Raw genomic sequence first — 72,089 nt, forward strand, 5'->3', positions numbered from 1 at the left:
GGCTGGGAAAATGGCCCTAACTCTCTGGGACAGAAGCTCCTGCCTTCAGGACCTTTCCAGACCTCTCCCTATCCGCCTCTTCATCTGGGTATTCTTCTGTATGCTTTATAATATCCTTGATTTTAAACCATTCAATGTAAGCAAATTCTTTTTCTGCCTTTTATCAGCTGTTCTAATAAACTGTGAAACATAAGGAGGGTGACATGAAACCCCTAATGATGTGTAGCCAATTGATCAAAAGTATGGATGGCCTGGACTTGTAATGGGCATCTGAAGCAGGAGCAGTCTTGTGAGACTGAGCCTTATCCTGTGGGTTGTTACATGAACTCTGGATAGTTTGCATCAGAATTGAATTGATTCTAGTTGGTTTCCGGTGAGTTCCAATAGTGGATGTTAATATGAAACAACACCACACATTTGGTGTAAGAAGTTTTGTGAGTAGAAATGTATCATAGTAATAGTAGTTTGTCTCAAAAGTATGATTTGCTAGACTGGCTTTGAATCAAGGAAATGTGTTTTGGGAAGAGAAATGATAAAAAGTCAGAAGATAATAGTTGGTTCCTGGATGAATACCTAGTCACCCGTGGTATAAAACTGTAGCTGTACTGTAATCTGTTACTAAAAGTAAAAATTATTGATTGAACTTAGAAGTGCTGGTAGACCTGGCTTTCATGTAGTTGGTTCATGGGATTTTTAAGAAAAAGTAAAATAGTAAGAAACATGTTAAACATAAAATCCCTTTGTAATTGTTACCTGCAGTAGCTAAGGTGAATGATGCTAAAACAAGCTCAGATTTTGACCAGTCTAAACTTAAACCACTGGCCTCAAAGTTGACCACAAAGGAATAAATTATGCCAGGACAACAGAAAGTACCTCTAAGACCTCTAGTCACCACTAAGACAATCAAGGTGGCGGTGGTGGGTGGGGGTATGAAGAAACTACCAAAACCAGGAGAGAAGAGTGTAAAAAATGTATCATTTTATAAACTAATATCATCAGCTTCTTTTTTGAAAGGAAAATTTATTAACGAAATCTTTATTAAAATAAATTGTGATAGACTAATTTAAGGGAAATGTGTGTAAGCCCATTTCTGTTACTATAACTGAATACCTGAGAATGGGTAATCTATTAAAAAACTGAATATCCTTAAAGTTCTGGATGCTGGGAAATCCAACATCTAGAAGCTGCATCTGGTGAGGACCTTCTTGCCAGTGAGGACTCTGTGGAACCCCAAGGCAGTACAGGGAATCACAGAGTGAGGATGGTGAAGGTGAGAGCTTAGGTCTCTCGTCTTTTTTTTTTATACAGCCACCTGTCCTAGTCCCACTCCCATCACAGTCCATTAATTCAGTCACTTATTAATCTATTAATCAATGAATTGATTAATCTATTCATAAGAAATGAGCCCTGAGTGCCCAATTACCTCTTAAAGGCTCACTTCCCAATATTGTTACATTGGGGATTAAGTTTCAATATAAGTTTCGATGGAGCCAAACATTTAAAGCATTGGACAATGTTTTTGGTTTTTAATGCTGCAGAGTAGAAGAGAATGCTTGGGTTGATAAAGATCCTGTAGTTAGAGAAAATGATATTTGTGTGCTGTTTAGCCTATGACTTATTTTATTGAGTATTATGCTTATAAAATTTGTTTAAGAGAGGAGACCAAGATGACCAAGTGGAAGCAGCTGCAGTCCACAACACTCACAAAGAAGAACAAAAGCGTCAAGTGGGTACAGCACCTTCAACCAAAATATCCAGGTACTTGTATTGGGACTGATCAGAGAAGCAACTCAACTATGGAGAATGAGGAAAAGCAGAGCAGGATGACAGCCCACCCAAGAGTGACACAGAGCCAAGGAAACACCCACTCCCAGCCAAGGAAAGTGGTAAGTAAATGAGCGACTCTGGGAAATCACACTTCTTCCATGGATCTTCACAAGCCTCAGATCAGGAGGTCCCCTTGTGAGCCCACACCACCAGGGCCTTGAGTCTGATACACAGAGCTGTATGGAGTCGCGGCAGAGCATCTGCTCAGGCATGCACAGACACCCAGGAGCTTTACATACTCCTGGGATCCCTAACAAAGGTGACTGCAACTCAGGTAAGGTGGGACATCTGTACATACCCCTAGGAAGGGTGCCAAATCCAGGGAGCCAATCAGCATAGATCTGAGGTCCCCACGTCCATGGCACCTCACAAGATAAGACCCACAGGCTTGGAATTCCAACGAGCCACTGGCAACAAGTGGAACCTGCCTGAGGCAGGACAGAGCTCCCAATGTGGGGAGGGCGGGCCACCATCTTTAATGTTTGGTCCACTCTGTCGTTCCAGTCTGTGGCCTTTGGAGAGTCTAAATGGTCCAGACAAGGAAGGGTCCCCCCAGCACAGCACAGCTGCTCTACCAGAACATAACCAGACTGCTTCTTTAAGCGGGACCCTGTTCCATTCCTCCTGACTGCATAGGACCTCCAGGCCAGGGCCTCCAGCCATCCTTGCCTGCTCATATTCTACAGACAGAACTCTGATCTCTTCCTGGGACAGAGTATCTGGCAGAGGAGAGGGTCACCACCTTGCTTGTTTAGATGATGAAGCTCTTCTAGCCTGTAGATTTAGAGAGTCCAAGCTGATCAGTGCAGAGGTGGTTCCTCAGCATGGCATGGCTGTTTTGTTGAGGCATGGCCAGACTGCTTCTTTAAGTGGCACTCAGATCCTTTCCACTTTGCTGGATGGATCCTTTCAGCCAGGGCTTCTGGCTACCACAGCCCATATTCTATGGCCAACGGTTCTAATTTTTCCCTGGGATGGAGTGGCAAGGGGGTAGGGTGAACCATCACCTTGGCTGTTTAGAGGTCTCAGCCAGTCCAGTCTGTAGGCTTTTGAAAGCCCAAACCAATCAGTGGCTGAAGGACTCCCCAACAAAACACAGCTGCTCTACCAAAAAGCAGCCAGAATGCTTCTTTAAGCAGGACCTTAATCCCATTCTTTCTTACTGGGTGAGACCTCCCAACAGGGGTCTCCAGACACCTCCTATGGGCACATTCAGGCTGGCAAAGGTAACTACCCCCCAGGATGGAGCTTCCAGAGGAAGGGGCAGGCTGCCATCTTTGCTGTTTCACAGGCCTCACTGGTGATACCTCCAAGTACTAGAAAAACTGAGGCAACTAGAGTCTGGAGTAGACCCCCAGGAAACTGCAGCATTCCTACAGAAGAGTGGACAGAATGTTAAAAGAAAAAGAAACAGGCTGGGTGCAGTGGCTTATGCCTGTAATTCCAGCTTTTTGGGAGGCCAAGGCTGGTGGATCACAAAGTCAAGAGATCAAGACCATCCTAGCCGACGTGGTGAAACCCCGTCTCTACTAAAAATACAAAAAATTAGCTGGGCATGGTGGCATGCACCTGTTGTCCCAGCTACTCGGGAGGCTGAGGTAGGAGAATCACTTGAACCCAGGAGGCAGAGGTTGCAGTGAGCTGAAATCACACGACCACACTCCAGCCTGGTGACAGAGCGAGACTCCATCAAAAAAAAAAAAGAAAAGAAAAGAAAGAAAGAAACAGAAAACAACAACAACCAAAAAATAACACAAAAACTCCATCCAAAGGTTATCAATCTTGAAAATAGAAGGTAGATAAGCACACAAAGATGAGAAAAAAATCAGTTCAAAAACACTGAAAACTCAAAAATCCAGAGTGCCCACTTTCCTCCAAATGATCACAACACCTCTCCAGCAAGGGTTCCAAGCTGCAGTGAGGCTGAAATGGTTGAAATGACAAAAATGGGCTTCAGAATGTAGACAAAAAGGACTTTGCTGAGCTAAAGAAGCATATTGTAACCCAATACAAAGAAGCTAAGAATCATAATTTTAAAATGTAGAAGCTGACAGCCAAAATAGCAAGTATACAGAGGAGCATAACTGACCTGATAGAGGTGAAAAACACACTACAGGAACTTCACAATGCAATTTCACGTATTAATCGCAGAATACACAAAGTGGAGGAATCTCAGAGCTTGAAGACTGTCTTTCTGAAATAAGACAAGCAGACAAGGATAGAGAAAAAAGAATAAAAGGGAATGAAAAAAAACTCTGAGAAATATGGGATTATGTTGAGAGGCTGAATCTACAACTGATTGGGGTATCTGAAAGAGATGGGGAGAATGGAATCAATTTGGAATCTCCAGGATATCATCCCGGAGAACCTTCCCAACCTAGCAAGACAGGCCAATATCCAATTTCAGGAAATTCAGAGAACCTCAGTAAGATACTCCATGAGAAGATCATCCCCAAGACGCATAATCATCAAATTTCCAAGGTCAAAATGAAGGAAAAAAATGTTAAGAGCAGCCAGAGAGAAAAGCCACTTCACCTACAAAGGGAAACTCATCAAACTAACCATGGACCTGTCAGTGGAAAACCTACAAGCCTGAAGAGACCAGAGGGCAACATTCAGCACTGTTAAAGAAAATAATTTACAACCAAGAATTTCATATCTGGCTAAATTAAGCTTCATAAGTAAAGGAGAAATAAGAACCTCTTAAGACAAGCAAATTCTGAGGGAATTTATCACCAAACCTTCTTACAAGAGCTCCATAAGAAAGCACTAAGTATGGAAAGCAAAACCGTTACCAGCCACTACAAAAACACACTGAACTACATAGACAAGTGACATTATGAAGCAACCTCATAAACAAGTCTGCAAAATAACCAGCTAACATCATGATGACAGGATCAAATCCACACTTAACAATACTAACCTTAAATGTAAATGGACAAATTGCCCCCAATTAAAAGACACAGAATGGCAAGTTGGATAAAGAATCAAGACCCATCAGTATGCTTTCTTCAACAGACTCATATCATGTGCAAAGACACACAGAGACTCAAAATAAAAGGATGAAGAAAAATCTACCAAGCCAATGGAAAACAGAAAAAAAATGCAAAAAAGAAGGTTGCAATCCTAATTTCTGACAAAGTAGACTTTTAATCATCAAGGATCCAAAAAGACAAAGAAGGGTATTAAATATTGGTATAGAGTTCAATTCCACAAGAAGAGCTAACTATTATAAATATATATGCCCCCAACACAGGAGCACCTGGTTGGATAAAACAAGTTCTTAGAGACCTTCAAAGATACTTAGACTCCCAAACAATAATAGTAGGAGACTTTAACACCCCACTGAAAATAGTAGAAAGATAATTGAGACAGAAAATTAACAGCTATTCAGGACCTGAACTAAGCTTTGGATCAAGAAGACCTGATAGATATCTGATAGATATCTATAGAACTCTCCCCTCAAAACAACAGAATATATATTATTCTTATCACCACATGGTACATATACTAAAATTGATGACATTATCAAAATTAAAAACCCCTCAGCAAATGCAAAAGACCTGAAATCATAACAAAGTTTTTTGGACCACACTGCAATCAAATTAGAAGTCAAGACTGCGTGGAAATTGGACAAGCTGCTCCTGAACAACTCTTGGGTAAATAATGAAAATAAGGCAGAAATCAATAAGTTTTTTGAAACTAATGAGGTCAAAGTTATAATATACCAAAATCATGGGATGCAGCTAGAACAGTGCTAAGAGGAAAATTTATGGCACTAAATGCCCACATCAAAAAGCTAGAAAGATCTCAAATGAACAACATAAGATCACAACTAAAAGAACTAGAGAAACAAGAGCAAACAAACCTCCAGCCTAGCAGCATACAAAAAAATAACTAACGTCAGAGCTGAACTGAAAGAGATTGACACACCAAAAAACCTTCAAAAGAATAAACGGATCCAGGAGCTTTTTAAAAAACAAGAATAATAATAAAATAGACAACTAGCTAGACTAATAAAGAAGAAAAGAGAGAAGATACAAATAAATACAATCAGAAATGAGTGAAATATTATCACTGACCCCACAGAAATACAAACAACCAACAGAGAATAGTATACACACCTCTATGCACATAAACTAGGAAATCTAGAAGAAATGGATACATTCCTGGACACATACACCATCACAAGCCTGAACCAGGAAGAAACCTCATCCCTGAATAGACAAATAATGAGTTCTGAAATTGAGGCAGTTATATAGCCTACCAACACAGCTGAATTCTACCAGAGGTACAAAGAAAATCTGGGTCCATTCCTACTGAAACTATTCCAAAAAATTGAAAAGGAGGGATTTCTGCATCACTCGTTCTATGAGGCCAGCATCATCCTGGTACAAAAACCTGGCAGAGATACAACAGCAAAAGAAAACTTTAGGCAATTCCCTTGATGAACATTAGTGCAAAAATCCTCAACAAAATACTGGCAAACCAAATCCAGTAACACATCAAAAAGCTTATCCAACAGGATCAAGTAGAGACTTCAACCCCAGGATGCAAAGTTGGTTCAACATACACAAATCAATAAATGTGATTTATCACATAAACAGAACTAAAGACAAAAACCACATGATTAGCTTAATAAATTCAGAAGAGGCTTTAGATAAAATTCAATATCCCTTCTTGTTAAAAACTCTCAGTTAACTAGGTATGGAAGAAACATATCTCACAATAATAAGAGCCATATATGACAAACCCACAACCACAGCCAATATCATACTGAGTGGGCAAAAGCTGGAAGTATTCCCTGTGAAAACAGGCACAAGACAAAGATGACGTATCTTACCACTCCTATTCAATATATTATTGGAAGTTCTGGCCAGGGCAATCAGGCAAGAGAAAGAAATAAAGCATATTTAAATAGGAAGAGAGGAAGTCAAATTATCCCTGTTTGAAGATGACATGGTCCTATATTTAGAAAACCCCATTGTTTCAGCCCCAAAACTTTTTAAGCTAATAAGCAACTTCAGCAAAGTCTCAGGATACAAAATCAATGTGCAAAAATCACAAGCATTACTATACACCAACAACAGGCAAGTTGACAGCCAAATCACAAGTGAACTATCATTCATGATTGCTCCCGAAAGAATAAAATACCTAGGAATACAGCTAATGAGGGAAGTGAAGGAACTCTTCAAGGAGTACTAGAAACCACTACTCAAAGAAATCAGAGATGACACAAACAAATGGAAAAACATTCCATGCTCATGGATAGGAAGAGTCAACATTGTGAAAATGGACATATTACCCAAAGCAAGTTATAGATTCAATGCTATTCCCATTAAACTCCCATTGACATCCTTCACAGAATTAGAAAAAACTATTCTAAAATTCATATAGAATCAAAGAGCCTGAATAGCCCAGGAAATCATAAGCAAAAAGAGCAAAGCTGAAGGCATCATGCCACCTGACTTCAAACTATACTACAGTGCTACAGTAACCAAAATAGCCTTGTACCGGAACAAGAACAGACACATAGACCAATGGAACAGAATAAAGAATGCAGAAATAAGACTGCACATCTGCAACCATCTGATCTTTGAGAGATCAAAACAAGCAGCAGGGAAAGGATTTTCTATTTAATAATTGGTGCTGGGAGAACTGACTAGCCATATGCAGAATTTTGAAACTGGACCCCTTCCTTACACCATATACAAAAATCAATTCAAGATGAATTAAAGACTTAAATGTAAAACCCAAAAGTATAAAAACCCTGGAAGAAAGCCTAGTCAATATCATTCAGGACATAGGCATGGGCAAATATTTCATAATGAAAATACCAAACACAGTTGCAACAAAAGCAAAAATTGGCAAATGGAATCTAACTAAACTGGAGAGCTTCTGCACAGCAAAATAAACTATCATCAGAGTGAACAGACAACCTACAGAATGGGAGAAAATTTTTGCAGTCTATCTATCTGACAAAGGTCTAATATCCAGAATCTATAAGGAACTTTAACAAATTTACAAGGAAAAAAAAATTCCTGATAAGGTTTGGCTGTCTCTCCACCCAAATCGCATCTTGAATTGTAGCTCCCGTAATTCCCTTGTGTTGTGGAAGAGACACAATGGGAGATAATTGAATCATAGGGGCAGTTTCATCCATACTGTTCTTGTGGTAGTGAATAAGTCTCATAAGATCTGATGGTTTTATAAGGGGAAACCCCTTTTGCTTGGCTTCCATTCTTTTCTCTTTTCTGCCGCTATGTGATTCATGCCTTTCACCTTCCACCATGATTGTGAGGCCCCCACCCCAGCCACGTGGACTGTGAGTCCATTAAACCTCTTTCTTTTGTGTATTTCCCAGTCTTGGGTATGTCTTCATCAGTAGCATGAGAACTAATACACAACCCCATTAAAAAGTGGGCAAAGAAGGTGAACAGATACTTCTTAAAAGAAGGCGTACCTGTGGAGAAAAAACCTGAAAAAAACCTCAACATCACTGATCATTAAAGAAATGCAAATCAAAACCACAATAAGGTACCATCTCCTGCCAGTCAGAATGGTGATTATTAAAAAGTCAAAAAGCAACAGATACTGGTGAGGTTGTAAAGAAAAAGAAGCACTTTTACATGGTTGGTGGGAGGGGAAATTAGTTCAGCCATTGTGGAAGACAGTGTGGTGATTCCTCAAAGACTTAGAACCAGAAATACCATTTGACCCAGCAATCCCATTACTGGGCGCATACCCAAAGGAATATAAGTCATTCTGTTATAAAGATGAGTGCACACTTATGTTCATTGCAATACCATTTACAGTAGCAAAGAAATGGAATCAACCTAAATGCCCATAAATGATAGACTGAATAAAGAAAAGGTGGTACATATATACTATGGAATACTATACAGTCATAAAAAGGAAGGAGATCAAGTCCCTTGCAAGGACATGGATGGAGTTGGAAGCCATTATCCCCAGCAGGAACAGAAAACCAAACACTTCATGTTCTCACTTATATGTGGGAGCTGAATTATAAGAACATATGGACAAATGGGGGGAAACATACACTGAGATGTGTCAGAAAGTGATTGGGTCGGGGAGGGAGAGCATCAGGAATAAAAGGTAATGGATGTGGGGCTTAATACCTATGTGATGGGTTGATCTGTGCAACAAACCACCATAGTGTACGTTTGCTTATGTAACAAACTTGCACACCCTGCACATGTACCCCTGAACTTTAAATCACAGTTGAAGAAAAGAAGGAAAAAAAGAACCTGACCAGGTTGAATGGCAGCCTGAAAACCTAAGAGGCATTGCTCTGAGAGACATTTTGTTTTTATGACATGTTGATAAACTATTAATGGCTAAATGGAACTCTAGTAATGTGCCAGTATCTTTTGACTCTTTTTTTTCAACCTACATCTACTACAAAGGATACCATTTAGGAAGGAAATTGTTAAACCTGCTTCCTACTGGGATTTCTATTCTTTTGGAGCCCTCCCCATGAATCTTTCAAAATCCTGTTATGAAAATATTGGCATTTTCTAGTGTGTACTTAAAAACTTTTTAGTCTCTACCCATTCCACAATTCCAAAGCTGCTTCCACATATTTAGGTATTTGTTAAGAGCAGCATCCCACTTATTGGTACCAATTTCTGTCTTAGTTCTGGCTATCCAAGCAATTACCATACACTGGGTGGCTTAAGCAATAGAAAATTATTTCTCACAGTTCTGGAGGCTGGAAAGTCCTATATTAAGGTGCTGACTGATTCAGTTTCTGATGAGAAAGCTTATCAAGGTGCTGACTGATTCAGTTTCTGATGAGAAAACTTTTTACGTGTGGCCATCTTTTTATTGTACCTTCACATGGTATAGAGCAGAGAGAGAGAGAAAGCAAGCTCTTTTGTTTCTCTTCTTATAAGAGCATTAATCCCATTCATGAGGGATTCATCTTCCTCATCTAGTTACCTCCCAGAGGTCTTACTTCCAAATACCATCACACTGGGGGTCAGGCTTCAACATATGAATTTATTTTTTAAATTTTTTTAAATCTTTTTTATTATACTTTAAGTTCTAGGGTACATGTGCACAATGTGCAGGTTTGTCACATATGTATACATGTCCCATGTTGGTGTGATGCACCCAATAACTCATCATTTACATTAGGTATATCTCCTAATGCTATCCCTCCCCCCTCTCCCCACTCCACACACAGGCCCTGGTGTGTGATGTTCCCCTTCCTGTGTCCAGGTGTTCTCATTGTTCAATTCCCACCTATGAGTGAGAACATGGCTGTGTTTGTTTTTTTGTCCTTGCAATAGTTTGCTGAGAATGATGGCTTCTAGCTTCATCCATGTCCCTACAAAGGACATGAATTCATTCTTTTTTATGGCTGTATAGTATTCCATGGTGTATATGTGCCACATTTTCTTAATCCAATCTATTATTGTTGGACATTTGGGTTGGTTCCAAGTCTTTGCTATTGTGAGTAGTGCTGCAATAAACATACGTGTGCATGTGTCTTTATAGCAACATGATTTATGATCCTTTCGGTATATACCCAGTAATGGGATGGCTGGGTCAAACGGTATTTCTAGTTCTAGATCCTTGAGGAATCACCACACTGTCTTCCACAATGGTTGAACTAGTTTACAGTCCCACCAAAAGTGTAAAAGTGTTCCTATTTCCCCACATCCTCTCCAGCACCTGTTGTTTCCTGACTTTTTAATGATTGCCATTCTAACTGGTGTGAAATGATATCTCATTGTGGTTTTGATTTACATTTCTCTGATGGCTAGTGATGAGCATTTTTTCATGTGTCTGTTGGCTGCATAACTGTCTTCTTTTGAGAAGTGTCTGTTCATATCCTTTGCCCACTTTGTGATGGGGTTGTTTGTTTTTTTCTTGTAAATTTGTTTGAGTTCATTGTAGATTCTGGGTATTAGCCCTTTGTCAGATGAGTAGATTGCAACATTTTTCTCCCATTCTGTAGGTTGCCTGTTCACTCTGATAGTAGTTTCTTTTGCTGTGCAGAAGCTCTTTTGTTTAATTAGATCCCATTTGTCAATTACGGATTTTGTTGCCATAGCTTTTGGTGTTTTAGACATGAAGTCCTTGCCCATGCCTATGTCCTGAATGGTATTGCCTAGGTTTTCTTCTAGGGTTTTTATGGTTTTAGGTCTAACATATAAGTCTTTAATCCATCTTGAATTAATTTTTGTATAAGGTGTAAGGAAGGGATCCAGTTTCAGCTTTCTACATATGGCTAGCCAGTTTTCTAAGCACCATTTGTTAAATAGGGAATCCTTTCCCCATTGCTTGTTTTTCTCAGGTTTGTCAAAGATCAGATAGTTGTAGATGTGTGGTATTATTTCTGAGGGCTCTGTTCTGTTCCATTGATCTATATCTCTGTTTTGGTACCAGTACCATGCTGTTTTGGTTACTGTAGCCTTGTAGAATAGTTTGAAGTCAGGTAGCGTGATGCCTCCAGCTTTGTTCTTTTGGCTTAGGATTGACTTGGCAATGCGGGCTCTTTTTTGGTTCCATATGAACTTTAAAGCAGTTTTTTCCAATTCTGTGAAGAAAGTCATTGGTAGCTTGATGGGGATGGCATTGAATCTATAAATTACCTTGGGCAGTATGGCCATTTTCACAATATTGATTCTTCCTATCCATGAGCATGGAATGTTCTTCCATTTGTTTGTGTCCTCTTTTATTTCACTGAGCAGTGGTTTGTAGTTCTCCTTGAAGAGGTCCTTCACATCCCTTGTAAGTTGGATTCCTAGGTATTTTATTCCCTTTGAAGCAATTGTGAATGGGTGTTCACTCACGGTTTGGCTCTCTGTTTGTCTGTTATTGGTGTATAAGAATGCTTGTGATTTTTCCAGATGGATTCACCAACAAATTCTACCAGAGGTACAAGGAGGAGCTGGTACCATTCCTTCTGAAGCTATTCCTATCAATAGAAAAAGAGGGAATCCTCCCTAACTCATTTTATGAGGCCAGCATCATCCTGATACCAAAGCCTGGCAGAGACACAACAATAAAAGAGAAATTTAGACCAGTATCCCTGATGAACATCGATGCAAATATCCTCAATAAAATACTGGCAAACCGAATACAGCAGCACATCAAAAAGCTTATCCACCATGATCAAGTGGGCTTCATCCCTGGGATGCAAGGCTGGTTCAACATATGAAAATCAATCAACGTAATCCAGCATATAAACAAAACCAAAGACAAAAACCACATGATTATCTCAATAGATGCAGAAAAGGCCTTTGACAAAATTCAACAGCCCTTCATGCTAAAAACTCTCAAAAAATTAGGTATTGATGGGACGTATCTCAAAATAATAAGAGCTATTTATGACAAATCCTCAGCCAATATCATACTGAATGGGCAAAAACTGGAAGCATTCCTTTTGAAAACTGGCACAAGACAGGGATGCCATCTCTCACCACTCCTATTCAACGTACTGTTGGAAGTTCTGGCCAGGACAATCAGGCAGGAGACAGAAATAAAGGGCATACAATTAGGAAAAGAGGAAGTCAAATTGTCCCTGTTTGCAGATGACATGATTGCATATCTAGAAAACCCCATTGTCTCAGCCCAAAATCTCCTTAAGCTGATAGGCAACTTCAGCAAAGTCTCAGGATACAAAATATGAATTTAGAATGCAGGGACACAGACATTCAGTCTATAGCACTTGCTAATTTAGCTATATTTGTAAATGGAAGTCTAAATTAGGTAGATAAATATAGAATTGAGATTCCCCTGTCCTTGTATAGATCTATTTCCTAAACTGGTCCCCCCTTTAGGAATAGAACTAAATAACCATGTTGAGGTTACATCAATTGGCAACACCAGAATGTGTAGAGAAAGAGCAGAGAAATAAATTTGACATGAAAATGTAGTCCTTCAATTAGCTACCCATAATTGTTTTCCATAATTCTATGGTCTACAAGGATTATGTAGGCTTGACATAATCTGGGGTCAAGGACAAGGTAATCAGTCAGTATTTAAAGTATTAAATTATTTTATTAATTGTATTAATTAAAAATATTTATTTTATAAATGTATTCATAACTAATGGATATTTTATTAGTTAATTTATTTTTTTCAGAGAACATGTATGAAAAAATGATAGTGCTACATAATCAATTTTTAGAAAGCCACTTCTATACTCACTTATATTTATACTAACTCTTTACTCAGAGCTTAGGGCTTTTTTCCTAGGGAAGAATACTAATTTATCACTATTCTAAAAATTTGCATTATTATTGCTTTATTATTCTTCCTCCATTTTTCCTAGGTCCTTTTTTAGCAGATACATTGTTTAATTAGAGGGAATTGGAAAGAAACAAATACTTAGTCAAACTGTAGTACTATACTCCTCCAATAACTTTTCAAGTTATTTTGATATTTTTAGGCCTAGAGAATTGTACTCTTTCACTAAATTGTGCAGTAAAGGGCAGAGAGATTCAGGATTTGAAAGAGAAGAGGCCGAGAAAGACCAGTTATAAAAAGAATTTGGATATTGGGGTTATTGCTTTAATGGGTGGCTAGCAGATGAGAAAACAGAAAATAGTTTATTCCTTCAAAATATCTTCAAAGTGATCATAAAATACATAGAATATTGTCTTCTTTATAGAGTTCCACAAAGTTACATGTAGGTTTACCTGTACAATGAATACAGTCATGTAGAGGATATAATTCCATGGAGAAATGCTGTGTTGAAATTAAATTCTTCAAGTGTTCTATTTCTTGAACTATTTTAAAAAATTACTGAGGTTTCCAATTTATTGGCTATTTTCTATTTTTGCCTTCACTTTTGTCTTATGTAGACAAATATATTCTAAGTTCTCATAGATTTTTAGTTAATTCTTCAATTTCTTCTTTTAAAACTCTTGAGTAAGTCGTCATATACTTGTTTGATCCCATGACCATGACATTTTCTTCTTCATCGATGTCTGCAAGCACAAAATATGGTTCCGTTTTTTTTTAAATCACAGTATGTGCCAATACAAGTTTATTGTTCAGACCTAATTGAATTTATTTTTGTGGGGCTTCAGTCTATGTTATTAAAGAATATTATTATCAATTAGTGTTATCTTCTTTCCCTTTTGAGGTCATTGGGAAAATCTGAGTAAACCCAGTGTGAGTTTGATGTGACAGTACTGTATACCATATCACAGTGGAACTTTCTGTTGCCCAGAAGTAAATGGAAAGCCTTGATGAACTTATAGAAAGGAGAAACATTCCTTTTCTTAATGTTAGAAAAATAACTCCATAGACTGAAATATATATGCAAATAGAGTATAAGGAGGCAAAACTTGAAGCAGAAAACCCAAAGTGGGGCCTTTTTTAATGGGAGCTTATGGAACTAGGGGACCGTAATAATGGTGACACTTTTCATGCAAATGTGGCTGCAAGTTTCTAATAAAAAGAGACTGTTAAAAAGGGAAGCGCTTTGCCTTTATGGGGATTAGGAAACCTGTCATGAAGCTACTTTTTCTTAGTAAAAATCACTCTTCATATTTAATTACACAGTTGACTGGGATGGTTTTGAGGATGTGAATACTGATATACCCCTTCAAACTGCAATTTTGTTCCAGGATTCTATTCTCCCCTGTAGATTTCTTGGGATGATATTCTAGTTGGAAGGATATAGACCTGGATATTGTATGAGGGGTATAAACTTTCAGTCAACAATGGTGACTTTCTGTTATCTATTCAATTCCTCACCTATTGAATAGCACTAATGCTATCTAGAGAAGGGACCTCAGTTTACACAATGAGGTAGATTGGGCTAAAGGCAGTTTCATTCTACTGAGCAGTTTAAAAATGGCCGTGGGATACAGACGACCAATACTGTAACAGGTATAGTTATAGCTTCTCAGTAAGCCATTACTCACTCTTAAAATGGACATTATGAAGTCAGATTCTGTCTTTCCATTGAATATGATAAAGGAAACCTGTGTGCTGTAGAATGAATGTCTGTGTCCTCTCAAATTTGTATATTCAAATCCGAATCCCCAAAGTGATGATGTTAGGAAGTGAAGCCTTTGGGAGGTGATTGGGTCATGAGGGTAGAGCCCTCATGAATGGGATTAGTACCCTCATATAGGAAGCTCCAGGGACTTGTCTCACTTCTTTTCATCATGTGAAGAAATAGTAAAAAGGAACTCTATATCAACAAGAAGGTGGGCCCTTTCTAGACACTGAGTTGACTGATGCCTTTATCTTGGGCTTCAAGAGAAAGTCTTCAGAACGGAGAAATAAATGTTTGCTGTTTAAGTCACCAAGCCTATGGTATTCTGTTATAGAAGCCCAAATAAACCAAGATGGTGTAGTATGGATTCTGTGGGCAGCCTTTTTATGCACAGGAAAATGAGCGTTCTAATCTATGAAGGGCAGGTAAATGATAAGTAAAGCACCTCTCTTCTTAATGATCTGATGGAGCCACTGCTGAAACAACTCATCCTACAGGGTAGATCCTACCTCTTTACGATAATGTGTCTTTATTTTTCTGGGTCTTAGAATAGGCTTTCTTTTGAATACAATCAAAACATTCTAACTGTATTATAACTTTAACTGAAACTTTGCTTATCTAAGTCCCTATTTAGGTCTTATGGCCCAAAGTTATGCTTTTGTACAGAAAAAGAATACATGATAAGCCATTGTCAACAACCCGGCAATTGGGATCATCAATCCAAACATTAAATCTCTCCTGAATTGATCATAAAATAAAACCGATTTAACAAGTGTATGAGAAGTAGCACTGAAAAATAAAATTTACACATGTGTGTGTATGGTATATAATCTGTAAATATTCACCTGGTATCTGGGGACTTAATATAGTTTTAACAGAATTAAGGCCTCCTTAAAAGTGTCTTATTTTAAAACTACTACAAATTGTGAAAGAAAAAATTGCCAAGTTCAAGACCTGAGCATTTTAAATTAGTCCTCCAATCAAAACTCAGTGTCTGTCCAAATCTGCCATATAAGTCTGTTCCAGCAGCCTTAGTAATTTTCTTAGTATATGGCATTGTTAATGTATTTTGAGATAATTTATTTAGCCCTGATTGTGTAACATTTTTTATAGCTAAAATATAGTAATGTGAAACAACAAATTGTCCATTTCATGCTGGGTAAATGATTGAAAAGAAAACCATACAATCTATCTCACCCATAATTTTATCCATCAGTCCCTTTCAGAAAGCAACAATGGGAAATGCATGCCATGAATCTCTGTTTACAGAAACTTTTTTTTGCAGTGTAGCTTTCAATATCACAGAATTTACACTATAAAAAAACCTGTTTCTTCATGTTAGATTTCAGCTGTGTGTGGTTCCACATTCACCTCTCTCACTCTGCATCAGTCATCTTCAAAATGATGGTCATGGGTAGCATGTTTCCTAAGATATTTTCCTACATTTCTTCATGTATCTGACTATTCATAATTCTGGGAACAATTTTGATTATTTCTGAAAGCTCAAACTATTTCTAATTATCTCACTCATATTTGATGGTCAGCATGACAAGTGGTCATAAAAAGTACTTTCTGAATCATTCAGTAGTGTTCAGTTGCACTTGAGAAATCCTCCTAATGGCAGTGGCATACATGAAAAAGGAGGAAGCTGGATTAGATTTTGACATTGTAACTTCTCTAAATCCAACAGGACAGTCATTCCTGGTCTTTCTGTCAATTCTGAACAAATTTTTTTGGCGCCAAAATCAGTATTGCTTTTCTAATCAAGAAGCGATTGGAACATTCTGTCTTGCAGAGAGACACGTCATTGACAATGAAAACACTAACTTAGAAGAAAATGAATCAACTTTAGGAATGAAGGAACTCAATTGGATTTGCCTCAAGCCATTAAGCCTTTATGACAGTCAGTCACTAGATTTTAGAACACTAAGCCACCCTAAATTTATACATGTAAGAAAGAGCATTAAATTATTATATTCAAATGCTGTTTGTTTATAAATGGCATATAGTTAGAATTACTTGGCAATCTTGCCAAACACTATACTAAATAAATTTTATTTTCTACAAAAATATGATGCAGGATTTCTCTTAGGCAATTTGCCTGGCTTGCAGCAGGAGATGCCCTCTCTACTTGGCCTGCCAGGATGCATATAGCTTGTACTCCAGCCTGCAGCTCCTGCAGCCACCGTGACTGCTCACTCAGCACCTGGCAGGAGGGTGTGTGGGAGCAAGCAAGTGCAGGGTCTGGCTGGCTGTTCCAAATGCATGCACAAGGGTGGCTCCGTGCAGGGCTTGCGACTTGACTAGGTGTGCCTCACTGAGGGGAACATGGTGGTGCCCAGGCAGAAATGCCCATGACCCCAAAGCCCCAGAAAGGGTGTTACAACATGCTAGTTAGCTTTTTAGTCTTGCCTCTACAGCCCAACAGACAGCTGCATGTTAACAGCTTGGTTCAGCCCCTTGCCCCACTCTGGCCTATAGCTCTGGGACTGGCTCAAGTCCGTCATTGCTTTCTGTAGTGTGGGGCAGCTGCCCTCCACTGGCAGATGGCAGAGAGCAACAGTATTATAGCTTTCTGAGTACCTGTGTTTGGTAGGTCCTGAATTTTTGTCCTGCATTCAAGAAGAATGAGGTCATGCTGACAATTGAAGGGCGATGAAGGTGGAGAATTTTACTGAGCAATGAAACAGCTCTCAGTGGAGAAGGGACAGAAAGGTGGCCTCCCATCTGAAGTCGTGTCATCTCCCCCCAGTGTGGCTGAGTCTGGGGTTTTTATAGGCACAGGATGGGGAAGGGGCAGGCCATTGCTAGTATAGGAAAAGGCAACATTTGATGGGTTAAAAATTATTATTCAGAAAGAATCAATATTGGAAAGGGCAGGCAAACAAGAACAGAAGTTCTCACTCTGGGTCATGGCTTTCATCCAGAATCAGCAGGCTATTTTTGGCTTGAAGGAGGGGTTTCTCTAGGTATGCGCCCCTATCTGCGTAGGCATTGTATGGCTCCTGTCACTATCAAATATAGATGATATCTACTTTACATGACCTTTCACATATGTTCACAAGTATCTCAGTCAGGAGATGAATATCAATGATACTAAACATTTTCACATTGTGATTTAGATTGATATTTCCAATTAATAAAATTATTTTTTGTCTTTTTTGAAAAGCTGCACTTTCAGTTCACTCTTTTCAAACAGAAAACAAAATTACCTAGGTATTAGGGATAGTTTAGCATAATAATAAAAGTAGATTTATTTATTTTTACCAAAGGAGCATATTAATTTTGAAGATCAGATTGACTCATATAAATAGTGGAATAAAGAATTTATTTTTAATTTGTTTTGCCTTCAACAATTATATAGACTAAAAGGGTTTTCCTTGAAAAGAATGAAGAACTGAGAGGAAATATGTGAAATTATACATACATATTATCCTCAATATGGAATATCAGAAAAAACATTGATTATGCCTACAATGAAAATATAAGCCAAGGAAACTGTTAATCACACCACTGTATTCTTGAAAATAAGCTTTGAAATTGACCAGCGGTTGAGTGCATTGATTGGTCGTATGTGTGCACACACACAGGTTTGTGTGCGCATGTGTGCATTTTAACTGATTACAAGAGATTTCAGATAAATACTGTGGTACTTTGTGTATTATAACAGCTGTCAACAAATTATTACTCAACCCTCGGTGACAAAGGCCCCAACTGTAATATGGTGGGCAAGGTGCTGAACTGCTATAAAAGACATCACAGAAAAAGAAAGCATTTTATCTTCCAATGTCTAGATTTAATTTATTGTTTGGCACTCATCTCATACTCAGCTAACTAGCCGCTAGCTGGTGGCCTCTTTTTATAAATCTGTGAAATGTTCTATTGTGAAAAAGTAATCTCATAAAAGTAGATGTAAATATAGTTCTTATAAGAATAATCCTTTAAATATTTTTTCTAAATATAATAATAAGTATTTAGGTCATGTTCATTGTATGCTACTAGATATCTAAAAGTTGATGGACATGTTCCTCATGTCACTGAATGATTACTTTCAAAGGTCAAAATACACTTTAAAAAATAAATATAGAATATTAATTTTCTAGTCTGGGACGTAAGGAGCTTGGCAGTAATTACTTAGTTCTAACAACAAGTAAAAAGCTGAACAAACAGAAAAATCAACAATTCTTCTTGGAACCATCAGAGAAGTGAGCGCACAGGGCAAAGCACTGCCCTTAAAATTGGAAAGGCAAACAGGCACATACTGCAAAACACAACTTAGAGCAGAAACACCTGAGCAGAAACCAGTACCAAGGAGGAAAACCTGAGCAAAATAGATAAATGGGGAGGAGAAAATAACCATTTTGAAATACATCAAAGCATTCTGCTGTTCTTAACAAGGCCTGCCCTCAAGAAAAACTACTTCACTTGGGCCTAATCTAATGGGATTTTATGAGATTCTAACTGACCTAGGGAAAGGAGAACACTTAAGTCTAGCTGATTTTAGCCTTCAACATGGAAGAAGGAAAATGCATAACCCCGTCACACTCTAGCTATGCTGAATCACCCAAGGGGAGGAGGGGGAATGATAATCACTTGCAAAGTTTATAGTCCAGGAGCAAAGGCTCCCTAAAACACTGAGATCTAATTATGGGACTAAAGAATGCTTTCCCTCTCCCCACAACTTACCACATTACCAAAGGCCTATTTACCCCAGGTCCTTTCATCAAGTATATGATGTCTAGCTATAAGAAAAAAAATTACAAGATTCACTAAAAGATAAAAAGCACAGGTTGAAGAATCTGAGCAAATATCAGAACTAGACCCAGATATGGCAAAAATGTTGGAATTATGAGATCAGTAATTATAAATATATATGACATTAATTTGTTGGGGATTTAATGGAAAAAGTAGGCAATGTGCAAGAACAGATGAATAATATAAGCAGCAAAAAGGAAATTCTAAGAAAGAATAAAAAAGAAATGCTAGAAATCAAAAACACTGTAATAGAAACAAAGAATGTCTTTGATAGGTTTATTAGTAGAGTAGACATGACTGAGGAAAAAAAATCTTTGAGCTTTTCAATAGAAAGTCCAATTTACAATGGGTTTATCAGGATGTAACCTGAGAAACATCTGTATTAAAAAATATGCATTCTAGGAAAAAAAAACAGATGTTAAATGTAAAGCTAGTACATATGCCTGCTTGGTGAGTTTGCAGAACAGCAAAGTTGTTAATGTCATTGGAAGAAGGGAAGTGAAGAAAATGATAGTGAAGGGAGGGTATATAGCACTTGTAGAACCTCAGGAGTCAATTTAAGAACTCAGCTTTTACTCTCAGTGAAATGTGGAGCCTTTGGGAGACTGAAAAAGAGAAGTGGTCAAGCTTCCCCATGGTTCCAGTATCAGAATCAACATTTAAGAAACAAAATTAGAACCAATAAGACCAATTATTGCAATAATCCTGGTGCAGTAAATTGGTGTTTTTAATCATTTGTTAGTTGTGGCGGTAGTACGAACTAATTTGAATTCAGATATATTTTGTAGATAAAGCTGAGTTATTGGATATTGAGTGTCATAGGAAGAGAAAAAGTAAACGATGACTCCAAGAAATTTTGGCTAAGGAACTGTGAAATACTTTTGTCAGTTCCAGGAATAGAAAAATTGTAAAAGTAACACTATTCTTGGTGGGAATCAGTTCAATTACAAGTGTTAATTTTGTGAACCCTATTAGATATCCAAGTAGCTATGTTCAATAGGTGTGTGATATATGTCTACAGTTTCAGATACAGGTCTTGTCTGAACATGAGATCACTAAAAGTATAGATTAGAAAAAAAGAATACAAAAAGTCAGGGGATTGAATCCTGATTCACTCAAATATTTACCAGTTTGGAAAACAAGGAATCAGCAAATGATACTAGACCTGATCATGAGTTAGGTAGTTATAAACCAAGAGAGTGATGTCTCAGAACCCAAATAAAGAAAGTATTCCAAGAAGAAATGAATAATCAAGTGTATGAAATGCTGCTTATCGCCAAAAATAAGAAGTGAATGAGACCTAGAAATTATCCATAGAGTTAAATAAAAAAGAGACTATTGGTTACTTAGGGTGTTTTCAGCACAATGATCACAATGAAAGCTTCTTTGGAGCATCTTTAAAGAAAAGGGCAGGAAAGAAATTGGAAGTAACTACTCTGGAAATTTATACTTCAAAATAAAGCAGAAATATAGTTTAGTAAGTGAAGGTAGTTATTGGATTGAAGGGGCATTTTAAAAATGTGAGATATGATGACATGTTTATATTGATGAAAATGTGTAGAGAGGGAACTATTGATGATGCTGGGGATGATAATATAGAATAAAAAGGAGTGGATGAGTTCCGGTGTAAAATTGAAGAAGTCAGTCTTACATCAAAGCATAAAATTAGCAAAAACATAATATGAAGCTGAAAAGCAGAATATATGGGAGTCGAAAGATGTGTTGGTAGGGATAAGCAGAACTCCTTTTTCAGTTTGCTACTATTTTTTCAATAAAACAAGGATCAAGCTTATCAGGCAGGAGTGAAGAGGACAGAAAACATTTTGGGGATTTGAGGTAATTTAAACTACTAGACTACCTTGGCTTCTGTCCTATGCAGTTTGTCTCTGAATACACAGATAAACTATTTCTCATTTTCTAAAATATCTATAATAATCTTTTCAGCAAGATAAAAATGTGTGGGTTTTCGTTTCCCAGATTATTAAAAATGTTTATAACTTGCTAATTTAATTTTTGAGGTTGGATAAATATAGTTCAAGACTTTGTTTCTCCTAATAGCATTTAAACACCCTTAAAGAGATTGATTAGAGATACTGGTGCTAGTACTTTAGGAACCAATTTTCCACCTTTTTAAAAATTTTATATTTTCGGCCAGGCGTGGTGGCTCACGCCTGTAATCCCAGCACTTTGGGAGGCCGAGGCGGGCGGATCACGAGGTCAGGAGATCAAGACCATCCTGGCCCACACAGTGAAACCCCGTCTCTACTAAAAATACAAAAAATTAGCCGGGAGTAGTGGCGGGCGCCTGTAGTCCTAGCTACTTGGGAGGCTGAGGCAGGAGAATGGTGTGAACCCGGGAGGGGGAGCTTGCAGTGAGCCGAGAACGCGCCGCTGCGCTCCAGCCTGGGTGACAGAGCGAGACTCTGTCCCAAAAAAAATAAATAAATAAAAAATAAAAATAAAAAAATTTATATTTTCCTACGTAATAATGTAGCTTTATTCATTGTTAAGGAGAAAATATGACCAGAGGGGAAACTAGAATGTTTTGTTTATTCTCCTTCAGAAACAAGAAGATGCAGTGGCCTCTCCTTCTTGCCAATACAGTACAATTTGTTTTTTGTTTGTTTGTTTTTGTTTTTATTTTCCAGGGTCTCACTTTGTCACCCACGCTAGAGTGCAATGGCATGATCTCAGCTCACTGCAACTTCTACCTCCCAGGTTCAAGCAATTCTCCTGCCTCAGCCTCCCAAGTTGCTGGGATTACAGGAGTCCACTACCACACTTGGCAAATTTTTGTATTTTTAATATAGAAGGGTTTTCAGTGTGTTCGCCAGTCTGGTCTAAAACTCCCAACCTCAGATGATCTGCCTGCCTTGGCCTCCCAAAGTGCTGGGATTACAGGTGTGAGCCACCACACCCAGCCAATACATACAATTTAAAGTGATAAGAGTTATATAAGAATAAAATGCTAGTGCTGTGAATGAGCAAAGGAATTTCACTGGGTTGGCACAGTGGCTCATGCCTGTAATCCTAGCTACTCTGGAGGCTAAGGCAAGAGGATCACTTGAGTCCAAGAGTTTGAGACCAGTCTAGTTAACCCAGCAAAACCCAGTCTCTAAAAATAAATATATAACTAAAAAAATTTTTAAAAATAAAAATAAATAAATACATTTAAACAAAATATTTATCACAAATCTTGGTCACTTTGTCACTCAAAACTTTTTTTTTTTTTTTTGGTTGTTTTGTTTTAGGTCATTGTTGCTATTCACCTGGATCAAAGCCAAAAAAACAAAACAATGGGCTAAATGACAAGCAGAGCTGAAGTCAGACTGTCTGAGTTCTGTTGTCATCTTAGAGGATACAGATGACTTTAATAATATTTAATTCCTTTGCCAGGCCTAGCCAGCATTTGGAAAATATGATGGGTATATTGTGTTATTTAAATTTAATTTCAGCTGGCAGCTCTGCTGTGCCATCTTATTAACTAGAGAACTACTTAGCAATATAAATCTCAGTAATGTCACTGATAGACACACCCACTTCCTTTACTTCACTGCTTGATGGGCAAGGAGCAATAGTAAGTGAGAATCATATGTATTATTAATAAACTAGGAAGAGCTTAAAATAGCTACTGCTCTATACCACATGGCCTCCCATACATTAAGTAAAAAGGCAGAAGAAATACCCTGAGGAGAGAGGTCACATTTTCTAAGACCACTGGAGGAAGTGATAAAGCCCTATTATGTATGAATCTCCAGGAAATCCATTCTGTGTCAGAAGAGAAGAAGGCTTACTAACTTGTGACTGTTAGAAATGCGCAGTCAGAATTTTCTTAATAAGCCGTGGAAGGAAGGTCAGAATGTAACTACAAAGGAAAAATGTGATTAAAAATAACAGACAGAAAGGAAAGAAAAGTCAACAATTCCTCTTGATTCAACTTAGTATCTTGATTTTATTCTCTCTTGTCACTAACAGTAATCAGTTCACTGAACTCTGATCTTTTGCTTTGTCCTCTGTAGGCTTGGCTTAACACACAGTGAGGAAGCAGCCCAGACACAGCTTATATGGCTGGGCCCGAAACCACATGAAACCACCACCACCACAGCACTTGCTTTTGTGTTTTATGAACCTTTATACACATACACACACATATATCACATATAAATGATATATATCATATATATGGCATATGTGTGTATATATTCTTTTTTCTTCTCCATCTTCAGTTCAAGAAAAACCTATCTTCCTCTCATCAAAGCAATGCATCAATATGAAAGAACAGAATCGCAACTTGAACAAATTGCAACAATCAGATAAATAGTGAAAAACTAAATATTAGAAGAGAAAAGGGAAAGTGTTGATATAGGAGTTAAGAAGAAGTTAGGCAGATAGTAAGGGTATGAGAGTCCTCAGTAAGGCTTTTCTTTTTAATAAAAAGCAACCCGCAAAACATTTCTTATCTAACAGAAAGCATCTTGAAAAATCAGACCTGCAAGTATTGATATGCAAATACCAGGGGCTGAAAGCCAGGTAGCCAGGTCCACCCAATATGACATCTCCCACCCTCTTTTCCTTGTCACCACGTGTGCCAGGTGTCATGGCAGCATCCAGATAAAAACCACATGTACAAGTATCATGGCCACCACCAGGTGGAGGCTGCATTTGCATAATAAAAGGCTACGGTGGGAGGGCCAGTCTTTTCACAGGCTATGTGAATGGCACACCTGGTCAAACCAATCCCCTGAGCCCTATGTAAGTTAATCATCGCCTCCTCAAGCCTCTGTACAAACTGACTGTATTTCCCACAGTTCAGAGACCCTCTTTGATCACTTTCTCAAATGAGGAAACTTTTTCCCTCTTCTTTTTCCATTAAACTTTCTGCTCCTGAACCCACTCCTCATGTGTGTCCCTGTCCTGAATTCTTTCTACACTGAAACCAAGAGCCAGGGTATATACCCCAGACAATGGAGCCATTTCAGTGTTAGTTATATAGATATAACAACATCAAGTAAAATTGTATTTTTTAATTATGATATTTTTAAAACAGAAAATTATAATTTAGTATTGTAGGGATCACACATTTTCATTAAAATATCTGTACTTTGGAAAGAACTGAGCTATTATACTAGATAGAAAACAGTAAAACTTGTACTTTTTAAAAAGTATACAAAAAAGAATGTCTTGAGGTTAAGCTGAAAATTTTTCTAAAACTATGAAGAATTAGAAGTAATTATAAGTTAAATAGGCCACAAAAGGTGTGAGTTTTCAAACTATGTGAACAATAAGATTCAATTTAAAATAACTTGGCTTTGTTTTTCTGCTACCTAGTATTTGAGAACACAGAGAAATCTTGATTTTTATGTAATTTTCAAATTTAAAAATAAATTGCTAAAAGTTGCTTACAAAACTTTAAAAATCACTTTTTTTGGCAGCATATGTTTAAGGAACTTACTATGTGATTAAGCTTTTCAGAATATGCTTTATTTCAACAGCACTTCTGGAAACTGTGGCCATTTACTCAAAAAGACACAATAATAAGAATAGTTTACTTAAGAATATAATTCAAGCACCTCAGCATTCCTAATTATAAATATCTATTTTTCTGCTTAGAAAATATTAGTAAAATATTATTTTTAAAAAAGCAAAATCTTTTTAGACTTGTTTAAATAACTATTGTTTACCCAACACTTAACCAGTTCTGTTAAATATCTGATCTAGTTACATTGGACTAGTCTTGTACTTCAGGTTATATATTGATACATGTGAGAATTTAATCTGTGTTACTGTCTTATTCTGTTAGATAAGACAATTTTTCATAGTTTAAAATGACCCCTTTTTATGATTTCTCACTTTGCAGTCTCAGTCATTATTAACTCTTTTTCTCTTTTTTCTACATTTAATTGGAAATAGTAAAGTAATCATATTTCTACTTCTCAAATTCTTCAAATTATATTTTCATGTTTATTTAAAGGAAAAACAGAAATGAAAGATAATCTAAAACAAAATATTCTAAAACGTAGACACATCAGTCAGTATTTCCCTTTTCTTCTCTCCTCCTGCACATCCTGAAAATACAGCAGGGAGAAATAAAACAAATCAAACTTATTTTTAATCCTAGAAAACAAACAATCTTCAGATTCCACACTTTTGTTTGATAAACCAAAACATTTATGCTAAAAGGGCACACCAAAAACCAGGGAAAAAATGAGAACTTTCAAGAATGAATGTCAGGTGATAAAAATTTTCCTAAGGAAATCAAGGCAAGATGAATGACACGAACATTGAATAATAAATTGTAGAATGTATGAAAGGACAAAATTACAAAAAAATTAGTTTAAAGATTTTGATTGACTTTATTGCAATTCTAAAATCAGGCAACAATTCATTCTATAAAACAGAAAGTATTCAGATGAGCTGAGCGGAGGGGGTGGACATCGTAGAGAGAGAAGAGCTGAAGAGAGCTGAGACAGAGAACACAAAATATATTAGTCATTTCAAAGTTATTTTTCTTGTAAGGCAGGGAGAGGGAGACAGAATAATAGAAAAATAACTGATAGATTAACATCAGATTACCTCAGGCTATTTCTTCTGTGTAAGGATTAAGGCAGAGGAAATGTCATTGTCATGCCCTTTGAAGATATTAAACTGACTTGATGGCAAATTGACTATTATCTCTTTCTTCTGATTTCTCCAAGATCAGACAACAAGGTACCTTGAGTTTGGTGACGTGGAACTTTAGCATAAGTGACTCTATTTTTATTTTTAGTTTAGTTTACTGAGGCCTAGTGTAGAAACTTAGTCCAAAACAATGACCTCTTATAATTTTTATTTAACAATTAATAGAATGAAATCTTTAAATATAAGGGAATTAGTAGTGGATAATAGGATGTAAGCATGCTACTAGTTCAACTGACACAAAATTGGAGGTAAAGTGACAGGTGGCGGGAAATAAATCTGAGTAAATTTGTTGATTGCATTGTAATAGTTGAGTGCCAAAGCATAACATTAAGTTGGAGCAAAAGAAGTAGTAGAATGATTAGCATTTTTCAGCAGACCAACATTTATCATGAAAATATAATATTATTGGCTAATATGGTATGTTAGAGAAAAGAGAAGGGAATTAGAGAAAAGGAAATGTGCTAATTTTGCCACTGATTTAGAGAGAAAATTTTAAAACTATATGAAACTAAGAACTCTTACAGTTATTAGAGTAATCATTACAACAAAATGGGTACCCTTCCAAATATCTCAACAAACAGCAAGGAAACCAGACTTTTAAAAAACTATAAAAAAAGATTTTTTAAAATGACAGAACTTAAAGCAAATATATGACACGCAGGGGGATTTAAAATCATATTAAAAACGATTTTAATGTTAAATCACAAAATCCATCTGTAGCTGCATTTAAGAGTAAATCTAATTCAAAGAAATGTTAAAAGTGTGATTTTAAAGAAAAAAGCAAAATTTATACAATAATATTCTACCAAAGTAGAAATCAATACGAAGGCATTGAATAAATAAAGATGGACACCTCAAAATACTAAAGGGTTTAATTCATGAAATGAAGTTATAAGAGTTGTGAATATTTATACACAAATTATCCTAGCAACAACAATCATAAAATACAAATTGTATGAGATACTAGAAGTAATACATAGGATGTATTATAGAGACAGTTTTATCTTTCTCAAGCCATGACTACTACAATGATAAAATAAACAAAAACCTAATATGTAAGACATAAATGACATCATTAATAAAGATAATTAATGTTTATGTAAACCATGTAATCTACTTACTTGTATCCACTATACTTCTGGATCACGTACAGATTTGTCATCATAAAGAGCACAAATTTTGTATCCTATGTATTTTTTTACCTATTTGAATTTTTTTCTTTTAATTTTATTACTTTTTCTTTTTCAAGATTTTATTTTTGAATCCACCTCCTACTTTAAATTCTTCCACCCCAATGTATACCTAATTAAGTTATATCTGGGTTTTGGCCGTAACTTCTCAGTGATCATCCCACAGTATAATTATGCAGGGTGATGCAAGGATACTTTTGCCAGTGTGTAATTCTTTTATGACCCCTTTCATAACCTTTGAGACTGCCTTATTTCTAACTACATTAGGTTCAGATTTCTCAACATGCCTTACGTGTTTCTCCAAAATTTATGATGAAACCTCATTTCCAGCTTCATCCTATAATACTCTGTCATATTTGCTCTGTTCACTTCTAATCTTTTATTGCTTTCAGAATGTTTCACTCCGTTTCTGGGCTTTTTGCTTCCCCTTACGTTTCCCATTTACTTTGAATTTTCTTTTCGTCTTTTCCATAGCTAATCCACCCAGCATTGTGCATTTATTGATACTCGGCAAAACTAGAATTTTTTGAGAACAACATATTATATATTCTTCAAATTTGTGTAGTAAGTGTAATAAGACACAATACATTTATGTTAGTAAAGAATGGAGATAATAATATCTTAGGAGAGTAAAACTCTTTCTGTCTTTCTTCCATCCCACATCTCACTCCTCCACACTGTTACTCTCATCCAACTCTATGGATTGCACTCAGAGTTTCTTAGTTTTTTTTTTTTTTTTTTAGACTAAGGGAGATATTGTTTGTACTCTAGGAGACAGAATCTCGTAGCTTAGACTAGGCTAGTGTTTATGTGGGAGTAATGGAGAAATGTATATAATAGATTTGAGAGAAATTTAGGATTTCACATTGACATACATTAGTTGTAGGTAAGATCTGGTAGTTCTTCAATCCTCTCTTGTTCTACACCCATATTTCCATCATATTTCTGACATAACCTTTATTAAAGTGATGGTTATTACAAACCTCCATTTTACCTCCTTCCTAGTTTACAATTCATTTTAGCTTTCATTAAAATCACCAATGACTTTATTGTAGAATTCAATGGTTATTGACTTTGGTAATTTTGGTCACACTATCACTCTTGAAACACTTGCAGTGAATATGAATACCAATTTAAAAATTTTTATGTGCAATAATATGACTTTATTTACTTCCTATTAATGACAACTTTACTTAATGTATTTCTAGACCTCATTTCCCCATACCAGTGGGAAAACAGTAATAACCACTGTTACTACTTACAAAGTTCCCAACTCTCTTGAATTGTGACATAGTTTTTGTGACCTTATGCAGTGACAAGATATTTGAGACTTGGGGGAAAAGGTGCTCCAATTATTACTTGATAGCAATTCTTATGAGTTGCCTTTGTGATGGCCCTAGTTCTTGTCTAAAGGACTTTCCCAAGTCTGGTGTCTCTCTTATTTTCCTATCTCAGTTGTAGTGCTATGTGTGTTACCACGTGGTGAGTTGCAGTATGTACCTGGGATCTTATTACCTCTACTTGGATACCATAAAAGGCAATTTGGAAATCCCTGCCCAATTATTTCTACTCTCTGGCCCCTTTCTTTCTTTTGCAACTCATGAAAAGACCTTGAATATGAAGGTCAAATATTTATCCCTTTATGCCTTCTTTAGAAATTATTTTCTATGCCCACAGATTCCTACTTTCACCTCCTTTGTAACCCATCCCTTACTCTGCATTCCACCCCACTTCAGAAAAAAAGTAAAAATAAAAATAAAGTACTTTGACTTTTGAAGGACACAAGGCAAAATGACATGCTATATACTGTTTATTTTAATCTGCTTCATACCTCCCTGGGGCTATGAATGCAGGGTTAGATATATATTTGAATTAAGAGGAGGAGAGAAAGGTAGGACAATTGGTGAAAGTAAAAAAAAAAAAAAAAGGTATTATTTCACCACATTTTTCTCCTACTTATTTTGGATTCCTGGGAAGGTTTGTTTTTGTTTCTTAGTGGGTGTATTTATTTCCTTATGCTTCATGTGATTGTTTTGATATTCTTCTCACTTTTAGGTACACTTTTATCTGCATACAACAGTTCTTCCTCATATTACATTTTATTTTATCTTATTTCTTTCTTAACCAGTATAAATACACATTATTATATGAGTAATGTCTTTCTTTAAAATTTGTTTTTAATGCAAACTTTCATGTTATATGTGTGTATCCATGAAAAACACATGATATTGAAATGTTCTTTAAAATAGATGCAATAATTTGTACTCCTAACAGAAACATTTTGATGCACCGTGTTATAACACATTATTGTCAGTCCTTCTTAATTTTGCTAATATTTTGGATGTAAAGTGTTATAGTTGCCAGAATTATAAAGATGACTCCACTTACAAGTGCCCTATGTTATTCAATCAAACACCAATCTAGGTATAGCTGTGAACCAAGTTTGCGGATAAAATTGGGGTTGCTAAATAGCTGACCTTGACTAGGCACAGTGGCTTATGCCTAGTGTAACCATGCTAGTGTAATCCTAGAATTTTGGAAAGCCAAGGCAGATGGATCACTTGAGCTCAGGAGTTTGAGACCAGCTTGGGCAACATGGCAAAACTTTGTGTCAACAAAAAATTTAAAAGTTAGCTGGGTGTGGTGTGGTACTACAGGTGCTGGGCATGGTGGTGCACAAAGCCACCAGCTACTCCAAGGACTGACATGGGAAAATTACCTGAGCCTAGTAGGTTGAGGCTGCAGTGAGCAGTGACCATGTCACTGCACCAGCCCAGGTAACACAGTGAGACTTTTTCTTAAAATCAAGTCAAATAAAATAAAAATAATAAATCAATAAATATATAAATTAATAGCTGTCCTTAAAATAGAGACATTATCCTGGACTATCTTGGTGGAGTCAATAAAATCACATGAGCTCTCAATATCAGAATAGGAAGGCATAAGTTTGAGTCTGAGAGGTAGAGAGGCAGAGGAGAAAGATGAAGAAGGAAGGTGAGAAAAATTCAAAGCATGGGAGAGACTTGACCTGCCATTGCTGGCTTTGAATATGGAGTAAGGGGATCAGAAGTCAAGAAAGGTATGTGGCTTCTTGAAACTAAATGTTGCCCCGTTCCACAGCTAGAAAGGAAAGTAGAATCTCAATTCTACAGTCATAAGTAACTGACTTCACCCAATAATCTGAATGAGCTTGGAGGTAGGTGCTTCCCAGAGTCTCACATTAAGACCCCAGCCTGCCAACACATTTCCACCATGTGAAACCCAGAACAGAGAAGCCAGTTGAGCTAACCCAAAAATTCTGACTTACAGAATTGTGAGATTTTTTTAACAATGAAGTTTGTGGCAATTTATTATAACAGAAAGTAAAAAGCAGTATAATTTCATTATTGGCTTCATTTGTATTTTCTAATTTCTGAGGTTATGCATATATCACATTAATTATTAATCATTTATTTTCACCTCTATAGATTGTGCTTCACAGATGTTGCCCATTGGGATTTTCTGCCTTTATCATATAGATTTATAAGAATTTCCTATATACATTTTAAAATATTATTTATGAATTAAGAATATTAAAAAAGTTTGCCATCTGTTTGCAAAATGTGTCTATTCTGCCCTTCATTAAACAGAATGTTTTAAGCTTTATGAATTCAAGCCCATCATTTACTTCTTAATTATGTGTTCTTTTGGAATTTTTTTTTTTTTTTTTTTAGACAGCGTTTTGCTCTTGTCACCCAGGCTGGAGTGCAATGGTGTGATCTAGGCTCACTGCAACATCTGCCTCGCAGGTTCAAGCAATCCTCCTTTCTCAGCCTCCAAAGTTGCTGGGATTACAGGTGCCCATACCATGCTCATCTAATTTTTTGTATTTTTAATAGAGACAGAGTTTCACTATGCTGGCCAGGCTGGCCTCGAACTCCTGACTTCAGGTGATCCACCCTCCTCGGCCTTCCAAAGTGCTGGGATTACAGGTGTGAGCCACTGTGCCCAACTGCTTTTGGAATCTTCTTTTAAAATTTTTTTCATCAGTCAAATGTTATGAAGAAATGTACTTATATTATTCATATTGGTACTATATTTTACTTTTCATATTTAAGTTCTTAATCTACCTTCAGTTTGTCTCTTGTTGTATAAAGTTGTACTCTATTTTTTACACTACATTTGAGTCAGTTCTGTTAAGCACTTTTTTTTAAACTAAATAGTATCTCTAACGCTTTGCAATGTCTCTATAGCAATGGTTCTCAAACTTTAGCATGGATCAGAATCACCAGGAATACTTGTGTATTGTTCAGGGTTCAATTAGAGAAGCAGGGATTTATTGCAGGAACTTGACCTTACATAATTGTGGAAGTTGGCTAAGCACTCTGCGAGACTGTTTTCTCTGTGTCTGCGGCTGAAACTTGAAGTTCGCAGGGCAGACAATCCGAAAGGAAGTTTTATGAGTTTTATGTAAAGCTGGAGAGAGCAAGAACAAGCTAGATACCTCAAACACAAACTGGAGATCATGAAAAGGGACTAACCCCACGAGGTGAGCCAGTAGGTCGGTGTCGAGATGTGTGATCTGCAAAATGGGTACTGTTTCAATCCCACCCTGGAAATCTCATACAAGAGTCTGTGTTATAGTCCTCCCTAACTGTAAATTTACAGGAAAGAGATTCTGGGAAATTAGTTCAACCTATTCAAGTTTACATATTAAAAAGACACCACAGCTTATTAAACATAGATTGTTGGAGTGCAACATTAGTTTCCGATTTACCATTTCTGGGTCTTTGCATATATAAGTTCCCAGGAAATGTTGATGCTGTTGGTCTATGAACCACATATTGAGAATTGGGTGTATAACTACTATATGTATATAACTATCATAACAAGTCCCAGGTATGCCAATAATCTGTTAATTAAATTAATATGCCATGATAATATGTTTTACTCTTGGTTACTCTATTGCAAAACTACCTTAAATATTCATGAGGTAGGTGGTGGGACTTGACTACAGAGGCAGGTCTCTGACACCAGACCAAATTAAGGACTAATTAAAACAGGGAAGTTGTAGAAGAAGAAGCTTTCCTTAAGACATGCCCACAAATGTTCCATGTCAGTTTACCATTGCCATGGCAACACTCAGAAGTTACTGCTTTTTTTCACGGCCACAACCCAACGACTCAAAAGTTTCCACCATTTTTTCTAGAAATTTCTGCATAATGCACCCCTTAATTTGCATTTGATTAAAAGGGGGTATGACTGCAGAACTTCCTCTGAGCTGCCATGTTGGACACACTGCCTCTGGGGTATCCCTTTTCCATGAGGAGCAGTAGCTGTGCTGCTGCTGCTGTATGCTGCTGCTTCAATAAAAGTTGCGGATTAACACCACCCTTGAATTCTTTCTTGGGTGAAGCCACAAACCACCCCCCGGCTAAGCCCCAATTTGGGAGCTCACCTGTTCTGTATCATTCAGAATACATATATTCACCTGTATTTCAGGATTAGTATGTCAACCATTGCTGAATTTTTTATTAGGATACATTAATACTAAAGAAATATTTCTCTATTCAGCTCTTCTTTTCAGTAGTAGAGCCTACATTTTTAAATAATAGTTTTATGTATTACTTGTTACATAATTCCTATATACGTCTATTGCTATTAAGAATATTATATTTTCTAATATTTTTATTGCTATTAATTGATGCTGATTTTTTAATGTTAATGTTGTATCTATCATATTGGTTATTTCATGATTCCAGCAGTTTTGTTCCTTTTTAATTTTAGCTCTTCTGCTAATAGTGCAGAAATTTCAGATTGTGGTTTTAAGTTGCATTTTCTAAACATCTAAATTCATTTTTCTGACATATAGATATTCTTTTTTTAAAAAAAATGCCTATTTAGGTTTTTGGACCACTTTCTGTTTTCTTGACTGCTTCTGTTTTAGACTTTGATTTGTAGTTATTTTTATATATAATCATTTTTTATGTACATGTCTACAATTTTCTATTGCCATGTGGCTTGCATTTTTACTTTTATTAAAGTCTTGTCATGATTAGTTCTTACCCTTAAAACAAGCCAATATATTTTTTCCTATTATGATTACAATTTTTATGTCCTGTTTAGTAAATCTTTGCCTCTCTTGTGTTCATAAAACTATTCTTCTATAGTTTCCTCTATTGCTTTATTTAGAGCTTTTGCTTTAAAGAAGTGCTGTAATTAGAGTTTACAGATACTCAGACATCATGTTTCATTAGGACTAACATTGCTGTGAATTGAAATGAGAGAGCTTCTCATACTATAATATTTTTGTATGTGTGTGACAAACACTATTTCATATGATATATTGTTATTTTTATATGCAGGTAAATTCACTTAAAATATTTTATTTAAAATTCTTACATTTATTTCTACAAATAAAATTAACCATAATTGTATTTTCTTGTACTTTGTTTTTCAAGTATTGTGATCAAAATTATACTAACTTCATATATGTTGTTCAGCAGTTTTCTTTCTGTTTTTATTTCCAGGAAATGTAAAATAGAGTTAATCTATCCTAAATGTTTAGTAGAACTTGACTATAAAACTGTCTTTCTGTAGGTAATTTTTTAAATGTAATTTCAAATATTTTAATGATTCTTTTTCTATTTATTATTTTTAATTCACATTGGACTGATATCAGAATATTATTTTTCCCATTTTTCAGGATTATTTAGGTTACTAAATATATTAAGATAGTATTTTTTATCAGTTTAATAATTTAATGATGTTTTCTTTTTTCTATATTTTCTTCATTACATTTTTGCCCTGTTGATTTTTTTTTATGATTTCCTTTTCACATTTTTCCCAGAAGTTAAAGTGTTTTTCAACAACTAATTGTATCAGTATTTGTTTTCTTTCTTTACTTCATTGTTTTCTGATTGTAGTTTATTCTATTTGCTTTTTGTTGCATGGTTGCTTATTGTCTTTGGTTTTGTTTCTTCCGTTAAATGACTAGCTAATTTATTTTTAGTGGTTTTTTTTATTTTCTAATAATTGTATTTAGGTAAAATACTTTCCTTTAAGTACTCTCTCAGATGCAACCAATACATGTTGACATATTACTACATTGTGTATTATTAAACAGATATTATTTCTTTCTGTTTTAAAATTTTTTATCCCTCTCATGGCAAGTGGACATATTTTTAAATTTCCTCTATAATTCTTTTTAATCTATGAATTATGTAGTAGTACTTTTCATTTTTATTTTTCAAATGCTTGGGGTAATTTTTCTATTGTATTTCAAATTGTATTTTATTGGAGAGCAAAGAACACATGCTGTGTGATGTTTATTCCTTTGTGACTAAAGTGCATGATATACTTTTGAATTTTTTTATATGTTCAAAATAAATACATGCCCTGGGTTTGTTACACAATACCATTTGTGATAATAAAACATTTAATGTTCTTGGTTTTTCTTTGTTTGTTTTTCTAATTTCTAAAAAATAAAAAACCATATCTCTTGGCTATTTGTCTCATTATTTTTATCTTGCAAAAATCTGTTTAAGATCATATGATTATGTATATATGTTTTATCTGCCTACCAGTATCCTCGGATATATGCTACATTTGTTAATTCACCCAGAAAATAAAGGTAAACAGACATGTATTATACAATTTAGCAATCTACCTACATCTGTATGCATGTACTCTGCATTCCTCTCTGATGCAGTGGTTTAGATACACTGTTCTTATGCTGGTCAGCCCACAAACATGAGTACTGGGTAATATCACCTTTTCCTAATAAGGGCATTTAATCTTTCAATGATTTTCTTTTATTTTGCCACAGCATTCTTTTCTCTCTATTATATTATTTTATTTTGAAGAGACATCTGCTGGATTCGTTTATGTTAATGGCATAAAAAGAGCCATAACCAGAAATACTTGTAGGATATATTGTATTTAAATAAGCTCCCTGATTTCAACAAGGATATAAGGAATCTGGAGTTGTAAAAGCCACAAAGTGACATTTAACTAATACCGATACAATGAGAGAATTTCCCCAATAAGTAGTCAGAAAAAACAGTAATGCTCACTAGGCTTTAACTTAGATGTATTTCAGAGATGCTTAGTGATTTAGGGGTCCCATTTCCAAAATTGTTGAGCACATTGCTATTTTCTTATTAAAAAATATAAAAAATAGACAGTAACATTTGATTTGCTGAGTTATTAAAATAGAGATGCATGAAACATGGAAGACTAAACCTACAAAAATTGCTGAGTAATGTAACTCAGTAATTATATAACTGAGTTATGTAATCTGATTATGTAAACTCCAGAAACTTTATGGTGATTCACTGAAAGACCCATTCTATGAGCCAATGCCTGTTCAAACTATTTATATTTTGAAGAAAATGTGGTATTTGAGTTACTGCTCTGGTCATTTTATTCAGTAATTGAAAGAAAGCCTGCATTTTTGAGTGGAGACCAGAGGCAAGGGGATTTTGCAGCTTTTCAGGCACTCACTACCAGCAGACACAGTGGGGATCCAAGTAAGTAGGACACACTGACATCCAAGTGGTGGAAAGAAATTTGCGGCAGTCTGAATAGAAGAATCTTATTTTTGCCTAAAATTTAGAAGCAGAAACATCCTCCTTGGAAAGAAACTAGTCTCTTTTTGAGAACTGGTTTATCAAGAGATCATAACCAAGACTAAAGTTCTTACCATGGGTCAGCTACCGACCCTGCTGTGTTTCTCAGCAGGTTATGAAGAAATAAGAAATTATGGGAGCAAACAAAGCACACTGTCGCCATGCCACATCTTTTCTTTTTGCTGACCCTCCCTCAATTTACACCTATGACCTCAGCCTCAGGGGGATTGTCTTATAACCCCTAGAATGAGAAGGAAAGAAACATTGCTGATAACATCAGAAGATATACTAACAACAACAACAAAAATAAAGCCAATTTGAAGATCAATAGAAGACAGAAAAATATTCCAGGGACCATAATTTTAGGTAATCACTTATTTAAATTTTGATTGTAATAAAAGTCTGTTTGAAATAAATATCAACATAGATTAAATAGTGACTAGAAGCCTGCACTATTTGAAGGAGTAGTCAGGGCTTTACCACAAAAAATAATAGAGGAATGGTGACTTGGAGGAATGGGAAAGATATACATGAATGGATCACTCACAATGGCCTCAAAGAGTGTGACTATTCAGTTCCTAAATTAATGCACACCAAAAGAGTCCAGATAAAAATATAGTTTTTAAAACAAATGGGTCCAAGATCATAACTGTGTGGTCAATTGCATTCAGTGAATTCCGGCTTTCATTCTACTTCTTTCTGTTATTCTGTTCCTTCGTTTCCCAAAATGTATTATTTTATTAATAATTGATGTTATTTATTCTTCTGTATTTTTAATAAAAATATGAGCAAAATTTTCACACACTAGTTTAGAGAAAATATTTTTATGTTTTATGTTTAGGACTTGCCGGACAAAGCTGAAACCTGGTGATACGGTTTGGCTCTGTGTCCCCACCCAAATCTCATGTTGAATTGTAATCCCCAGTGTTGGAAGTGGGGCCTGGTGGGGTGATTGGATCATGGGGTTGGTTTCTGATGGTTTAGCACCATCACCCTACTGCTGTCTCGTGAGTGGGTCCACACAAGACCTGTTGGTTTAAAAAGGTGTAGCATCACGCCCTTCACTCTCTTCTTCCTGCTCCCACCATGTAAGATGCACTTGCTTCCCCTCCTCTATTATAAATCACCACTCCTCTATTATTTTTTGTTGTAAAGCCCTGACTACCCCTTCAGATAGTCCAGGATTTGAATCACTACTCATGAATCTATTTTGATATTTATTTCAAACAGACTTTATTATAATCAAAATATAAATGAAGTGATTACCTAAACTTACGGTTCCTCGGATATTTTTCTGTCTTCTATTGATCTTTAAATTGGTTTTATTTTTGTTGTTGTTGTTAGTATATCTTCTAATGGTATCAGCAATGTTTCTTTCCTACTCATTCTAAAGGTTATAAAACAATCCACCTGATGCCACAGGTGTAAACTGAGGGAGGGTTAGCAAGAAGAAAAGGCGTCGTATGGTGACAAGTGTGCATTGTCTGCTCCCATAATGTCTTATTTCTTCACAACCTGCTGAGAAACACAGCAGGGTTGGGAGCAGACCCATGGTCAGAACTTTAGTCTCAGTTAGGATCTCTTGATAAACCAATTCTCAAACAGAGACTAGTTGGGTATTTCTTTATAGCAGTGTGAGAAGGAACTAATACACCTGAGTAAAAAGAAAAGGCTTGGAAGTTACAGATTAGATAGTAAAAGATTTACCTTCAAAGAGTATGTGATTATGTTTTAAGTTGAATGATGTGAAAGACATGTCAAGGATTGTCCACCTGGAGATACTTCTCATATCTTCCCTTGGGGACATTTATTTGCACTAGAAAGTGTAAAACCCCAGGATTTCTTCTTCTCCTCCTAAGGAGATTTGTTTATATTAGCAAAGTATGGTTTTCCACTCTCCCTCTGACGGGAAGTTTTCCGAATAAGCTATCTTAAGGAGTCATCCAGATTCACAATGTCAAGTTTCTGAATTATAGCAGAGACCCCAGAAGTATTTCCAGCAAAGCATGACTCTCAGCAAATTGTCTTGCAAAAGGGAAATTGGGACACAAGGGAATTGCCACAATTGTTTTTGTATGCTAGTAATAATAAATGTGTCCTTGGCTCAAAAATATTTTGTCTACATTCAGGATAATATGAATAAATACAGGTATTAAAAACGATGTTTGTGTACATATTTGTTTATATGTCTTCTGTTTTCTTGCACCAGCTGTTCTCAAACTTTTTGTCCTGGGAACTCTTTAAACACTAAATGATTATCAAGGACTTCAAAGAGCTTTTCCTTATGAGGATTATATCCCTGCCTTATTAGAAATGAAAACATAAATTTTTTAATATTTATTAGTCAATTAAATAGCCCATAATAACATATTTCATGTTAATATAAAGCATATATTTTATGTACAATATGATATTTTCCAAAAAACAGAAGAATGGCATCATTTTGAATATATATCTATTTGAAAAAGGAAAGGCTTTGTTCACTCTGAAAAGGTCAAACTTACACCCAGATGTCCACGGACCACACTTTGCAATTAAAGACATTTTCACATTTTTTCAATTAAAACCACATTTTTTCAATAAGAAACACATTTTTCAATTAAAAATATATCTCATATTTCACTCCATGTGAGTATATAGATATAATTCTCATTTTTAAAATTGAGAAAAAAATTACTTAACAGTAAAATGTACAAAGATTGAATACAATTTAGTGTATAGCATACAATTGTGTATCCAATACCCCAATTAAGAAAAACAAACAAATAACATTACCATAATTTCAGAATGTTATCTCATGCCTGTTCTATTCAATGTCCAATAGCTATAACTAACTTTTTATTAGTCTACTTGAAAGTCATATAAACAAAATCATACAAATTTTTTTTGTATAGTTTCTTTCACTCAACATAATATTTTTGAGATTTCTCCATGTTGATAGGTATATCTGTAGTTCACTTAATTTTAATGGTGAATTGTTTCTCACAGGATGAATATATTGCAGTTCATTTATTAATGAATTTATTACAGTTCATCCTCTCATGGTTGGACATTTAAATTTTTTCAATTTTGTGCTCTCTTGGAAAAGCTGCTATAAACATTTGTGCAAGTGTTTTTACATATTTATTTTAAAATTTATGATAATTAAATACCAGAAGTGGAATTACCGATCCATAGGGTAGGCGTACATTTGTTTTGATAAGAAAGTGCAAAATAGTTTTTCAAAGTGATAGCCCCATTTTACACTCCCACCAACAATGTATAAGAGTTCCAGTTCTCTGCTGCCCCACCCTCTGGCTTTGGTTTTTGGTTTTTTGTTTGTTGTTTTCAGACAGGGTATTGCTCTGTCACCCAGTCTGGAGTGCACTGGCACAATCATGGCTCCCTATAGCATGGAACTCCTGGGCTCAAGCTTAAACTTCCTAGTAGTTTCCACATCAAACTTCCTAATAGCTGAGACCACAGGCATGTGCCACCATACCTGGCTAAATTTTTCTTATTAATATTATTATTATTATTATTATTATTTTGTAGAGACAGAGTCTTGCTTTGTTACCTAGGCTGGCCTTGAACTTCTGGCTTCAAGCTATCTTCCCACCTCAGCCTCCCAACATGCTAGGATTACAGGCGTGAGACATCTCACCCAGCTCAGTTGCTCCACTTTCTGGCAATTATTTGGTGTTGCCAGTATTTTAATTTCAGCCATTCTAATGGGCATAAAATTGTATTTCATTGTTTCTAAAATTTGCACTTTCTTAACGACATAGGTTAGGGCCTAACAGGGGAAGGAAAAAACAAAAAGTATTTGGCCAGAGAGAATGCAATAAATACATTTTAAACTCCATATAGCATTTTTGACTAGATAACTGAAAATATACTAATGAATAAGTAGAATATATATGTGACTGTGATACAACATAGTGAGAGCAACTGCAGGAAATATCTGACATCCCTAGGGCTAGAGGAATAGAAAACATAAATTAGAATTACTAAAAATTAAAATTTGGGACCTGAGCCCTGTGAAGATAAAATGGAACACTCTTTGAGAGATGTGTTGCTGATGCCTCTGAGCCACAGAGGGTGTCCCTGTGGATCTGGACATCTGAAGCGGGGGCATAGCCTGCTGGGACTGGTGACTCCAATATGAAGCATGAACACATTTGTTTAATAAGAGTTTGGTAAAATAGCGCACTGGATTCAGATGCCACAATGGGAAGAATTTGAGAAAATGTTGAGAAAATGTTGAGCAATTTGAGAAAATGTTGCTAAGGTAATAGACAGAAACTGCAAGCAGATAGGAAGCTCACAGTAGGCATGCAGAAAACAGAAGAAAAAAAATTGGTCCCTTTTTTTTCTCCAGCCTTGGAATCTATCATGACCTATGGGAAGAGGTTAACCTAGAACCAGCTCAAAAAGCGGAAATGTGGTATGCACCATATGCCTAGCAATTGCTCCAGTGCTATAAGGTCTAAGAAACAGTAAGTTAATAACTGAGAAGGGCCAATGAGACTGAGCATATTTTTATGTTCTTAAAATCCATGTATAACTTTATTTCTGAAGTACTTAAGATTGTTTTCCATTTTTAATTTTGTTGTATTTTCGAGGAGTTCTTTATATATTCTGTTTTATGTCATTTGACATATTTGTATATTGCAATTATATTTTCCCAGTTTGTGGCTTGCTTTTTCATTTTCACAGTGGTGTCTTGAGGAGCAGTTTTTAATATAAATGTAATCTGTTTTATCAATAATATTTGTTTAGAAGTAAACTTATTTTGTGCACTGTCTGATAAATGTGTAGTTTCCATGGTTATAAATATATTCGTTTGTATTATTCTGAAAATGTTGTAGTCTTACTATTTATGTTTAGGTTTATGACCCATCAGAAATAAATATTTTTTGTATTTGGTATAAAGTAGGATTTTCAGGTAATATATACTCATTGTTATCTAGTTGTTACAGCAATATTTGTCAAAAATATTTTCTTTCTTCATTGAATTTTCTTGTCATTTTGATTGAAAATTAATGGACCAATTATGTGTGACTTTTTTTCTGGATTATCTTGTTAAAAGAAAAACTTGAAATGAATTAAATTGACAGACTTTATTTGAAACAAGAGCAATTCATGAATTGAGCAACACTTAGAACCAGAGGAGGTTCAAAGACCTTTGCCCAACAGAGTGAGCAGTGAGCTCTCATAGGTGAACAGAGCAGCAAAGTAGAGAAATCACCTAATTGACCACAGCTAGGCATCTGCCTTATTTGGGCATGGTGTAAGGTGTTGACTGCGTATGATTGACTAAAGCCCAACTGCTTGCAATTGACTGAAATTCAGCTTTTTGTTATACTCCTCATTATCTTTTAGTTTATTCACTTACTAAGGTAAGTTGCAAGTTGTTACAAAGGAGCTCAAAAAAAGGAGGAACCCTCAGGGTAATAGCCTCCTGCTGCTTTGATGAAACATTCTATTCTATTCCATCAATATACATATTTGTTATATCCAACACCACTTTGATTTGTATGTGCATTGGTATGTTTAGATTTAAAGTGATGTCAAAATTAGGTGTCGTGAGTCCTTTAAGTTAATTTTCTTATCAAAATTGTTTGAGTTGGCCTGGCGTGGTGGCCCACACCTGTAATGCTAGCACTTTGGGTGGCCAAGGTGGGCATATCACATGAGGTCAGGAGTTTGAGACCAGCCTGGCCAACATGCTAAAAACTCATCTCTAATAAAAATGCAACCAGTAGCCAGGCGTGGTGGCACATGCCTGTAATCACAGCTACCCAAGAGGCTGATGCATGAAAATCGCTTGAACCCAGGAGGCAGAGGTTGCAGTGAGCCAAGATTGTGCCACTGCACTCCAGCCTGGGCAACAGAGCGAGACTCTGTTTCAAAAAAAAAAGTTGTTTGGGTTAATTTTCACAGAAAGTCTGTTGGGATTATTTTTAATCATTTGGAAAGAAATGAGTTTTTAAATTAATAAGCATAGTATATTTCTTCATTACTATGGGTGCTTTAAATATCTTTTGGTAATATTTGTATTTTTCATTGCAGAGAACCTTTACATTATTATTAAATTATTTTTATGTCTTTCATGTTTCTATGTGACTGTATATAGTATTTCATGATAGTTATTTCACTGCCAGTATACAGAAACACAATTACCTTGCATGTATCGGCCTTTTTTACTTTGACCTTGCTAAATTTATCATTTAGGTCTATTTGTTCTTTTCTATTCCATAGTCTGGTTTTCTATGCATATAGCAATGTAATCTATAAACAACGACAGTGTTTTAGTTTGTTTCTTAATCTCTGTCTTTTCCTTTTATCATCTTTATGAAATTTTAATCTACTTCACCGACTAGTACCTGCAATGTTAAATTGGCAAGTGCAGAAATTCTTTCACGGTTATGAATTTTAAGGGGGAAATGGTGAAAGACTTATTAATTAATTCTGCAGGCATTCAATTTTGCAAATACTTCTTTTTTTGCATTCATTGAGATGATCTTATGATCATAAGATTTGTTCTTTGTTTCATTGTTTTCAAAGGACTTTATTTAATTGGTTAATTTTCAAATGTTAAACCAATGAGATGTTTTGTCTTGCTTCAAAAAACTATAAGCAAGACAACAAAAAAAGAAATAAGCAACATAAAACGCATTTTTATTCAGTGGACTGATGACATAAGATTGTCAAAATGTTGATAATTAGGAGATTTGAATGATATGTTCACGACTGTATTTTAGAGTGTTTTCTTTATTTATATATAATCAAAACCCCTTCCAGAGAACAATATTGCCCAGTTGGAATATCAGTAATTCTCTTTCACCTATTTCATTCTCATTAAGATAACAAACAAACTGTTCATGTTTTCAGGAATATTAGTTATTCTTCTGTTCAGTCGGATGGACTGGTTACTGCCACTTTTGCTACTACATCTTGACTGCAGTGGCAATCAAGAAATAATTTATCTTATGGTTCCATACTACGAAGCATTAGGCAACACCTTGGTGGCCAATTGTTTAAATTGTGAAGCTTACATTATTTATAGGACATTGACTTTTTGACAGTGGAACAAAACCTTATTTGGGTATTTTTTGTATTCAAATCTGCAGGCATATTTTATCAATCTTTCAACACTTTATCAGTTTTCAATTAATATTTTATTTCTTCTTTAAGAAAGTCAAGGATGAATGCTATCACTTAACACTTGCTTAGGAATTTAAGTGATAAATGCATTTATCTTCTTGGCCAATATTTTGAAAAACCTTAAATCAATTTAATGAAGTTTTTGTCATCTGTGCTGACTATTTCCGTCTTGATTAATGTGTCTATTGATACAGGTCTATGCTCATTGAAATAGACTTACACAACTATTTAAGATCTCCTTTCTTCTTTCTTTTTCTTTCCATCTTTATATGTATATTGCAGAAAAATATTGTTAAATTTGATTCATATCAATGCAATTATAATGTAAATCCAATGTAACATTTAAGGATCATAAATTTGATGAAACATTATATCTTACAAATTATGTTAATTATCTTAAAGTCATATGTATTTAAAGGCTATGCTCATATTTGCAAATAGAAACTACAAAAAATTGTTCAAGTCCAACTATGATATAATATTAATATAATATACATAATATAATATTAATAAATTCGAATACTATGAACTTTTTAAAAGAAGAAAATGTTCTTATATTCTATAACAATAAATTTAAGACTTAAAATAATTAATTTAATTAATTAAATGAACTTCAAATAATTGCAGTATCAAACTATATTCTTGACAGGTCGACCACAAAGGGAAACAGCTAAGTTCACCTTACTCTCAATAAAATAATTATATTTCCTTTGTAGATGCTTTTACAATTTTATTGGGACCGTCAACATAATATACGGCTCATCAAACACCTGCCAGCAAAAAATACATTTACATAAACAGTAAACTAGTTAATTCCTTAAAGAGCCCCATGACTTTTGACACATTATGCTATAGAATCTAATAAAATTGTATTCTTTTCTTTGGAAAAGTATTTCTTTACCAGTATAAAATCAGTGCTTTACATTGAAAAGATGATCTTCGTTCTTTATAAACTATGAAATAATGCTCTGAGAAAAAACACCTAATTATGGTAAATGTCTGCTCAACACCATCATGCCATTGTACCCAGTATTTCCAAATTGCTGGATGTAAGTTCAAAAAATATATATTCAAAAGTCTACAGCCTTTTTTGAATTGCCTTTTTGCTTTTGTTGATATAGCTCTTTAGCTCTGATTCTCAGTGTTTCTTTCTAATACCAGCTAATTATTTGTGAATTAGACAGAAAATACATATAACTTAAATAATATTGACTGGATCCTTTATTTTTCTTGTTTCTCCACCTGTCTGGATTATCATACCCTCAGCTTCTGCTTCATTCAAATACCCTAAAGCAATAACAATGTTTTCACATAATGTATATCTCCCCCAAAGTTGCGTGCGACCCTTTCACTCCTGGTGATTAGTTTTTTGTTGTTGTTGTTGTTAAATCAGACATTTAGTTAGTTTTCTTCTCAATTCTTTTATAGGCAGCTTTATCTTTTTCCCATTCGAAATAATTTCTTTCCTTTGGCATGCTGAACAAAGATATTTTCAGAACAAGAAACTTGGATAATGACTGTGTTTTTCAAGCCTTAAAATTCACTGCTGTTTTTGGATTGCACATAATTGGATTTATTTCTATGGCCAAAATCACTTGCAAAACTATCAATATTTTATAAAAAGCAGTTCTATCTCTTACTAAATTCAATAATATTCAGAAATGATGAGCAGATGCTGCTTTCACATTATTTAATAGCATATTACAATCCCACATCATCATGTATATTCTCAAAACAATTGCAGAGAGCAAGAAGTAACAAAGCAAGTGTGTAGTTTTTATTAGGGTATTAGGAATAAAAATTGGCATGACAATATACTGTTTTAGGTTCATTAGAACAGTTCTTCAAATTGTATGCACTAAGATGAATAACCTATCATATCTCAGATAACTGTGGTGAATGAAGTACATAGGAACAGTTTGCCTCAGCATAAATAGTATACATGTGAATTAATTACTTTTTTCCTGTAAAGCAGCATCAGAAACATTTAGAATAAGGCTGTTATGATAATTTAATCATAATTGATTCAAGGAAAATTATTAATCATATTAGGTGCTCTTCAATAAATCCACATTTATAGTTTTGGGGAAAGTTTTCTAAATGCACTTGTGCTTAAAAGTGTGATACCTTCAGCTTAAGAGTATGTAAATTCCTCATTTTTTTAATCAAGTACATTTGGCCCTTGAACATTGCAGAGACTGGGGCGTCAACAGCTTGCATAGTCAGGAATCCATGTATAACTTTTGACTGCCTCAAAACTTAGCTGCTAATAAGCTACTATTGACCAGAAGCCTTGCAGACAACACACCCAGTAGATTAACACGTATTTTGCATGCCATCTCTATTAAATACTGTATTCTTACTAGAAAAAAGAAAATGCCATGAAGAACATCATAAGAAAAATATATTTACTATTTAGTAAGTGAAAGTGGATCATCATAAAGATATTTTATTATTTTATTTATTTTTTGACTTTTATTTTAGGTTCAAACATGTGCAGATTTGTTAGATAGGTATCATAAAGGTCTTCATCTTTATGGCCTCTCTGTTGAGTAGGCTGAGGATGAGGAGGAAGAGGAGGGGTTGGTCTTGCTGTCTCAGAGGTGGCAGAGAAGAAAGAAAATCTGAATATTACTCAAATTTGTGTTGCTCAATGGTCATCTCTATTTATAAACCACACTGATAGACCCCAAATACATTCAATTTACTTTATTTAAAAATTCATTTTAAAAAAATCTTAAAAAAAATACTTCTCCTATGTATCACAAGTAACTGCCTCTTGTATGATCGAGTGTTGCTCAAGCAGCCTGTATGTTGTAATTTAGTCCAGAACAAATCTCTACTTTTCATGAATACAAATTAGCAATTCAAATCTTCAATCTCTTTGAATTTTCTTTAGGAACTAGATACTTTGGGAAATTTCACCTGTAAATAATATAAGCTAAGAATATATATTGCAGAATCAACTTTAGAAAAATGTTGTGCTCAGTTTTTCTTAGATAAAATTTCTCTACATAAAATTTCAAATGTAAATTGGTCTCTTACTTGCTTACATACCCCTTTCTATGCATTAAGAAGAATTATGCTTGCTGTGGTAGGCAGTACCCCCCACCCCATCCCACAAATATTTTACTTTGCATGCCTACATGGTAAAAGGGACTTTGCAGTTGTGATTAAGGTTAAGGACCTCAAGATGAAGGAATTATTTTGGAATATTCTGCTGGCCCTAATCTAATCATGTGGGTCCTTAAAACTGAAGAACCAGTTTCAGCTGTGGTCAGAGAAAGAGAATGAGGATTGAAGAGTCAGAAAGAATGCATATGACCTTTAGGCATCGGAAAACTCAAGAAAATGGATTCTCCCTAGAACTTCCAGAGGAGAATGCAGCCCTGTCAACACCTTGATTTTAGCCTAGTAAACACCATTTCAGACTGCTGACAACCAGAACTGTCAGATAATAAATTTTTATCATTTAAAGCCACTATGTGTGTTTAGTGAAAGAAACTAAGGCCCCCACAAATGCAGCTGAAATAAAGAATTCAACTAATATTCATCACTCAGGTATTTAAAAATTCATTCCAGATTCCCTTCGTCTTCAACTAGGACTGCTGCTAGTCTGAATGGTTTAACTGGTGGCTTGACCCAGCCCCACATCCCTGAGGAGTTTGAGGCAATTGATACCATGCACTTCTTAGTCTCTAATTGCTTTACTTGTCCACTTATCATCAAACTTTGGGCAGTACTAAATGACTTCCAATGAATCTACTTGGCTCCAAATTATGTATCCCACAGTATGTAATCACACTTCTACCTCCTTCTGATCAGGGTCAATTGTGCTGGCAGAACGACAATTCATTTTCTTTCCTGCTGGTCTGTTGACATAAGTAGTCTAAAGTTATATGGTAGAAGATGAGATTTCCCTGGTGGAATATTTTTTTTTCCTATAAGAATAAACACTTGCCTAGATTTGTGGGATAAGAAGCACAATTTCTCCAAGTGACTGAATTGTAGTTATGATAATTAGTGTCATTCTTATTTCCATCTCTTAATTCCCAGTCCTATGTCATCCTCTCAGGTATCATCTCTAAGTTTGCACTTTAGCTCTACCTTCCACAGGCCGTTCCAGTGTTCTATCAGGCAAGCAGCATCTGAGCAGTATAGTATTGGATAGGGCCAGTAGATGGAATATGACAGTCATGTGACCACTCCTGCAAGTCCTTTGCCATACAATAGAGACCATGAGTTGGTGAGATATTGTTGTGGACCCTTATTGGTGGATCAAGCACTTTGTAAGCCCTCAAATAAGAATTTTCTGAAGCTCTATGAGCAGGAAAGGTAGACCTACATCCAGAATATGGATATATTGCATTTAAGATGAATCACTCCCTTTTCCAGAAAAGAAAAGATTCAAAGTAATCAAATCCCCAAATGTATCTGGTTGACATTCTGGAGAGATGTTACCATTTCAAAGACTTAGTGTTAGTCTGCTCCTGGCAAATTAACACCAGCAGCAATAACTAGATTCGTAGCCATGGAGTGGGAGGTCATATTGTCAGGTCTACGAATAGCCACCATTCCTGCCTCCGTGGATAATGCATTCATGTGTTTATCAGGCCAGCACATGAATGAATTTATTAGGGTGGCTGATGACAGAATCTGGCTGGTATAAACTAGTTGAGTCACTTTATCTACTTGGTTGTTTAGCACCTCTTCTAAGAAGGATAGTATCTGGTGGGCTATACAAAGTTTCTTTGACTTTATACCCACTCCTCTGAGTCTTTCAATCCCTTATTCTACTGTCTGGCAATGAGGTGCTGGCATTTTATTTATTTATGTATTTTTATATCTTTCTATCCATTTATTTACTTATTTATTTAAGAGACAGGGTCTTACTCTGTCACCAGGTTGGAGTACAGTGGTGAGATCATAGCCACCTCAGCCTCCCAAGTAGCTAGGAGTTAGGACTCTAGGTGCACTGCACCAGGCCAGGCTGCTTTTTTGTTTTTGTTTTGATTTGTTTTTTTGGTGTTTTCCAAGCAGGTCTAGAATTCTTGGTCTCAAGTGATCCTCCCTTCTCAGCCTCTCAAAGCACTGGAATTGCAGGTGTGAGCTGCCACACCGCAGCTAATGCTGGCATTTTTACTTCACTTAATGTGCACCATTTTTACTCTAAATTCCCAAGAGTCATAATAACAGTGAGTTCTCACCCTGCCCTGGAGTCACATTGTTAACACATTGTTAAATTCTCTATCCTAAGAAAGTGCTCACATATTTAACAACTCTCTCTCTTTAGCACATTGTAGAGCAGTAAGGAGTGGGCTACACCCTCAAACTCAGAAGATTAAGGGCAAGTTGTTCAATGGATTCTCAGGTTTTACCTATATCATGTCTAAGGGTCCACTTTCTTCTTGGTGTATGTGACATGCAGGTCTCATAATTCAACCAGCTCTGGAGATCTGCCCTTATGATAATGTCTTTGTCTTGGAATGCTACTTTTCTGCCCTCTAGTTGGAGGAAATGAGATTCTCTTCTTAGGTTTCCAGGGAGGCCTTCTGGCTTTCACTCTTAGCATTTAATTGCTAGATAATCACCCTCAGCCTTTTATTTTCTTTTATTAAAGTATCCTTTGCCCCTAGCAACAACCAACTAATTCTACAGTTCCTGTAATAGCTTTTTCTCATATTTCTGGAGCCTGATACATTTCACCTTCAATGCACATTCACTTTCACTAGTATGTCATCTCTACTTATCACCATTAAAACTTCTAACAATTGCTTTATTGCTGTGGCAGGCCACCAGAAGGTATTAGAGCTCACAAAAACAAAACAAAACAAAACAAAAAAACAAAAACAAAAACAGAAATAACACTTTACATCGTGCTTCCTCGAACACTTCTGGCACTAACTGTGATAGGTCTGGTGCTCCGGGAAACAGCCCATAAAAGGGAGATTTGTGTCCAGGAAATTAATGGGAGTGCATTAGGAAGAAACAACTGTACTGAAGAGAGGGAAGCAGAATAGGGGAACAGAGCAGTTCTGCAGCAATGCAGTCAAAACAAAGACCTCCTCTGATCCCACAAGAAATTCTGAAGTCAGCAGGGCTCTTTAAAGTTGTCGAAATTTAGGCCAATTGGCCGAATTTTTGTATTCTTACATTGATCATTCACTGGATATAGGAGGTAATGCATCCTTCAGAGAAGCAGATTCTTTAGATGACATCTTGGAAAGAGACTCAGCTGTGAGTTCTCAGTAGGGAATATACCTGGGAGCCAAGGAAACGAGTGCCTCCCTCTTCAAAGATAATCTGGGTAGTTGGTGCTCTGAAGCACACATTTCAGAGGTTTAGACCAATATATGCTCAAACTTCAATATGAGCTTCAATGTATGCTTTATTTTTTCTTAGCCTACAAATTATTCAATTAAAAAAATACGCAAATTTCTACATGATACGTTTGTGTAAAGTAAGCTCTTTCTCTCTGGTTGAAAGTTGTGTTCTACTTTTTAATTTAGGAATATTTCATGAGTATTACTGATCCTTAAATGAGAGTAGACTGATTCAGGTCTGCAATTTATCGCTAAAGAATGAAGTTGATTTTTCTTTGGTCTTTCTTCCCTATTTACTTATTTATCGTAAGAATCCTTCTCTCAGATCTTCAACTAGAGCACTCATTCTATGCACATCCCCTAGTCAAGTTTTTTTTTTAATCACTTAGGTCTCATGACTGTGATGACTTAGGCAGATACTTTTTATGATATTATAAGGGATATAACTTGAAGTAGCTTGTGCTTGGAATTTCAATGTATCAGAGAATGAATGTAGAGCAAAATATGTCCCTCTGATTATCTAATAGTTCTTTGAGGCTTAGCACTTTACCTTTGCTAATTTCCCCAAATATGCAACTTCATTCATTATTCACTTCCATAATTGCCTAGGTAGCATTTCTAAGATTTACACTTACATATTTCTTGTAGAAGAGAGGCAATAATGGGTTGTAGTGCAGGGTGAAAAAGACCTAATTACCTGGGAAATTTTGTGAACATTAGTGAAAAGCTTCCCATCAGGTCAACTGGGAAAACATCACCCATTGGATAAAATAATAATATGTGAAAGTTGTAAGAGTTTAAATTTTCTACACAACATTGCTTGGGTTTCATCACTTTTGTGCCAGAGCCCACAATTTCAACTTTATTAAATAAAATGTTCTCAGTGTTCCTGGCATAATTGACTAATATGCCTGTTTTCCTGGGCATTTGAACCTCTGAATCTATGTGTTTTCATAAATATTTTAATGAGATCATATGAGAGATTACAAAGCAGGTATTAATAGCATATATTGGAAGGCTCTGTATCCTTTTAAAAATGTTAAAATAAATAAAAAAGCATAAAGAAAATAATGTAAAAGACATAATAATTATTTAGGTTGTAAGAAATAGAAATACACACGTCTTACTCAAGAAAAAAACTCTGGTAAATTTTAGGCTTGAAACTTTATTACTGTTAACCTTCACTTCATAAGTGTGCTGGAAAGTGCATTATTCAAGCAGTCTAACATAGGTTAACAAGACTTAGTTTTTCTCTAAGCAATGAGAATATCATTTCTGTTTATCTAAAAAGATAAACTATAAAAGTGGTATAAATTTTAAGGAAAATAGAAATACTCAAAAATTAACAGGATTGATAGAATTTTGCCAGCTATAAAACAATAGGATTAAAAAAGGCCTTTTTGAATCCGGTGTCTGGTGTCTGAGGGGTTTTGTTCCTGGCTCATCCAGACCATTTCTTGGTTCCCTGACCGGGAATCGAACCCGGGTCGAGACGGTGAGAGCGCCGAATCCTAACCACAGGTATAATAATAATAATTTAAAAAAGAACAGAATTAACAAAGTTACTAGATAAATACACACACACACGTGCACACACAATTAAAAAAAAGGCCTTAGAGTCTCAAATTTCAGAGTTGCAGAAAGGCAGCAAGTTGTTGAAGTTTAACAGGGAGAGCATGATTTGGGAAATGAGAAAATATATAATGATGATAAGAAATCTTACAGAGTGAAGCTGCTTGAACATCTTTCCATAATTTAAAAATAAGACTAGAAATATTTTTCTCTGGTTTGTAGTGGTAATAACTTACTGAACTCTGGCCCTCCTATGTTGGTGAGATTGGAATGTCAAAACAAATTATATATCATATGGTTTTCATTGTCAAAATATAAACAAACACTAAATATTTCTAATTTTGGCATAATCACCCAGTCACGTGTTACAAATTTTTTTTTATTTTTGTATAACATCTTTAAAGTTAACTGTGCCAAAAAAAAGTAATATAAAAGTGAGGGAAAAATAAAATGTTGCTTTAAATAATAATCACAAAAATAGTACCTTTTGTGTGTGATCTAATTACATGGAAATTTTTACAATGGTTAAATACTTAATTCAACTAAAAAGGCAAGTATTCTTAATATTCTTATCATTTTCCCCTAAACCAACCCCAAAAAATTAATCTAGAGTAAAATTATAATAATAAAATATCTTTAAAACCAGTCACCTGATCTAGATGTAATTGTATCACTCTCTGTGGTACAATTTATTTTATTTTATTTATTTTATTTTATTTTTTATTTATTTTTTTAGAGACAGAGTCTCACTCTGTCACCCAGGCTGGAGTGTGCAATCTCAGCTCATGGCAACCTCTGCCTCCTGAGTTGAAGTGATTCTCCTGGCTTAGCCTCCTGAGTAGTTGGGATTACATGCACCCACCACGACGCCCGGCTAATTTTTGTATTTTTAGTAGAGACAGGGTTTTGCCAGGTTGGTCAGGCTGGTCTTGAACTCCTGACCTCAGGTGATCCGCCCTCCTTGGCCTCCCAAAGTACTGGGATTACAGGTGTGAGCCACCATGACTGGCCTGTGATACAATTTATTATGATGTTTTTAATCTGTGTAGAGTTTATTTTTATTATTATAATTATAGAGATAGAAAAATATAGATGCTTATAAATATATATATATATATTTTGAAGAAACTTAGAGAACTTATATATATACACATGTTTTTACATATGTATGAATACTCTGTTTAAGGTGATAATTACTTTTTCTAAGGATACAAATTGGAAATTCTTTTCAGGATGTTTTATTAAATCAAATTCACTTTCTCTAAAAGAGAACTTCATGTGTTATCTTACTTGTATTTGACTATGAAGGGAAAGCATTTCTTTTAGGAAGTGATTAAAATCATTATTATCACTAAAATACAAATATAATATTTATTAATACTTTAATAGGCTTATATGTGTTAGGCACCATTCTAATTGCTTTATATTTATTAACTATAAATTACATTAACTTATCTAAACTTCAGAATAGCTCTTTGACATAAGTACTAAAAGTATCCCCATATTACAAATGATGAAACTGAAGAAGAAAGTTTAATTACTCCGTCAATTTTTCAAAGTTGGTATATATTTGTAAAATACTACTACTACGAATAATAATAATAAATTGGCTGGTCTTTGTTCCCTGTTCCTGAGAGTAAGCCTAGAAACCCTTGAAATTTCCATAATTATAGGTGTTTCTTTGTGATTCTCAGTGAGCCACTCAGACAATACTTAATAGATCATGTTAAAAAGCTGACCCCTGGATAGTTTATGCTAAATGGATAATTCCAGACAGTTTAAATCCATCTCTCTATTTTGCTCTATTTTGATAGGTTGATTTTATTGAATAAAGAATAATGTATGCATACCATAGAGTCTATTTTTGTGTGTTAAAAATTGTCATATTCCTATTTTGGAGAAATTTAGAGAACTTTGAAATTCTAAGTATATACCCCCAAAAGACACAGTGCTACTTTAGGCTTCATGATTATGTGGCACGTATCTTTGTCTTTGAAGACCTCAGAGGAACATAACTGAAAAGAGTGACAAGAGTTAATTGACAAGGATATACTACTTTTCAGGGTTACAGAAATTCAAGAAGCACCTCTCTTCATCTGGAAATATGTTATATGCAGGGGAGGCAGCTACTGCCTTCTCCCTTCATGAGGAATAAAGAAAAATTAACCAACAAAAAGCAAAATAAGCAAATTGTAGAATCGAACAAAAAAATAAACTTTGAAATATATTACTACACTTTAAGAACTCATTTGCACTTTGATTCCACATGGGAAAATCCTCATGGGAAAATTTGCTAAGTCTCATTCGTATCATTAAAGGGTCTAATAGCTTATATAAATTTTTTCAATAAAATGCAATATTAAATAGTTTATAGTAAGTGGCTTTACTTAAATTTAGCCAGGAGAATTGTATTGTGCTGTTTTCTTTTTTTTCTTAAAGAGATTTATTATTTTATTGTCATTTAGTTATTACTGTGGACGTATTTTCTCATGTCCTCGAGTCCAGTAAAATTACAATCATTAAATAAATTAATCCCTAAATAACAATTATATAAGGCATATATATACCTACGGTTATCATTACTGATTTTTTGCTACATTACTTTAAAATGTCTATTTAAAAATTAAAATAAAAAGTCCTGCACAAGAGACAATAAAAAATAGGTGACCAGAAAGAATACATGCAAAATATTTCTATGAACATGAATGTTTGGAGCCATTCAAGGTACTAATACAACTATTTTAAACACACAAAAAAGTTTAGTCAACTTACAAAGATTTGAGAGGAGTTCTCATCCTAATAACATTGTTTTGCTCTTACCAAAATTAATTCAGGATAAGAATCCACATGAATCAATAGTAGGTATCCAACTTGAAATGAAGTGATTGCTTTAATGATTTCCAATACATCACATCTTATTATATTAGGTTATGACAGGTTATGCTGTGCTTCATTGGGTTACATAATATCATTTTGAATATAACTCTAAGTCTATCTAATATAAGATGATGAATCAGGAAATAAAATGACAAGGAATCATTTACTTCTAGCTCCTAAATTAGATTTTTCTGTCCACACAAAAGGGAAGCAAAGAAATCGAAATGGCTTCCAATAAAGTTTTCTCATTCATGTCAATGAGCACTAACCAACTACTGTCCTTAGTTCACTATGGGTAGAAATGTCTGCTGTTCCTGTAAGAATTGACTTAAATGAGATAGCTTCTCTGCAAAAAGCATACATCTGACTCTCTATCAGCTGAATGTAGCTATAATCCTGTCAGAAGCATTCTCTCAAATTTGAGGAATCAGAATATTGCATGTAAAAACTATTACACAATCTAAGGATACCAAGGAGACTTGCTGTGATCATATTATAGTATATTTTATGTGAAGAAACAAATTTAATAGGCATGTATAAGACTATAATAATCAGCATGTAACTCATAGAATGTGGTTCTGTGTATATTCTGCAATGTGAACATAGGATGTAGAAAATTGAAAAACGGTTTTTTAATTGAAAAGAGAACATGTTTTATCTAGTTTAAAAATGACTCTAGTTTCACGAGTAATTAATATGAAATATATTCCAACATGGTGGTAGTAAAAGTCTCATCACTAGAAAAATGTTAATTTTTATTGCTTATGTAGGGAAAGACATAATCTTAAAGGGCATGTGTCCAAAGGTCTTATAGATAACTTTGTGAGAAAGATATGTCAGTGGATTACTGGTGCTGAAATGTTAAAAGCCTTAATATAAGTGAAAGAAAATGTGACATTTAATCAGTCCAGGAAAAAGAGGTTAGAATCAATGTATTTTAATTTAGCTGATCCTGTATATTTCTAATAGGCCTTCCCAAGCTGCACATCCATTAAGTGTTAAGATTTTATCAATCTACAGAGGTAAAAAAATAGATGGATCTCATCATGAATTCAACATAGTTACCCGAAGATACAGTAGATGTTGGTGGTAAAATGCCATGATTGTGTCAACCTCTGCTTAGTTCATCTATAAGTTAGAAAAAGCTATGAACATTAAATGACCAAATTTTATTTGTTGGCCCAAGTTGGAAAAGACAAAAAAAAAAAAAAAGAATCAACTGTCATAGTTTTTATGCTATAAAAGAGTATATACTTTTAATTATTGACTTTACCACTGTTTACAAAATATACTTGTCATCAGACAAGCTATTTACAGATTTTGATTTCTAAAATGTGTTTTTAAGAACATTTAGGTGCAATAAAAAACAAAAAATACAGGTGTGGTTTGGATAATATTGAGTAATACATCTGCTTCTCTCTTCTAGTTGGAATGTGCTAGTTTGACTAATAATTAATAAAATAACAAATAATTATACTCCTTTAGGAAGATAAATTAATATTATTTTCAGCTTATAGAATAATTTTAGCTTCAGTGTTCTGGCTACACTCCACAACAGATGATACCATTCTATCCAGTAAAAGTCCTGGTGTGGTTTAAAAGTGATGTTAGTCTTCACTGCATTAAAATATAATTGGTAGAGAATTTTGTATTGTCCAACCTAAGGATAACATCATTTGAAAAACGGTTAAACCAAATACCATGCCATTTGCAAAGTGTCAGGTAATTCTTTTAGATAGAAGACATTGGGAAAAATTTAAGGGCTTATAAATATCTTAACAAAGTGGGAATTTTGCTGTTACGCAAAATTATGATGTTGAAAAAACAAGAGGTTTCAAAAATACATTACCATATGAGATGTACTTTTCCTTTTCAATCATTTCATATTGTCTCAAAGGTGTACTAAGCTACTGAATTACTAAAAGTTAGCTCCACTTGCATTTTTTAACTTGTATTAAGTCTTAAAATGAATAGGTGCATCTGTTAGCTGATTCAAGTGATATAATTTATCATCCATGTGAACCCATCAGGGATATATTACTCGTTTGCAGAAGACAGATACTCTATGTTGAAAATCCTAGACATCACATCTAGTAACATTGCCTACTTTTTTACTCTTATGCCATCTGTGCAGAAACAGAAAAATAGTTTTTCTCTATATAAGTTCAGCAAGGACAATTAGCCAGAAAAAAAGGAAACTTGCTGGTTATTGTGTCTGAATTTTTTTTTTTGAGCTTTTAGTCATAGCTTGGTTTTCTTTACAAATTATATAAGAAATTTTATTTTTCTCTTGTCTTTCCCTTGTATGTTCATTTTTAAATTTGCTACATATTATTCTTCCTTTCTCTCTCTCTCTCTTTATATTTTTTTGTTCCTCCCTCTCCCTCTCTCTTGCACTCTACCCTCAGGTTTGTTAATGGTACCTAACAAAAAGGTCATGCTTAATTATTTACCTAATTGGTTTATGCAGTTCCAATATTAAGAAGACTAGGAACAACAAATTTGATGAGTCATGGTACTTATGTATAAGGCTCCACAATAAATATTAAGTTATTTTCCGGAGATTGTTCTTTGTTAAACAGGCACATAGACAAAACATTATTAAATTGTGACTTGAAAAATACACTAAGCTAATGTTTGTGAGTCTAAATGAGTAAAATCATTTTCATTGCAAATTAACCAAGATCCAGTATATTAAAATAAGAGCAACAAAAAATTCAGGAAGAATCAGTGTCAACCAAAAGTAAAACTATATACGGTATCCTATACTTCTGTACTGCTATGGAAATAGAATACAGTCTTCAAAGAAAAACAATGTTTCATTTTGAACATTTGCCAAAGAATGTTCCATTCCATTTGACAAAACTATTGATTGGATATTAAAATCCAATAGTTGCTTTCTGTTCAATAAAATGATTTACTAAATGGGTTTGTAATATACATACATATGTTTATATACATATATACACACAAATATGTGTGTGTGTATTTATATATGTGATATCAGTATCAATCCAAATTAATTTAACAAAAAAGCTGTGAATTAAGATGTAATCATAAGGATGAATAGTAGTTTAGGAAATAATTCTATAAGGTAGTATAAAATATTAAATAACATGGAAAAAATTTTTCTACAAACATTACAAGTTCTTGGCAAATGTAATATTCAAAATGTGACAGAATATACAAAGCAGTAACTAACAGGTGTTTTAGTCCATTTTCACACTGCTGATAAAGACATACTCAAGACTAGGTAATTTACGAAGGAAAGAGGTTTAATGGACTCACAGTTCCACGTGGCTGTGGAGGCCTCACAATTGTGGCAAAAGGAGAAAGTCACATCTTACATTGTAGCAGACAAAGGAAATCAAGAGCCAAGCAAAAGGGGTTTCAAACCCTTATAAACTTATCAGATTTTGTGGGACTTATTCACTACCATGAGAACAGTATGGGGAAACAGTCCCCATGATTCAATTACCTCCCAAAAGTGAGAATTATGGGAGCTACAAATCAAGATGAGATTTTGGTGGGGACACAGCTAAACCATATCACTCTGCCCATGGCCCCTCCCCAATCTCATGTCCTCACATTTCAAAACCAACCAACCAGCCTTCCCAACAGTCCCCCAAAGTGTTAACTCATTTCAGCATTAACTCAAAGGTCCACAGTCCAAAGTCTCATCTGAGACAAGGCAAGTCCCTTCTGCCTATGAGCCTGTAAAATCAAAAGCAAGTTAGTTACTTCCTATATACAATGTGGGTACAGGCCTTGGGTAAATACATCATTCCAAATGGGAAAAGTTGGCCAAAGCAAAGGGGCTACAGGCCCCATGCAAGTCCAAAGTCCAATGGGGCAGCCAAATATTACAACTCCAAAATGATTTCCTTTGATTCTATGTCTCACACCCATGTCACACTGATGCAAAAGGGGGGGTTCCCATAGTCTTGGGAAGCTCAGACTCTGTGGCTTTGCAGGGTACTGCCCACTTCCTGGCTGCTTTCACAGACCAGCATTGAGTGTCTGTGGCTTTTCCACATGCATGATGCAAGCTCTTGGTGGATCTACCATTCTGAAGTCTGGAGGACAGTGGCCCTCTTCTCACAATTCCATTGGGCAGTGTTCCAGTTGAGATTCTGTGTGAGGGATTCAATCCCACATTTCTCTTCTGCACTGCCCTAGTAGAGGTTTCCCTCCATGAGGGCCCCCACCTCTGCAGCAGACGTCTGCCTGGACATCCAGGGATTTCCATACATCCTCTGAAATGTAGGCAGAGATTCCCAAACCTCAATTTTTGACTTTTGTGTACCCAAAGGCTCAACACCACGTGGAAGCTGCAGAGGCTTGGGGCTTGCACAGCCAGAGCTGTATCTGACCCCTTTTAGCCATGGCTAGAGCAGCTGGGACGCAAGGCACCAAGTCCCTAGGATGCACACAGCAGGGGCCTGGCCCAAGAAACCATTTCTTCCTCCTAGGCCTCCTGGGCTATGATGGGAGGGGCTGCCGCAGAGGTCTCTGACATGCCCTGGAGACATTTTTCTCATTGTCTTGGAGATTAACATTTGGCTCCTTGTTGGTTATGCAAATTTATGCAGTCAGCTTGAATTTCTTCTCAGAAAATGGGTTTTTCTTTTCTATTGCATTGTCAGCCTGCAAATTTTCTGAACTTTTATGCTCTTTTCCCCTTTTAAAACTGAATGGTTTTAACAGCACCCAAGTCACCTCTTCAATGCTTTTCTGGTTAGAAATTTCTTCTGCCAGTCTCTTTGCTAAAACATAGCAAAAGTAATTTTTACTCCAGTTCACAACAAGTTCCTCATCTACATCTGAGACTACCTCAGTCTGGATTTCATTGTCCAGATCATTATCAGCACTTTTGTCAAAGCCATTCAACAAGTCTCTAGGAAGTTCCAAACTTTCCCACATTTCCTTGTCTCCTTCTGAGCCCTCCAAACTGTTCCAACCTCTGCCTGTTACCCAGTTCCAAAATTATTTCCACATTTCGGGTATCTCATCAGCCGCACCCCACTCCTGGTAGCAATTTACTGTATTATTCCATTTTCACACTGCTGATAAAGACACACCCGGGTCTGAGTAATTTATAAAGAAAAGAGGTTTAATAGACTCACAGATCCACGTGGGTAGGGAGGCCTCATGATCATGGTAGAAGGCAAAAGTTACATCTTACATGGCAACAGACAAGAGAGAATAAGAGCCAAGTGAATGAGGTTTCCCTTTATAAAACCATCAGATCTTGTGAGACTCTTTCACTGCCAAGAGAACCGTATGGGGTAAACCACCCCTTGATTCAATTATCTCCTACCGGGTCCCTCCCACAACATGTGGGACTTATGGGAGCTACAATTCAAGATGAGATTTAGGTGGAGACACAGTCAAACCATATCAGCAGGATGTTTTAGGAAAGAAAAAATTAATTTTTTTAAATTAACAAGGAAGTTACCAAATCAATGGATATTTCCTTTTTCTTAGTAATGTTTCATTGGAACACAGGGTTTGTTAGAAGACAAAGTTTTCTTACTCAAAATATTTAAAACCAAATATCATCGGTTTTTGTTCTGACTAAGGACAAAACAGTAAGAAAAGTACAAGATCTATGTAGATCTTACCTTTAGTACACAAAGTTATTCCTACCTAATTCACGCAATAAATCAGGGACACATGTGTTAGACAAAACAAAAAGAAGCTAGGTATCACAACAACATAAACACTAATTGATATTAAAGCATAGCTTTTGTTCCTGTAAACATGCTATTTTAAAGGCAGCTTTCCTCTTTAACTTAGGTGGTTCCCTTTTAAAATATGTGAATATAAGTGAAAACCAAATGATCCATGTAATTATAAATTTTAATCATCATCTTTACTCTATTTGTATAAATCCCAAAGTAGACCTGAAATAAGAGTAGATAACTATATAAAAATCAGAAAAGCTGTGGTATAGTTTTATCCTCTGTCACTCAGGCTAGTTAAATTTTTATTTCTAATAATCATTAAGTTATACATTTATACAAAGAGATACATTATAAAATTTTAAGTGTATCATAATTATTGACAGTGAGGTGGACAGGTAGTATGCATAAGTAAAAAATCAATTATAATGAATCACAGATATTATGGAAATTTGAGATTGTCATGTGAGAAAGGAAATATTTGAAGCAGGACTATGTGATCCCTCTTTACCTGTGGGGATACTGCACGAAAGGAAAAAGATCTGGTCCAATCCCTTTGCAAACATACTAATAACAGTCTTCCTGGTAAACACACATATGTGGCATTTAGTGGTGGCAGAATTCTTATATTTGTAATGCTTTTGCCATATGTACCTAGCCTGTTCACGACTGCTTGTAGAAAATAAACATCACATTTTAGGATTTATTGTGTAACTGCTTATAAAATATGATATAAACTATGCAATTATCAGCATGTAAGTTGTAAATATTTCATGAAAAAATAGCTCCCTTTTGTGTAAATGATACTCTGCATTCATCCCTTAGGGTCATGTATGCTAAAACCAAACCATAGTACATCATAATACAACAAGAAACAACCTGAGGAGCAATGATGGTAGTTCTGTACTTCATGCTTCATCTATGGATCACAATTACTGTTATCTCTTCAATTTTGAAATTGTTAGTCAGCTTTGGTACTGGTGAAGAGCTCCAGTTTTTGTGGGATTTAACAATCTGAGGTTCTGAGTTTTCTCAGGTCGGCAATTTGGCTTCAAGGAGGGAATTACAGCTTCATTTTGAAGCTACTTGAGAAAAGCAATTACACTGTATTTACACAGATTGTATATTTTGGGGGATTGTAATTGGAGGATTAATGGAGATTATAAGATTTAATACTCCAAATCCATCTGCTTTTTAGCACTATCATTGTAGCGTAAATAGTGTAAAAGCCTAAGAGAGTAATTCTTATGTGTAAATAGGTATATATCAATACTTTAGAAGAAGAGATGAGACTTTATCGATAGTACTTTTTCATTTCCTGTGCCATTTTATCTAGTTTAGTAGGTCACTAGTTGAGCCTGTGAAGGATATTCAGCAAATAAATGACAGATATGAGTTGATTTTTCAAATGAATATGTCCTGTGCCTCGTGGAGAAGATAAATTGCAGAAGAATATAAACATAGGCAAGGAGAATAGCTGGCAGGGGTCAAGGTGAGGACTAACTTATTGATGAGAGAATTGATATGAGATTTATATACAAATATGTTTGAGAGGTGCAGAAATATTATGAAGGGATTGGCAAGCTATTGGATGTTGAGATTACGAATAAGGGTAAAGTTCAGGATGAATGTGGGTGTTTATTTTTCATAAGTAATATTTGTAGACAAGAGAGAAAAGAATTATAAGAGTTCTAGAATGCCACATGTTTTTCGTTTTTTTTTTTCATGCATTTTATTGGTATTGAGAATGGAAAGAGGGAGTTAGAAAATCTCTCCTTAGTCTTAAGGAGCTAGTCAATGTGAATGGCTCTTAAATATAAATATTCACATGACCTGTTGACATCAAGCTTCTCTTTAGCTGCAGCATAGATACTGTCAGCAACCCAGTGGAATATGAGCTCTTTTGAAGGTATATCAATCACTTAACTATTGGCAAATGCCTGAAAAAGTAAGCGTGTATGAGAACGTGGAGCATAAGGACAGGACACATCACCCTGAAAAGTCAGAGGAAACTCACATGACAAATACAATTCCAAAAAACAGGACACTTTAATATAAATAAGAGGAACAGGAAACAGGGAGGACTCAGATGGGGTTTTATAGCTAACACTTTTTGAAAGCACAGGCAATAGTACCTAAAGGAGAGATGGACGCCAGGTGAAACATGAACCACCCCTTTCCCTGCCCAGCGGAGAGAGAGAGGGGCACACTGCAGAGAGATGGTGCTCTTGTGGGTGGAAAATTTCTCCCTCAGGTGTGGCCAGTCACATGCTGGAGACAGGGAAGAAAACAGTGATGCAGGAAAGGAAGAGGTCCTTGTAGGGAGTAGGGACAAGCTGAAGCTGTATTGCTGCTGTGTACCTCCTATGTCTCTCTGGGCCAGTCTGGGGGACCTTCCTCCCATCGATCAAATGTATACAGGGCTGGGACCTGAGCAGTTCATTGATCATTCTCAGTCTTGCTAATAGATTGATCAGTGTGGTCAGCAGAGAGGGTTAAGTTTAGGAGGTTAACAAATAGAGTGGAGGACCTCACACCTGAGGTTTCTCTCCACTGTGGCTTTGGTAGTTGCCTACTTGGGAGGTGTCCTCTACATTGACTTGCTGGCTGACCTTAGCCAACTTTCTTCCCCTACCTGGACTTCTGTTTCCTCATCTGTGAAGGCTTTGTCTAACCAATTACAGCTGCAGATGGGGAAACCCAACCCTATAGGCAAGTGGCAATGATGCAGCTTTTCAAGAAGAAAACTGTGAGCTGCTCTTGGATGATCATTTCTCTTTTTTTGCCCCAGGGCTCTAGCAGCAACACATCATGATGCCCTGGCTAAAAGCTGTATCCAACTCCTTATCTTGTCCTTGCTGCCCCCACCCCCACCGCCACCCAGGCTATTGTTGCGCAAGTCAAGGAAGAATAAGATGCTGGCTCAGCCTTAGCACCTTGCCACTGCCCACCACATTCAGAAGGCCATTAGAGTCAGGCAGTGAGTGGGACAGGTGCCTAGGTGGGAGTCATCACCCTGGGAGCTGTTGGTGGCTGGAGGCTAGGAATGCAGGTGAGGATGCAGGTGAGGGTTTGGTGTGGGACAAGGGTGGGTGTAGGTAAGCACTTCTTCAGTGAGGCCCTATAGACAGTGCATGTGCAGGCCAGTGGGGCTGAAGAGGTTGGTGATGGAGCTGCACTTGGCCAGTGGAAAGAGGAGGAACTCTCAAGCCTGTGTCTGGATTTTCAGGCTCCTCCTCTTCCTCTCCATACACGGTTCCTGTTTTCACTGGCTGCTGCTGCCCATTCAGCCTACCCACTCCACCCTCAGGAGTAGAAGCCAAAGTTCATGGCATTGGCCCAGGACCTGTGGCCATGGCCACAGACAATTACTTGGGCCTCGGTGAATCAGGTCATCTTTGTGTCCTGTCACCATGTAGTGATGGTCAAAGACCCAGCATGCATGAAGCAGGTCTCTCAGAATAGCTCTTTATGAACCCACACAAGAGTAGAGAGTTAAGACCCAGCATCCACTGTGCTTGATACTGGCTAAGTGTTGGCTACTGGCTAGAGAGCAAACTTGTTCTGTGGGCCTCACCCACCACCCACCTGACCAGTGGGTTGCAAGAGTCTTCTTTGGGCAGCATGAATGGCAAAACCTCGGCCCTGCCTCTCCAGGCTATAATAGAGCAGGGCCTGAGGCACATGGTGTCTGACATGGTGCAGTATAGGTGGCTACTGGCCTGTGATGCCAGGAACAGACTTTTTTACTCAGCTGCTGCTTGACACATGTCACCTAGGTCTTGGGATTATCCATTTCTCATTGAATATCTTGCTTGTGTCCTAGAGGAGACCTAGGTACTGTACCTGGGCAGCTGAGAACGCTGCTGGCATGGAGATGGTCTCTTGACAGCAGTGACCTGATTCAAGTCTTGGCAGTGGTCTAGGTTTCCTTATAGATGATATAAATGATGCAAAAAGACAGATGACTTCCTTTAAAATCAAACACAATTAAGGAGAAACACTAGAATGAGAATGTCTATATACCTTTACCCAGGATTATAAATGAAGATACAAAAAATAGGTGAAATAAAAAAAGATTATAAGAAAACTCAAATTTCATGAATAATATGCCAACGTTAAAGGTAAGAAAGTCACAACAAATGTAGAATGTAAGATTAAAAATTTTGTTCACATATTTATAAGAGAAAAATAATCAAAATTATGAAAGATAATACATAACAAATAGAGTGGAGGACCTCACACCCGAGGTTTCTCTCCACTTTTGCTTCAATAGTTGCCTGGTTGGGAGATGTCCTCCACATTGACTTGAGAAGGAAGAAAGAAAGAAAAAGACTTCAGTATGTAGATCAAAGTGTCATGTTTCCAAAATATTTATGAATTAAACTATATTAGCTTCCTATTGCTGCTGTAAACAATTACCACAAACTTAGTGTCTTAAAACAGCACAGATTTGTAACCCTACGTATCTGAAGGTCAGAAGTCCTAATATCATGGGATCATCAGAGCTGTGTTTCTTCTGTGGGCTCAGGGGGACAATCCATTCCAAGAACTTTTCTAGGTTCTAGGGCTGCCTACATTTCTTAGCACATAGCCCTTTCCTCAGACTTCACAGACAGCAGGGTAACACATTCAAATCTCTCTCACTCTCTGATTCTGATTCTGATTCTTCTCCTTCTCTCATTTATAAACACCTTTGTGAATATATTGGCCCACTTGAATAATCCACTTAAATAATCTCCCCAGCCTCAAATTCTTAGGTTAATCACATTTGAAAAGTACCTTTTCCTGTATAAGGTAATACATTCACAGATTTAGGCGATGAAAATGTGGAAGTCTTTGGGGGTCTATTATTTTGTCTACTTTCTGAAGTAATATTTATGCTCCAGTTAGCAACAATTTTAAATAAAGATGTGGTAGAACAAAAAATTTATCCTTATTCATATAGAAAAATAAAGCCTTGCTAAGAGAAATAAATAGACTGTTTTCATATGTTTCACCTGTAGTATTAAATATCCAAAGATAGCAGAGATGTGTAAGCAATATTATCAGGGGAACCCTCCCCCAATATTTCAACGTAGGTTTTTTTCTATTTTCCCTAGTTGTCAGCCAGTCTGAGAAAGAAAGAGAAAGAGTACAAAGAAAGGAATTTTACAGCTGGGCCACCAGGGGTGACATCACATATCGGTAGGTTCGTGATGCCCACCTGAGCCACAAAAACCAGCAGGTTTTTATTAAGGACTTCAAAAAGGGAGGGGGTGTATGAACAGGGAGTAGGTCACAAAGATCACATGCTTCAAAAGGCAGTAAAGATCACAAGGCAAAGGGCAAATCAAAGATCACAAGGCAAAGGGCAAAATTAGAATTACTGATGAGGGTCTATGTTCAACTGTGCATGTATTGTCTTGATAAACATCTTAAACAACAGAAAACAGGGTTCAAGAGCAGAGAACTGGTCTGACCTCAAATTCACCAGGGTGGGGTTTTTCCCCACCCTAGTGAGCCTGAGGGTACTGAAGGAGACCAGGGCGTATTTCAGTCCTTATCTCAACCTCGTAAGACAGAGACTCCCAGAGCGGCTGTTTATAGACCTTTCCACAGAAATGCAATCTTTTCCTAGGGTCTTAATATTATAGTCCTCGCTAGGAAAAGAATTTAGCAATATCTCTCCTACTTGCACATCCACTTATAGGCTCTCTGCAAGAAGAAAAAAGTGGCTCTATTCTGCCCAACCCAGCAAGCAGTCAGACCTTATGGCTGTCTTCCCTTGTTCCCTGAAAATTGCTGTTATTCTCTTCTTTTTCAAGGTGCACTGATTTCATATTGTTCAAACACACGTGTTTTACAATCAATTTGTACAATAGTGGTCCTGAGGTGACGTACATTCTCAGCTTATGAAGATAACAGGATAAGAGATTAAATTAAAGACAGGCATAAGAAATTATAAAAGTATTAATTTTGGGAACTGATAAATGTCCATGAAATCTTCACAATTTATGTTCCTCTGCCACGGCTCCAGCTGGTCCCTCCGTTTGGGGTCCCTGACTTCATGCAACACAACATTTTGAAGATTTATCTCAAAATTTAAAAATAAGTGTACTTCTGGAAATGTTATTAAAAATTACCCATTGTGCCAAACAAAACATTATTTAAAGTATTCTACTTCACTCTTAGATTAAATTACATTTTCAAGAATGAAATAATATGGTCATAAGTAATATTATCTTCACTAAATATTTAAATGGTATAAATCAGAATGTTTTGTGTAAAAAGATACAATTTAATGGTCAAAAAAATGAACATATAGTAAAAATACTGTGAAGACAGTGACTCTATTCATAGCAATGAATATTTTTGTGCTGAATCACATGATATAAAAATTCATAAACATAAACTGTATGTGTCAATGATATGATTATCTACTTATAAAACTTATGACAATCAGCAAAAACAATATATAGAATTAATGCACTTATAAGTATACAGAAAATAAACATTTTCTTATTTACCAGTAATAAAAATCTAAAATCTCTTAAAAATATATGTAGAAGAGCCACAGGGGAAAAAAAGGTGCTAATAGTCTTGAAATAACTTTAAGAGAACATTTTAAGATTTAAAAGTTATTTGAATAAACTGAAAGATAAAAATGAGTAGTAACTTTAAAGCTATACTTACTTTAAGGATAAAATGTGTAAATACTATGGCAAAATTTAAAATCCTAAAGGAATTAACTAAGAAATTCACAAAATTAATATAGTACATCAGAAAGTTTGCCAAATATAAAATAACAACTGTAAAAATCATTATCATGCATATATAGAAAAGTAACTAGGTGTAAATCATAATTGAAAAAAATGTATTTCAAGAAATGCAGTAAAACAGTTTTTCCAGGAAACAAGGGTGATAGTTATCCTTTCAGGGGAAAATAATTATGTAAAGGATGATGGTGGATTAAATTGCAAAAAGCAGATACTTCTTTTCTTCTTCTATTGAAATTATAAAAGGAAGGTAAAATAATGTGCTCCAATTATCATTTCCAAATAAGATGGAGTGCTTTGGGCAGACCAATCAAATTATATCTGAGAACATCTAGAAAACTAAATAAATTACAAAATTCATTTAGGTAAGTGCCCCAAACTAGGACTCTATACCCAACAAAATAGATCCTTCTAGAAAAAATTAAAATAGTATATATAAACAAATACCAACTATCAGAAATAATTATTGTAATATTGGGTAATAAAATATATGCAAATGAACATAATCCAAAATGAAAGGAGGAAAATATTTTTCTATTTAATTTAATTAATTTATTTATTTTGAGACTGAGTCTCACTCTGTCACCAGGCTGGAGTGCAGTGGTGCAATCTCGGCTCACTGCAACCTCCGCCTCCCGTGTTCAAGCAATTCTCCTGCCTCAGCCTCCCCGGCAGCTGGGACTACAGGTGCCTGCCACCACGCCCAGCTAATTTTTATATTTTTAGTAGAGACGGGGTTTCACCATGTTGGCCAGGATGGTCTCCATCTCTTGACCTTGTGATCCACCTGCCTTGGCCTCCCAAAGTGCTGGGATTACAGGCGTGAGCCACCATGCCCTGACGGAGGAAAATATTTCTAAATGCTCTGAAGTTCTAGTATGATCTGAGTGGTTAAAATAAACATTTTTATCATATAGTAATAAGGCAAGCATTAAACTATCATCTTTAAGGTAATCACTAGAAAAAGAGTAAAATATTATTTAAAAATTAATAAAGGAAAAATGTAAAATATATTATTAATCCTAATTAAACCAAGAAAAAAGATGAAAGAAGCTATGTAACTTAATAGATCAACTATAGTAGTTTAGTAATGCTAGATGGTAGAATATTAGTCAAAATAGAATACTGGACAATGTAGTATATAAGGCAAGAACTACTACTACAAATAAAGAGGGATATTTAATAATGACAGCAAACAATCTATCAGGAAGATTTTAGTCCAATATTCATCCCAATAGCATAGTTTTCAAAATTTGTTTTTTAATTAAAGAAAATAAAAATAAATAGACCAACTCACAACCATATTAGAAGACGTAAATACTACTTTCTCAAATGTTTATTAAATGAGTAGCAAAACTAATCTATAAATATAATAAAGAAAAACTAAATAGGCATTCCTAAACAGAAAAAAAAAATTTAAAACTGCTTCATTTCCAGAATAAAACTACATATATTCAAGTGTATATATAAAAACCTATATATGTTATTTTGTTTTATTATATATAGTTTAATTTTGCTTTATGATATATAACAACTTATAGATATATGCTTTATTATAAGTAATTGGCTCATACATTTGTGGAGGCTGAGAAGTCCCATGATTTGCTGCCTGCAACTTGGATACCCAGAAGAAGAGGTGGTGTAGTCCTAGTCTGAGTTTGAAGGTTGAGGTATGAATTTGAAATATTTTATATATATACATATAATATTTCAATTATTTGATTATTTGACATATTTGAAATATATTTCTATATTATATAAATATTTAAAATATTTGTATATTTATAAAATGTTTCAAATAGTATATATATATCCTATTGCTTCTATTTCTTTGAAGAACTCTACCAACCAAGAATTTAATCTACCTCTTTATTCATCCAAAGTCTAACAAATATTGGAGAATGTAAAAGGACCTGGGAAACTAAAGCTAGCTATCACAAAATGTGAGAACCTTCTAAAATATAGAAAGAAGAATTTATCAGACTAAATTGAAGACGCAGATGAGGCTACATCCTAAGAAACAAGTGTTAATTGCAGCAATTTCCAGATCAGTTCTTGGAAATGTTAAAATTCATCAACAATCTCCCTTTCTCTCTCCAAGAGGACTCAACATCAGCAATGATTTGTGTTCTTAGGCTAATTGCAAAGGCAATTCACTACAGAAAGTGAGCACCTGTCCTGCTGGGTCATGAGTGGGAAGTGAGCAGCATGCGAAGCAATTCTCAAAGAGGGTAAAGCAAGACTAAAAAGGCAGTCCTAAGTAGAAGTATTTTAAACTGCTCATTTCCAGAGTAAAGCTCCTTAAATATGGCAAATATATAAGAAATCCTGCTATTGATAGCTCCTGAATCCTTTTCACTGAATCCTTCTTGAGGCTGCTTATTCAAGGGTTCTCAGAGATTCACAATAAATCATGCAGATGGCCTATTCCAATAGAGGACTTTATTCATGCATACGAAGGAAGTAGGGAAATCAAGGTAACCAAGATGAAGAAACCAAACAAGTTACTTTAGAGGAAATAGAGGTAATTCTAAGAAACAGAAGAGAGCTTAAAAGCAAAATTTATCAGGTAGAGATGTGAAGGAGATAAAGTGTTTCCAAAACCAAGAATAGTCTAGAAAAGAAAGTGAACAATTTGATGACAGCAAAAAAATTTAAAAAGTTATGAGAATATATTGCCATTAAAATTTTTGTTGTATAAATGTATGCATAAGTAAATTAAAAATGTGATTGGTCTGAGCTTTCTATTAACCGACTGATTAAAACAGATGTAAGTGGCTAGACAGGTATGTCTGAAAAATTATTTTTCTTCTCCTGACTCACTGACATTTGTATTCCTTTATCTGGGAATGTAGGCATAACCTTGAGTTATATTTATTTTTATGTTTAGCCTTTCATCTTCCACTTTGAGCTCTATGCCTTGGAAGTGACCAACAATTTTCATTTCAACTATGTTCTTTTCAAAGAACCCCTATTTTTTATTATAACTTTTGTTTTAGGTTAAGGGGTGCAGATGCAGAGATTTGTTCTATAGATAAACTCCATGTTGTGTGGGTTTGGCCTGCAGATTTTTCTGTACACCAAAAAAGCCTTGAATTGATATCCTCTATGTACACATTCCAATGTGCGTAATACCTTCTTCAAGAACTGGAGAGATGATAGATTTGACATTTTCTTGAGATTATTCATCATTTTTGAGTGCCTTCAGGCTAGAAAGGAGGATGTCTTTAGTCCCTAAGTAGAAAAGGAAGAGGTTATATGTATATGAAATGATGTATATGTATATAAAATATAAATATAAACTTATTTCATATACATATAACCTCTCTCTATATATATATACACACACACACATATATATATAAAAGTGTATCTATGTATATATAAATTGCAAGGGCATGATTTTAAAGGGTAGTATGTAAGTACTCACTAGTAAATCTTATTATATTATTATATTCTGGTTGTTTGCTTCACTGTGGCACAATTCTAGCCCATTTAGGACCTTATGTTTCAGATAGTAAGCATAGTACCTTATAGATAGGTATCTTTTCTGATCCTCTCCCTCCTCTTGCTCTCCACTCTCAAGTGGGCCCCAGTCTCTGTTGTTCCCCTCTTTGTATCCAAGTGTTCTTGTTGTTTAGCTCCCACTTATAAGTGAAAACATGTGATATTTGGTTTTCTGTTCCTGCATTAGTTTGCTTAGGATAATAGCCTCCAGCTCCTTCAGTGTTGCTGCAAAAGACATGCTTTGTTACAGCTACATAGTATTCCATTATGTATATGTACCTCATTTTCTTTATCTAGTCTACCATTGATGAGCATTTAGGTTGATTCCATGTCTTTGCTATTGCAAATAGTGCTGCAGTGAACATTTGTGTGCATGTGTCCTTATGGTAGAGCTATTTATGTTATTTTGGGTATATACCCAGATACAGGACTGCTGGGTTGAATGGTAATTATGTTTTAAATTCTTTGAGGAATTGCCACACTGCTTTCCACAATGGCTGAACTAACTTACACTCCCACCAGCAGTGTATAAACGTTTTCTTTTCTCTACAACCATGCCAGCATCTGTTATTTTTTTTTACCTTTTATAACAACCATTCTGACTGGTGTGAGATGGTATCTAATTGTAGATTTGATGTGCATTTATCTAATGATATACGTTGCTTATAGATTCTGGATATTAGACATTTGTCAGATGCACAGTTTGCAAATTTTTTCTTCCACTTTGTAGGGTGTTTGATTACTCTGTGGATAATTTCCTTTGCTGTGCAGAAGCTCTTTAGTTACTTAGATTCCATTTGTGAATTTTTCTTCTTCTTCCAATTGCACTTGGTGTGTTCATCATGAAACCTTTGCCAACATCCCATGTCCAGAATGGTATTTCCTAGGATGTCTTCCAGGGTTTTTATAGTTTTATGGTTTCATATTTAAGCATTTAATTCATCTTGAGTTGATTTTTGTATACGGAATCCCTAACTGTGTTTTTCCTGGTAGTGGCCATTCTAGTTACTGTGTAATTGCTTTCACTATCTTTCTTACATAATGCATTTGCCCACCTATGAGAAACTTGTTTTTAAATTCTCTCTGATTTTGTAAGAAAGAAACATGGCAGTTATGCTCACTTTCCTTATCTTTAATGTCAGGCCTACTTCCAATAACCTCTATGGGAGATGTTCTTCTCTGATGTTCTTGCAACATCAGTGTTATATTACAGTCTGATTAGCATCTGTATTAGTCCATGTTCATGCTTCTAATAAAGACCTACCCAAGGCTGAGTAATTTATAAAGAAAAAGAGGTTTAATGGACTCACAGTTCCGTGTGGCTGGGGAGGACTCACAATCATGGTGGAGGGCAAAAGGCAAGTCTAACATGGTGTCAGACCAGAGAGAATGAGAGAATCAAGTGAAAGGGCTTTCCCCTTATAAACCCATCAGATCTCATGAGACTTACTTTCTAGCATGAGAACAGCATGAGGGAAACCGCCCCCATGATTCAATTATCATTCACTGGGTCCCTGCCACAACACATGGGAATTATGGGAGCTACAATTCAAGATGAGATTTGGTGGGGACACAGCCAAACGATATCAGAGTCTATTTCACAAGTGAAGAAATAGTAGCCCAGTTCAAGTGGCATGTCTGTGAACACAAAGCTGTTTTATTGCATAATCAGAATTTGTAATTCAGATGTGGTTTATAATTTAGGGCTTCTCCCGCATACTACATAGTTCATTTTCTCAATATTCAGATGAAGAAGCAACTTAAGAAAGATTAGCAGGTTTGCTAAAGTTTATGCCATGAGTTTTTATCAGTTAAGGGGGTAGATTCTGTTTTGAACACCAAAAATGATACATCATCTATCTTATAATATTAATACACATTTAATTTATCATTTCTAGTCTTGTTTTTGTCCCCCCACAATGTAATACAGTTTAGAAGAGTAACATTTGTGAAAATATTGACCTTACACCCTTAAAAATTAATTAATTTAAATAATTGAAACAGAAGCTATAATAAGATAATTTTACCAATATTTTGATATGCCAAATGGGTGAATTATTTGGGTTGTTAAAATGCTATTTATGCTCTTCAAAAAGTACTAATTAAATCTTATTTTTGGAGATGTATATTTGATTATTAATCTATCTTTTGTATGCAGAAGTGACACTGTTT

The sequence above is a fragment of the Gorilla gorilla genome, chromosome 2 (assembly GCF_029281585.2).
Source record: "Gorilla gorilla gorilla isolate KB3781 chromosome 2, NHGRI_mGorGor1-v2.1_pri, whole genome shotgun sequence".
Classification (NCBI taxonomy): domain Eukaryota; kingdom Metazoa; phylum Chordata; class Mammalia; order Primates; family Hominidae; genus Gorilla; species Gorilla gorilla.